This window comes from Brachycentrus maculatus, unplaced genomic scaffold (genome assembly GCF_059751285.1).
Source record: "Brachycentrus maculatus isolate JH-2025_06_01 unplaced genomic scaffold, ASM5975128v1 h1tg000163l, whole genome shotgun sequence".
In the NCBI taxonomy this organism is placed as follows: Eukaryota; Metazoa; Arthropoda; class Insecta; order Trichoptera; family Brachycentridae; genus Brachycentrus; species Brachycentrus maculatus.
The window spans coordinates 12,958-72,819 of record NW_028280916.1 but is presented as its reverse complement, the minus strand read 5'-3'; the positions used below and the strand labels follow the sequence as shown (position 1 = coordinate 72,819).

General features: G+C 35.4%; 2 protein-coding genes and 1 long non-coding RNA gene across 5 annotated transcripts; all 3 read left to right on the top strand.

The window, feature by feature from the left end:
- The first annotated feature begins 3,493 nt into the window (after positions 1 to 3,493).
- LOC148308473 (uncharacterized) lies at positions 3,494 to 20,111 on the top strand. Of its 2 annotated transcripts, XM_088261649.1 has the most exons (9): positions 3,807 to 3,946; positions 4,029 to 5,047; positions 11,548 to 11,738; positions 12,896 to 12,994; positions 13,252 to 13,371; positions 14,063 to 14,172; positions 15,009 to 15,171; positions 15,868 to 16,046; positions 16,671 to 19,079. In XM_088261649.1, the coding sequence occupies exons 2-9, from the start codon at positions 4,114 to 4,116 to the stop codon at positions 16,831 to 16,833; spliced, it is 1,959 nt and encodes a 652-aa protein (XP_088117775.1). In that variant the 5' UTR covers positions 3,807 to 3,946; positions 4,029 to 4,113; the 3' UTR covers positions 16,834 to 19,079. The 2 variants fall into 2 exon arrangements, with proteins under 2 accessions (XP_088117774.1, XP_088117775.1); XM_088261648.1 differs by having other exon boundaries at positions 3,494 to 5,047; positions 16,671 to 20,111.
- Positions 20,112 to 21,608: 1,497 nt separating this feature from the next.
- On the top strand, positions 21,609 to 33,886 carry csw (protein tyrosine phosphatase non-receptor type corkscrew). Of its 2 annotated transcripts, XM_088261643.1 has the most exons (3): positions 21,609 to 21,706; positions 22,962 to 23,042; positions 29,609 to 33,886. In XM_088261643.1, the coding sequence occupies exon 3, from the start codon at positions 29,632 to 29,634 to the stop codon at positions 31,522 to 31,524; it is 1,893 nt and encodes a 630-aa protein (XP_088117769.1). In that variant the 5' UTR covers positions 21,609 to 21,706; positions 22,962 to 23,042; positions 29,609 to 29,631; the 3' UTR covers positions 31,525 to 33,886. The 2 variants fall into 2 exon arrangements, with proteins under 2 accessions (XP_088117769.1, XP_088117770.1); XM_088261644.1 differs by lacking the exons at positions 21,609 to 21,706; positions 22,962 to 23,042 and adding an exon at positions 29,262 to 29,391.
- Positions 33,887 to 42,021: 8,135 nt separating this feature from the next.
- On the top strand, positions 42,022 to 55,730 carry LOC148308471 (uncharacterized; the record flags this gene model as incomplete). The annotated part of the gene is made up of 2 exons (XR_015837680.1): positions 42,022 to 42,244; positions 55,543 to 55,730. It is a non-coding gene; the product is annotated as an uncharacterized LOC148308471 (long non-coding RNA).
- Positions 55,731 to 59,862: the final 4,132 nt, after the last annotated feature.

Sequence of the window (59,862 nt, the reverse complement as noted above, 5' to 3'; positions counted from 1 at the left end):
ATTTAACTGTTTTCTTTAACATTTGTAGCATTACGAAGTCGCTCATTGCAAGACGGTTACTTCTAGCTGTAAAAGTGGGTAACGTTGGATTTCATTTTACGCGTATCTGAGGTTACGGTTTTTGAATTAAACGATTTTATTATTTTGAGGAATAACATATGGTTTATTGCAGAAATTGCGAAATGGATTCTTTGAATAAAACGGGTAAGTAAAAAAAGGCATTAGTTATATTGGATTATTTTTAATACTCTTAACCAAAATTAAAAAATGCTTAAAATACGAATTTTTATCAGTGTTTAAATAAGTCAATTTTTTTAATATTTTGTCATTCCTGCTTAAAACTACTGTTTAGCACATTATTAATATTTGATATTACCCAGGTTCCTATGTATATAACACCAAAACAAAAGATCTCATAAAAAAAATAGGTACTCATTTTAAAAAGTTGGTGTCAGTACCTACATACACATTTTAAATAAAACATTTTTTTTCGTGGAACAAAAACAATCTAAGATCTCATTTTAGAGCTTCTAAAAACGTTTTACTATGTATTGCGAAAATGTAGAAAAATAAAGGTCTTGAATAAAAAGATACAAGCATTAAATGAAAAGTTCGTGAAAGTATAATTAATAAATTTAAAATATTGCGAAAATTAATTTGTGTTGAGCACTTAGTGTACTTTTCGTAAAAAAATGGTTCGTTCATTCAGAAATACCTACCGGGAAGCAATGGTATATAATCAATGATCCGTGAACATAATATTTTATGAGCATCGCTGTACGTATGCGCAGAGGACGCTTAAGAGATTCATACATATGTACATGCGAAAAGACTAAACACATTTTGGAATCATTCACGTTACTAACCATGTTTTTACTCGTATATGTCCTTGCTCAAATGTTGCATCATTTCGCCTTACTAAAATCGAGTTGAACACGAAACATTTCCAATATAAAGATAAATAAAACAAACGTGGAGGAGGTATGAATTCATATTTTAAAAATTCTATTGGAAATAGCTTGGTGAATACCAGAATCAGGTATGAACAATATATTATTTTGAGAAATAAAAAGACTTTTTGATCCACTCACATTTTTATTAACAACCATCTAGTTTCGGCAACAACCTGTTGCCCTCTTCAGGGTTTATTTTATGACTATAAATACCAACGCATTGTTTTAAAAATGAGACACTCTACAGGGTTTATTAGTCATAAAATAAACCCTGAAGACGGCAACAGGTTGTTGCCGAAACTAGTTGTTTGTTAATAAAAATGTGAGTTGATCAAAAAACAAAGTCTTTTTATTTCTCAAAATAATATATCACTATGATCCACAAGGTTAATGCTTCCAATATTCAAAATATGAACAATATATGCTACTACACTTTAAATAAATATTAAAATCATAAGAAGTGAAGTGCGACTTCCAAATAGTGCCCATAGTTCTAAGGAACTGAGATACAAGTATGTTATAAATTTGATAAATACCTACGCATTGTTTTGAAAATGAGACACTAAAATGCATTTAAAAATTGAATTACAATAATCAACTTCAGAAAATGTTGAAGGTTGAGAAACAAACCGAAAATACCGTTAAATCGCATCGATGTTAAAAAGGTTACTAAGTACATATCTCTCTGTATTTATGATGACTATGAGGGGAGAAATGATTTTCGGCGAAAAGCACAAGAAATTATGAAACAAATTTTAAACACCTATTTTTGATTTCTAAATAATAATAAAAAAGTACACTCCTAGGGATGGCTCTGATACAAGCTCTCACAAAAAGAGCTTTCCTAACGAAGCTTACTAAAAGATTTCAATTTTTTTTCAATATGAATTCGTTGACCATGGTGCCTATTTGAAATGACTGCCACTACCGCTACTATATTTTCAGACCACGAAAAAAAAAGAAGAAAAAAATTATTTCTACCTTTAGTGATTAATTAATTGTATTAATCAACACCGCGAATCTTAATTCCATTGAGGTGTATAACTGTTCTTATTTTATAAACTTCAATTCTGAAAGAAAAATGTAATAAGATACACTCGGCACTCTTCAGTTGAGAAACCCTGTTCTAGATTGTGTCTAAAAATATCCATTTCAAGACAGGAAAGTAAAAAGTTATCCATGCCCGAGTCGAAAAGATAGCGTCTTTTGTTCATCAATGTTTGCGTAGAATATAAATTATAGTCCCTTTTAATAAAGGCTTTGTATTAATTTCCGAGCGAACGAGATACTATTGTAGGTCGAGCTCATGTATTGAGGCTGTTTTTATTACAGACTAGGCAAAAAATCATTAAAATTACCTACATTACATTACAATAAAACCAATCTGCATTTAAAATCAATTCGTTTTAATATAATCTGATATTTAGCAAGTATTAGTTTGTAGTGTGTACAGATATAGGATTATAAAAAAAACTGGCGTGTCAGTGGCGCTTAATCTCGACCATTAATTTTGATCTAATTTAAAATTTGATTACTAAGATCGTCATTATTTAAAAGAAATGTATGTATATAAATGTGTATATATATTTAATACATATTGGTTTAAATAGATAATGTACATAATTCGTGAATAACGTATGTACACACTTCATAAATTTACTAAAAAAAATGTGTTTGCATATGTAAGCAAACTATAGCACTTCAGTGTATTAATTTTTTAATTTATAGAAAACAATACTGATGTGTTCAGTAATTTGTAATAATACCCGATTTAGTAAAAGTCTTCTATATAGATATATCGAATAATGGACATGTGATACTATATATCATATTCATTCAATAATAAATCAAAGAAATAAATAAAATGTACATGTGGTGCATAAAAAATAAGTAGGCTTAGAGTAAGTAGGTATTATGTTCTAAAATTCTATTTATGTTCGCAGCTATCTCTTTCTGTACCGTAATAAAGTGCGCACGCAGGGTATTGGCCTTGAAATTTTAATTAAAGGCGAAAATCGAATGAGGAATTTTATACCTATTACCTTATGGCCGGGTGCATAAGGCTCATTTACGTTCTTTACCACTTACGGCACAACCCGACGGAACATCAGTACCAGGCTCTTACGACAAAATCTACACCATCTCACGACTGTGAGCTAAAGATGGTACTATAGTTTTGAAAATTTTAGTTTTTCGTAAGAATATACCTAATCCCCTTAGATTCTCGGAACTATATAGATTCATGCAGAAATATAATATTTTTAGGAACCTCGAAGGTTCTATAGGTACGAGGATTATGGGAATATAAACAAGTTAATGAATACTTAAAATTTGCCAGAATGAGCCCCAAAATGAAAGTCCTTGGGAAATAGTTTCGCACAGGGACCCCATGCTTTGTGAGTAGGTAGTTTTTTTTCAACTGCCAAATGGCAGCCTCCCATTGGTCGTGAGCGTGAACGGCGGCCATTTTGATTAACAGTGACTCACGACGATGAAAAATAGGGCTGTATTAACGGGTACCCTGTGCGAAGCTATGAAACAGAACGAGCATTTCCCTAAGCTAGAGTTTGCGCCTAATATTTTGGAATTCGCCGGAAAGTATTGCACGGCGCACCGATCGCGGCGACTGTCGTAGGATAAATGTACAGTAATCGGCAGTTGTCGTAGATATACTTTTGTCATTATTGATATTCGACACGTGAAAATCCACCGAGGTTGTGTTTTCTGTTATCGGTGGTGTGTTTGCAGTTTACCAATGAAGTGAAACAAAAATGGCGCCAGTGTTGACCTCCGCCTTCGTATCGTAGCATGTCTCAGAAGTAAACGAGGGTAAAAACTAGAATGCATCCCGATCGCGCTTAAAATCACCCATGTTCCTCTCGCACACGTCGTGACGTTATCATCGATGTCATCGTTGCACTTATCGAGATCCGTCGGTGAACTGTCATTCACGGACATGTAAATAAATGCTACGGCGGATGTTGTCTACATATGTATGTCACAAAAATGCTGGAACGATCGTGTCGTGAACTCCAGTGAAGACAATATGAACCGAATATAAGTTTTCTTTTCCAGGGGTTTCATTCCGAGGTTGCGATGCTCGTCCGACGGCCCGTGTCGGTAGCCTCGTAGACGCGCCTTCCCGGGAACATTCCGAGAGATGTCGGACTCTCTTCCCGCCAAAGTGAAAGAAGAACCGGCGGATGAAGCAGAGATCAGAGAGTTGGCAGCGAAAATGGTGGAAGCGAACAAGGCTAAAGCGCTGGCGGCCGCCGGCGCCGCGGCGCGGCCGGCCGGAGCGCCGCACGCCGCGGCTCCGGGCGGCCAGCTGGGCATCCTGAGCTTCCTGACGCGCGGCAAGGGGCCGGCAGGCGCGCCGGCGCAGGAGCCCGACAAGAAGGCCTTCTCGGACGACGCGAGCTGGAAGGGCCACTTCGGCTGGGACAAGCTGGGCGACTGCCACATCCCGTACATCTTCCGGCAGGGCGAGAAGTACTGCGCCGTGCGCATGGTGGAGATCAAGCTGCTCAACAAGTACCTCAACTACCTGCACCAGGACATCTACAGCTGCACCTGCATCCGCAGCTACTACATCTCGGAGGTGGAGAGCCGGCTGCTCAACGACATCAACAACAAGCACTGCGACGGCCAGTTCGGGCGCGACCTCTTCACGCAGAAGGACCTCGTGGTGCGGCTGGCGGACGCCAACGAGTTCTACGGCTTCCTGGACGTGTGCTACAACAAGCTGGCGCACGACAAGGCCGAGCGGAAGGACAAGTGCGGCTTCATCCGCATCAACAAGGAGTCGGTGGTGCCCTACACGGTGCGCGACGGCCACAAGTTCGTGCCGCTCTTCTACTTCGAGGGCGAGACCGACAACCTCAAGCTGAAGGCCGACCAGCTCGAGGGCTGGGACCTGTCCTACCTCAAGTTCTGCTGTAAGGTGCAGGGCATCCGCAACGAGCTCTTCGCCAGCGAGACCTGCTCCGTCATCAGCCTCACCGACATCAAGAGCTACTTCCCTCCCGGCACCGAGTTCGAGGAGTACTGGCCCAACAAGATGACCGAGTCGCAGCTGCTCGTGTCTTCCAAAGGTGAGTGCTCTCGTCCTTCTCCCTTCTCCTTACAGACAACGCCTACTTCATACCCACCGCACATTGATGACTAATCACCAGCTAAATGCTTAGGGTGACATTTTAAAAAGTGCTTTTAAATGCAAATAATTGATTGATTTCTTTAAACTGGGACAAGCAAATTTCTTACTTTATACCGCACATTGTTGACTAATTACGAGCTAAATGCTTAGGATGACAATTTAAAAAGTGCTTTTAGATGCAAATAATTCAATGTTTTTTTTAAGCTGACACTAGCAAATTTCATCATATTCACACGATACGGTTTGTAGATGCAATCCGAGTAGCTACTTATAAGTATATTAAAATCTGTCATTTTTTTGTCTACATGTGAAAAATTGCATTAAGAATACAGAACGGTAAACATAACAAATAAAATATTGATGCAATACTGAATTACATAGATAACTTTGTTTTTTTTTTTTTAATAACTCGTTACTAGGTTTTGAAGTGCTTAAACATTTATGGCATAAAATTATTACAAATAAAACATTATATTTTAACACTTGATTATTGATACTTCAAATGTTTATTGTCCTATATAATAAAATATGAAACTAAACTAACTAACTAACCATCACGCCGCTTCTCCGCAGGGGTAGGCAGAGAATAGAGCGCCACACCACTCTGTCCTTGCAAACATTCTTCGCCTCTTCCACGTTCATGCATCTCCTCATACATACCCGCCGATTGTTACGACTCCTAACCTGACCACTTTCAAGTATTAGGCATACCTGATCGTGCCATGTTTTTCTCGGTCTTCCTCTGCTTCTTTTCCCGCTAACATTCGCCTCATAAATTTGTTTTACCGTTCTTTCCTCACTCATTCGTTCTACATGTCCAAACCATCTCAACACACCTTTCTTAATTTTATCGATAATGCTTATCTCAGCTTTGCATTCCTTCCTTATTTCACTATTCGTACATCTATCATACATCGTTTTGTCGCACATTCTTCTGAGAGATCGCATTTCGACTGCATTCAGTCTACTTTCATCCTTCTTTTGCCAACTCCATGTTTCACTTCCATACAATAGAGTTGGAACCAGGACTCCGTTGTGCACTGCCAGTTTAGCTTCCGCTGATATAATAAAATATGATAATAATATAGTTATTAATATATTATATAATTATCTTGAAGAGACTTGTGCGCCTTCGGGATATGAGCTTGAACGATTGTCGGTATGCAATCCCGAGTGCTATTTTCATTTTCCTACATACTGTCCGCCTCTGTAGTGTAGTGGTTAGCGCATCTGGCTACCGTGCTGGGGATCCTGGGTTTGATTCCCAGGGGGGGGTCAAAATAAATATAGGCGGTTTTCATTTTCATATTTATTTATCACCCTAGACTGGTATTTGAAACGCAGGGCTGATCACCCTGCCTTCGTTCAATCAACAATTAAGATAACTATGCATTAATTTGTTGCAGTGCCCTATGCACCATTGGGTGCGTAAAAGGTTTAGAAGAAGAAGACATACTATTCCTCTTCCTTTTCCTTTCCTGCATAGTAGTAATATTCTTCATCTTAAGATCCTGAACTATATCACTCACTCCTTTCAACAATGTCATATGAAAAAACTTGATTTTTTAGGAGATCGTTTTTAAAGTTTAAAAAATACAATAAAATGTATCAAAAATAAATATCAAGCAACTTATTGAACTTTTCACTTGCAACAGATATTTTTAGGTAAAACCTGAATGTTTTTTCTCCATTTGAAAAATATTTAGTATATTAAAAAAAAAAATTAAACAATACCTTTTCTTCAAAATGAAAAAACAACACTTTCTGCCCTGTAGCGGGTAAATATTAAGTTAAAAATATGCCGCTTTTGCTGGGATATAGTTTCTGGGCAATCCGAAAACATGCACAAATGAAAATTGAAGATTTTTGATATATGACATTGTTAAAGGAGTAAGCGATATATCATCTCTATTCCTTAAAATATACTCACTCCTTGATCCAAAAATCTGACACACAGAACTGATCACCCTGTCTTCATATAATCAGTTATCAAATTAACACCATGCTCTTTGTTGGGTGTGGGTAGCAAGAAAAAGAATAATATAACATAATCAATAATTTTTTAAATATATTAAAAATTAATAATAGAATAAGTATTATTTACTTACATTATTGTAATATAGATTTACAACATTTTAAGTGTGTCCAAATACTTTTCATCTCACCAATAATAGATGTCTCTAGTGAAGTTCTAATGATTCAAGAACAACGTTTCGAAATTGGTTCATATATATAGAACTTCAAAGAATTTGAGTAGTGCGGTTGTCAACAATGGGTAGAATTGGTGAACGTTACATGTGTGTAAAGTGATACTTAAACCAGCCTATGGTGGTTGTCAGCCCCGTAAATGCTCAGACTTCCATGTTCTTCTTCATCTTAGATGAGATGTCAAAAAATAATATGTTATATAGATTGATAACAGGGTTTATTTCAAATATGATTGCTAATTTTTTTGTAACATCAAAACTAATAAGGTTGGTTTCTTCTTTTAAACCTTATCCGCACCCGATGGTGCATAGGGCACTGCATCATATAAACGCAGTGGTATCTCGACTTCAAACACATGAAAGATGATCACTCTTGCGCTTCAGGAGAGTGTAAAATCACTAGTATTTATTTTCAACCCCCCTGGGAATTTAACCCGGGACCTCTAGCGCGGTAGCTAAACACGCTTACCATTACACCACGGAGGCGGATAAAAACGAAGATAAAAATGCAAGGAGAATCTAAAAAATGCTTTTATGTCCATAGTATGACAAATGTAATCCAATATTCCTCTTTTTTCTTATTTCTTTTACCATGTGAATTTATCATAGTTACATTTCTATGAACATTGTGAGTTAATTTTTATTTTTGTTGAACTCACTCTATCACAATTTGAAACTTATTTTCTAATAACAGGCCGCTTACCTTTACGAAAATAGTATAAAATAGAAATATTTGTGAATATAATAGGAATTCAAATATTTCTAACTAACTAACCATCACGCCGCTTTCCCACAGAGGAAGGCAGAGAGAATAGAACGCTACACCACTCTGTCTTTGCAAACATTCTTCGCCTCTCCCACGTTCATATGTCTGCCAATTATTTCGACTCCTAACCTGACTGAAATTTTACTCTTCATTTAAAAAAAATGACATTGTAAAAAAATATGAAAGTATTTTATTTAGTATCAAGAATGAGATGCAGTTTTAGTACATTTGCAGCTAAAAAGCAAAATGTTTCAGCCGACTAATAAATACCTTTTCCTCCGGGAGGGATTTTAAATTCTAACATGATTTAATTTACAATATCACTTTAAAACTTTTTAAATTTTAATTTTGTGCTTCTAAATTCTAATTTGTCCGCCTCCGTAGTGTAATGGTCAGCACACTCGGCTACCGTTCTTGAGGTCCCGGGTTCGATTCCCAGGGAGGACAAATAAATATAAGTGATTTTTTCACTATAATATTTATTCCATATTTATTCCCTGGACCTTATTTGCTTCATGAATTAATGATCAAGATAACACTGCGTTTGTATGATGCAGTGCCCTATGCACCATTGGGGTGCGGATAAGGGTTTGAATGAATGAAATTCTAATACCTGAACTCATTACAATTTTTAGTGTTCTTTCAATATTATTATTAGTAAAAAGATAGCTATTTATTCTTTAAGGTGGTATAGACATGTGGAACGAATGGATAACGAGAGAATGACCAAAAAAATATATGTGGCAAATGTGAGCAGGAGTACAGAACGAGGACGGCCTAAAAAGACTTGGCACGATCAGATCAATCAGAACCTAAAACCTGGTGGTGTAAAAGTCTGCGCAATCGGAGGGCATGTACGACTAGATGTATGGATGTGAAGGAAGCGAGGAGTGTACGTCAGGACAGAAGAGTGTGCCATTCCATCCTCTCTGCCTACCCCTGCGGTGAAATGGCGTGATGGTAGTAGTAGAAGTAGTAAGATAGCTATTTTTATGTTAAAACCTAGTGTGACGCCATCTGCGATAAATCTGAGATGCCTGTGTTTTCCTTACTTTACTTAACACATTTCCGAAGGGTGTTTTTTACGCCTGCGGACCGCTGGCGACGGGATTTGATAATTATGTACATACAGTTAAGATCTTAACAAAGAGATTGGTACTAATATTTATATAAAAACATTAAATATGTAATTACTTCTTTTCTGACTTTAAAATGAGGCCGGCGCTGAAGGTAAACATACCCTTCCCGGCATTAAGCATCAATCGACCGAATGGGTAGAAAAAGTACCTTTCCCGTCCATAGTGTATTGATTTCATTTATTAAAAATATTAATAAAATAAAGAATTGTTATTTTATTGCATATTATTATTAACAATTTATGCACTTTGAAATACTGAAATTTTTCAAGAGATAAAAAAAAACATTAATATGGTTTAGTTATGCATAATTTATAATAAGTATACAAAAACATTTTTAAAGCGTTTCATCCGTTTATATCTAAATAAATAAAAAGAAAAAAAAAAACAAATTACAATATTATGACTTGTAAAAAATGTGTGAGAGCTATGAATGAAATTATGTGGTAACATTGGCATGGCACTATTATACAAATTAGACATGGGCGATCAAATAAAAAAACCGAACAGATTTCTTTATAAGAAGTCCTTAATTGATTCAAATTTTGGATTGATTTAAAGCTAATCACGCCAATTAGTGCATGAATTTACTTGTATATTGCGCATTTATGGTTCAATTTGGCATCAAAAACATAAGCTGAGAAGGAATAAAAACCAAGATACAGTAACAAATACAATCGGATAACCGTAAAAGCCACAGTTACTTATTAATCATATGTCTTGTACAAATATATTTGGTATTACTTTTCACAATACATTTTTTGTATTCTTTTAAAGATAATTATTTACGAAAATTCTTCAATTTCATACTATTTCTGTGAGCCTAGCGGCTCATTATTAGAAATACGTATCAAATTGTAGTGAAGTGGGTTCGAACCGAGAAACTCTGACTCAAGAGTCCGCAACACTAACCACGGGACCAAAACCCAACACTATTTTTACGTTTGTAATTTTTTTGAGAAACATATCATCAAGTAGTAATCGTAAGAAAAACAAGTGACAAAACATTTATGTAATTAAATAAATAAATAAAAAATCTTGGTATTGTAAAAAAAAAACTTAGAATAAAGTAATATAAACAAGATGAACCTTATACACCCATTTAAACAGAAATTAAAAAAAGGGTCTTTGATTATATTATACGCCTCTGTTAGTAAATCGGCCACTCCATTTACCTCATTTCATTATACAGAGGTTTATAAAAAAAATTAACTTATTGTATTTTTCTTGGATTTAAACACGGCCAATTGAGTACAAATGTACAAAATAAAATATTTTTAATTTAAGTATTACTTGGTAAATACCACTATTTCTTGAAATGTATTGTGACACGTGTTTCGATGCATTCTGCGGAATTACGCGGAGAAACGTGTTACAATACATTTCAATAAATAGTGGTATTTACTAAGGAAAACATAAAATAAAATATGTTTATATTCTGTAAAATTTAGTTTGTGGCTAAATTGTGGTATACAAAGAAGGGATAAAATTATACAACAATTATTTTAAAACATTTTCAGTGTTCTGTAATATGGAAAAATAAGAAAAATGAAACCCTGAGTGTCCTACCTGTTACTACTATTCTTCTTTTCCTCTTCTAATTCTTTTCCCATAAATCAGTGATGTCCTCCACCCTGAACTTCACTCATGTCATTTATATATCATCAAATGTATCCAAAATCCAGATTGATCTCACCTTGTATCCACATAGTTAATGATGGATTTAACCTGCAGACTATCTGGATTCGGATTCGGGTCACAGAAGAATCACCAATATTCTAGAAACACATTATATTCTCAATTTACAAAATTAATTCCATTGAAACCGCACACAATCTTCTTGCTTTGTTATTCGCAAAGATTCTTGCAGCGTGTTTGGTATCATTGCAGTAAATGTGAAATCCATAGTGTAATGGTTAGCACGAATTATCTAATATCCAAGTGACTCTAGCTACAGATATCTAGCTACGGTTTATGCAACACCGCTTATCACGACCCTACTCAGGCTTCAACTTTTTAAGTTTTATAGCCTATACCTACTCGTGAGTGGATTTACTCTTTATGTTTAAAATTACTATAATTTCATGTAATTCATGAGTGAAAATTCTAGGCTATAAGCAGAAGGCTGATCACCTTTCCTTCATGTGTTAACGGTCAAGATAACACTGCGTTTATATGATGCAGTGCCCTATGCACCATCAGGTACAGATGAGGGTTTGAATGAAGAAGTGTGAAATGATCACATATGTATGTATTGAAAAGCCATGAATAATTATAATTTTCAGCTCTATCGTGTCATTTCTTGTAACACCTAATGGCAATGTTTCAGGTTCTCTGGGTGGCGGGGGTCAGTGGACGCGGGCCCCGCCGGCACCACCAGGCCTGGGCGTGAGCGCGGGGGGGGCCACGGCGGGCGCCGGCACGGGCCGGGGGCGCCGCCCCACCTCGCAGCAGATGGTCGCGGCCCAGCGGACCAACATGGCCACGCAGCACGCTTCTATCGCCTCCGTCGCTATCCAGGTAATAAAATAACTTTATCTTAAAAATCACACATGCTGGGAGAGAGGTAAAGTAAGCTTCAAACGATACTGATGGGGAAAATTGAAGGACAGAAGGCAAACACCTTGGCTGCGCAATATAAGAGATTGGACCGGGATGAGATATCACTCACTCCTTTCAAAAACGTCATAAATCAAACTTGATTTTTCAGGAGAACGTTTTTAAAGTTTAAAAATATAATACAATGTATTAAAAATAAATATCAAGCCACTTACTGAACTTTTTACTATGCAACAGATATTTTTAGGTAAAACCTGAAGGTTTTTTCTCCATTTGAAAAATATTTAGGATATTGAAAAAATAATCAAACAATTACTTTTCCTCAAAATGCAAAAACAACATTTTCTGCCCTGTAGCGGGTAAATATTAAGTTAAAAATATGCCGCTTTTGCTGGGATATAGTACATTTTCTGGGTATTCCGAAAACATGCACAACTGAAAATTGTTAATTTTTGATTTATGACGGTCTTGAAAGGGGTGAGCGATATGTGGGGGAGCTGACCATTACACTATCGGGGTGGACTAAGGTTAGTTTAGGAGACAGGAAATTTGGTCGGTGCTCTCACTCCTACTGGGATCAACATCAATACCTGTGTAAAAGTAATCTAATTTCAACCTTTAGATTTTAGCCATGCGTTTATCATTAAAAACAAAAAAAAAAGTAATGGATTAAAAAAAAAAGTGGTATTTACTTAAAGTGATATCTAAGTAAAACTTAAATTAACCTTTTAGGAAGTATGGACGTAAATGAATGTCGGTGAAACTTTCCTCAAAGGAGTATCGACGTTCATGAACGTCGAAGTGCGTCCGTCAGACGGCATATGTACCTTGTAGTATAGCAATGACATCTGTGGATATTTGTATATAATTTTGTCAAAATTTAAAAATATTTCGAAGAGGTGTTTTATTTATTTATTTTTTAATTTAAAAAAATTTCCATGTTTATAATACATAGGTTTTCCTAAAATATATGTTTTTGTCATGTAAAAAGAACCCACTCCCCAGAGAAAGTCGGGCATCAATTATTGTCCTCCCGGAAAGGTTAAAAATGGAAAGATTTTACCACAAAGTGACGAATCAAATAATAAAAAAAGACTAATTTTATAATTTTTCTTCAGGCTTTAAATAACGGATGGAACGGCCTTATAAATGGACAGCCACCTTTCTCACAAGGTCTCACTCAAGCCCAAACGCAGCAGGTCTACAGGATGGCTCAGGTATCTTTTACTTTTATATTGTTTTTTTACTTATTTATTTATATAATATTCCCGATGAAATTTTCATTTCTCATTTTGGTACATGGGAATAAGGTTAACAAGACCGAAACACAAATAAGAAAGTAGAAAAAAATTAAACAAAACTAACACGCTAAAACTAGACGCATTAATTGTGATGATCTTGCGTTCGGTGCGGAAAAATGTGATTGTGCAGATGGATTGAAGCGAATGTAACCGGATGACACTTATGTTTGTAGGCGCAGGTGGCCGCTGCGGCTCGGTACGGTGCCGGCGCGGGGGGAGGGGTCGGGCGGGGGGGCGGGTCGGGGGCGCATGCGGGACTCACACAGGCCCAGGCGAGGCAGCTGCAGCAACAGGTAACATTCTTCACTTACCGGCTCTTAATGGGGCACTACCGATACCCTGCTCATTGTATCCGAGGTTACATTGACATGTTTGGTTGCGCAAGCTTGTAAAAGTACGGGTATCCAACCTTCGCCGCAACGGTCAGCGCATCTGGCTGCCTGCTCGAGGTCCCGGGTTCAACTCCCGGGGGAGTCAAAATAAATATGTGGTTTTCACTTTCTTATTTATTTAATATCACCCTGGACTGGTACCCGAAGTGCAGGGCTGATCACCTTGCCTTCGTGCTATTGACAATCGAGATAACACTGCGTCGATATGATGCACCGCTGGGTGCGGATAAGGCTTAGAAGAAAGCAAACTTAGCCATTTCTCATAGTAAAATTGGTTACAAGTCACCAATGGAGCTTTATCAAGTTGGGCGTGAATATGTTATTCCGGCTTGGGAGTGAGTTAGGAGCTACATATATATTCCCTTACTTCGAGGGATTCGGTGACCCAGGTCACTCTCATTCACAACGGAATACACGCCAGATTCAACTTGGATCTCAAAACCAATGCACTATGATGTATTGATGCTATTCTTACTTTCTTCTCACAAAGAACCTACTATTCTTCTCCGGCCAGAGGTTTTGATCTTCATTGAAAAATGTGAATTGTAAAATGGAATGAATGCGTCTAAAGATACGTAATTGTGGGTTGCAGTTCCCTAGTAGTGCACTAACCATGGCCATGGCGCAACAGCAACAGCAGCAGCAACAGCAGCAACAGCAAGCTCCTCCCCCGCTTGTGAGGTCTCAGGCCAACTCCATTCCGTGAGTAATGTTTCTCATTCTTTCCTACCGCCCCCTTGTTTCTTGCATTTTAATTTTTTCTGTCAGTTTGAAGATTACATTATCTTTTTTTAATTTAACTTTAATTACTACAACCGCAGCGACAGCAATTTTTATATTTTTTTTTACTTATTTATCTTCCTACTCATTTACTAGGCTTTCTACAGTGTTAATATTAGAGCATGCACAGACATGTACAATGACACACAAGCGGAGACATCTTTTGGAATAATCATGACATACTAAGTCCCTTCCTGTTGTCAAGAATTTTAGTAGTTTATTTTGATGAAAAATATCCTTTTAGGCAATGAAAAGTCCCAAAATCTGAAAACCATTTAAAAACAGTAAAAGTTTCCCTCTCAAAAAAATTTTGGAAATGACTTTTCATCTATTTTTGACCCGTGTCAACTCAGGTAAATAACATAAAGATATGGAAACCATACCAAGGTGCCATTCTTGTCATTTTTTTAACATTATTTTTATGTGTTTAATTAAGTTTTACTTACTAAATATGTACCACTATTTCTTAAAATGTATTGTGACTGCCGAATCAATTGATGAAATTATTTGTATGATTAATTCATATTAATGATTAATTAATAAATATAAGTGATTTTTTCACTGTAATATTTATTCAATATTACCCTGGACTGGTCCCTGAAGCGGAGGGCTGATCACCTTTCCTTCATGTGTAAACGATCAAGATAACACTGCGCTTATATGAAGCATGCACCATTTGGGTGCATATCAGTGTTTAAAAAAAAAAATTATATCCATTCAGTAGCGGGGATTTCATTGTATGCGATTGCTTTGTTTAGAGCTCACCAGGGATCAGTGTCGACCAGAGGGGGGGGACGCCTGCCCCCCGCGGCCACTAACGGCCACCACCATCTGCCCAACCCCCTGCCTCCCGACCCCTCCACCAAGCGCCTCACTGCCATCGCAGACGTGGCCACATCCAGCGCACATATCCCCTATAAGGTAACACACACCATCTCTATCTATGATGCGAACCTACTTTAGCTTAATGTTTATCTGATATATCATGTCCGTCTCTGTGGTGTAATGGTTAGCGTGTTTATCTACCGTGCTGGAGGTCCCGGACTGGATTCTTAGAGGGTGGGATCAAATAAATATAAGTGATATTTTTCACTCAAATATTTATTTCACCTGAAGCGGACAGCTAATCACCTTTCCTTCATGCGTTAACTATCAAGATAACATTGCATTTTTATGATGCAGTGCCCTATGCATTATTGGGTGCAGATAAAGGTTAGAAGAAGAAGAAACTAAGCTTATTAATTTTAATGTTACAAAAAAAATACTGTTTATGTTTGAAATAAAACCTGTTAGGGTGAAGACTGCCTGGAGCATTTCGTCATAACGTAATATGTTACGATGCAAGCATTCAGGCAGTCAGTACAGCGAGTCGAGCGCTTCATCCATAGTTTCGGATGCTCGCTGATGCTCGCCGCGAGCGATGTTGCGACGTTATGTTTCCACCTTTAAGATAAGGGCTAGAAGATGAAGAATATATCATCTCAAATTTGAGTCATCTACATCTTTATAAATGGAGTTCCACACCATGATGCATACTTACCAGCATGTCGCCTTCCAACAAGTCAATTGATATCGGCCGTCTTCATGTGGTTTCATGTTATTATATGTTACACCCAGGTCCAGAAAGCGCTGGTGGAGAGCATGATGATCCCGTGCATCAACATGAAGCCGTACATCTACACCGAGCTGCTCATGACCCTCCCCGACCTGGTGAGCTACTTCTTCCCCACCGTGGCGCTGCAGTTCTGCAGACAAGTCCTCGAGATACTCGGCATCGAACTCTTCAAGGGGAATAGGTGAGCCGTCATTTTCCTCTCCACTTTTATAAATGCTATAGTTCGCTCACGTTTCATTCGACTCTGATTGGGAGTACAATGAATGTTACACAATGTATGAAGTTATTACTTAAATCGAATCACAGATCACGGGCCTTGTGAGTGTCCAGATTTCCATATTCCGTTTCTTGGTTGAGATGTGTATAATTTCTCAATTACAATTCTTCGTAGCTTAATTCCATTATTTGTGCAAATATGTATATGGAAGGTCCTCACCAAAAAGTTACATTTCCAATGTTGCACCAAAAAATCCTTTAGCTGCAAATCTGTTCTGCTTACTGTATTCTATTGAAATCTTAATTAGAGTTGTTACAATACATGACCAATCCTGTGTTAAACCGATATGAAATTATTAAATTGCACTAAAATGCAGAAATTTTACAAACTAGAATTCCTGATTACTTAAAATCATTTATAATGGAAATGTAACGTGATAGGGATTTGGAAATTCTTGAAATATTAAAAATAATTTTGTAAGATTTATTTTTAGAAAGTGGGTGCGAACTTATTGATTTAGTGCAGATCTGTAAACATTTAAATTTTGCGAGATGAACGATGTCAGTAATGGTAAAATTCATTTTTCAGGATCCAGACGCAGATCTTGCGCAACGCGGGAAAGTGCAAGAACAACTCTGAGACGGGAGTCGCGTTGGTACAGGTGGGGGACGTCATGAAGTACATGCCCCAACTCAAGTACATGCTGTTCAACGGGGACGAGGCGCCCCCCAAGCGGGCGCGCCTCAGCTAGCCCCCGACCTGGCCGTCCACCCCCTACCCCCACTACTACTGACCGCGCAGACAGCGCGCGGGGAAGACGAACCTGACGAGCGACTCTGGTGAGCGGAGTGAAGGTGGGCAGAGGCCAGGCGGGGAGGGTGCGGGCTAGTGACGCCGCTCTCGGTCGGACATATCGGAGCGGACGAGTGTTTGTGTGATCCGTGCGTAGTGTCGCCACGCGACTCGACTCTATCCAGGACAATGTGTCGCGATATTACCTCGGAGAATATAGCGGGATATCAATTTATGTGAGAGATTATTTACGGCGGTAAATGTTTTATGTATATTAACCCGAAGAGCGGTCTCGACGCACTGTCGAGTTCCAATCTCTTACGTATCACTTATCAAAGTACTGACTATTTAATCCGAATCATGTTTTATTTTATGTAAAATATGCAAAGTAATATTAGATTTTCCGTCGTTTGAAAATGATTGAAAATTCAGCACTCGACGGGTTAATACGCAGCTACAAATGTAACTATCTGATCTAAGTCATCGCTTATCTTTAATAGTAATGAACAAATCCTACTATTGACAATTCCAAAGAACTGACCTTTTTAAACTTATCGCTAAATATTGAAATAAAAAAATAAACAAATTTCCAACGCTGGGAGTGAAAGTTACAAATTTGCTCGTTAGGTAAAATTATATTGTCGGTTCTATTTAGACCCGGACGGTGTTGTCGAAAGTGTCAATATTGTTAATTGATTATGAAACTGTCTCAAAAATCAGTTTACTAATACCGTAAACTTCGGACTATTTTTATTTTACTATTCGATCTTTCGTATGTTTTTTTCTTTTACAAAGAAATCTTTAGTTTAACTTTTTCCTAAATAATACTACGGAACTTTATAAGAGCTATTATAGGAGGTCACAAATAAATTATGTTTGTAAATACCTCCAGAGCCGTTAGCCGAGGAATTGGGTGTTCCCGATTAATATGTTACTTTCACGAGGAAACATCCGTTTTCCGGGGAAACCTCCAATTGTCTCGCTGATCCGGGAAACCTCTCGGAACAGCGAGAGGGGGACTGATCCGGAAGGGGGGTAGACAGATATGTGCACACTATTTTTACTCACACCGTATTAGTTTTACGTTATAAATATGACACAAAATATTAATTTATTTTAGTTATTATAGATTTTGTAATTTGAGAGTATGTATACGAGTAAATAGGTCTCGATCTATATTTATTTGATTTTTCACGTTATCGGAATAATGTTTCGCTGTGCGGAGCCGATCCACCGGAGGCTGTAATACGACGTTTACACGAGAACTATTGCGGGGCTACACAAAGTCATTCCGATGACGATGCATTCCAAGTTGTCGCATTCACTCGCCAGCCAATAGCGTGGGCAGTTCTACTATGTACTTGATAGTGACGTTTGATGTTGCCCGTGTAATAAATAATATTACAATAATGGCTGTCAAGTTAGTTTTGTTTAAATCTGCTTAGCTCCTAAGTAGATCCTCGTGTAAATATTATTTGATAATTGTCTATTTATGTTATAATGTATGGTGACTGATGACGGATGCGCTGATGTGATGGGCTATGGACTGTCCCGCTAGCTGGCTCGGAATGTGCGGTAACAAAGGCCGATAGACAAGCCAATCTGGCGCGCGAGTGGTTGGGATAGCTATTGGCTCCGAAACTTAGAAAGTGTTCCAACTCATTGGATTGTCTCGATAAATCGTCTAGAAGAAACTGATTTTACAGTCTCGGGATGCATATTTACAAGAGGCTATTGAAATGTCTCAGTAGACAGACAATTATCCTTTTGCGAATGTGGCGAAAGTCTCTATTTAGCCGTTTTGACTAATAGAAAAATTATTTCTCTATTTTATACCTTCCAGTGAATAGCAAATACACTCATTTTGTTTCTCTAGTTTATATACAATTCAACTTCCAATACTAACCAAATGTACATAATATGCGTAGCAAAAAATATGTTTAACTGAGCAAAAATTTTACATTTTCCGATGCCGTGCTACTACATATTCATTAATAATAAAGTATATTATTTTCTTTTTGTAATGGCTCGGCAGTGATTTCTAAAAATTACTGTTTTTGGTGTTTCATCTTTTGGCTGGAAAATAATATTTATTATCCGACTACATTGAATGAATAACTATAAATTTTATATATCCATATACTGTAAATTACATATTTTGTTTTTATTTTGACACTAAAATACAGAGAATCATCATTTTCCTTTGATTTCTTGAAATGTCCATTGTTTCCCTATTACTTATTCCGATTGGGTTCATTGCCTCTCCATAAGGCTCCTGACGTGACTGCGGCCTGTGTAGATCTTTTATAATGGAAAATATATTTTTACTAATTATGTTAATTTGAAAGATTTTTGAATTTTGGTCTCTTCAATTTTGAATTGACGAGTGCAAATAATAAGGTTATTTGTTAACAGTGATATTACTGTGTACAACCAACATCGATAAGTATCAATCATTTTGCATATGATAAAACAAAATAATTTGTAGAACGATAACCACAAGTTAGTATATGAGAATTCAAAGCGCAAGTTGTTCCTGCCCATTGATACAAAGCTACTAGTGGCGAGCCTTGGGGTCTACGTGTACTCAACATAAAATTTATACTATTTCACTCTTGGTTATTATAAAACGAGTGTTTGTCGTAACTAATACATGTGTTGAACAAATGTGAAAAAAATCCTATTACGAGTTTATCAATGTTTATTCATTTGTTAAATGTTGATTTCCCTTAGGTTAAATAGGTAAATATTGTAAATTTCTACATAGTTAAGGTTTTTTATGAAAATTTTTACAAGAAAATTTTCAACCCAAATATGTATCGACTATATAGCACGATCAATGACAAAGGAAAATAAACGGCCCGAAAGATTAAAGGAGCCTAACTTGTGGATTGTGACACATAGGCTAAATATTACATATTTATAGTAAACCTAATATCATGTTGTAACGATGTTTTGGAGTGTCTGAATGCCAATTTACTTATGGAATATTTGGAATTGTTTAGGGACACTGTATGGTGAAGTTACTGGTAGGTTGTCAAGTGCGCGTTGTTATTACGCAAAATTAAGTTAGCGGGTGAAATCTCACGTCAGAATATCATAACTATATGTTGTATATACTTACCTAGCATTTGATGAGAAAGGACTTTTGTATTCAGTTGTAGCTGCCTTGGGAGCCCCAGATACAGATCTTGTTACAGAATAAAGCAGTATATCAAAACAATGTTATTTATAATACACTTGTGTTTTATTTGGCCTCCATTCCTCGTGCGACAAATAACTGAAGGTAAGGTGCAAGGTACGCAAGGCATCGCAAACTATCTTTAGGTATAGAATTAGAACCTTGGATTACAAACACCTCAAAAGGTCACAAACAATTCGGGAATACACACAGAATTTTATTATTTCACAATTACGAATGAGAATTTATAAGAAAAATAGTCTCAGTTCAGAATCTCGACTTATGAACACATTTTTGGATTATAAAGAGTGAACCTTTTTTCTCGCAGACTGAGAGCACCTTGGAAGAACGAAATAGCACCATAATAAGAAGCAAGACGTTGATGAATAAAGTGATCACTAGGGTTAATTCTTGGTCCTCTTTTACACTTTCTTTGCACTAAAGATGTTAAGAACAAGTTAAAAAGTAGATTGTGATCTCACTGAATACCTTGGAAAAATTATTTGATGACGTGTCATGCTTCAATCAGCCACAACTACCATGGGTAATGTGATTTACCAATTAGCAATCAGTTCACTAAATTTGGCAAGTGTGCCTATACTATTGTAAGACTGATGGCACGGAATGCTCTCTCATACAGAAGTACAGACTTAAAAACTGTGAAAGATATGATTTTGAGAACGAAATAGGCATTTGTTTACAGAATCATTTTCAAAATTTATCCTGAATTAAATCACAGATTTATAGTATTTTGCTGTTCAAAATAACCCTTGGAGTAGTATTTTCGAAAATAACAGCCTGTAAATTATCCATTATTATTATAAGGAGAAAAAACTGCCTATGAATGGATATATAAACAAAGAGGAGAGGATGAAGCTGTTGTAGTTTTTCCAAGGAATTATCGTAGTTAATTATTCAAAATAAATAGATATGACAATAAGCCCCCTATAATGGAATATAAGTTCCCTGCTCTAATAAGAATGATTGCCTAGATTTGGCTCTATATGATTTCTTCCTGTTTCGATTTTTTTTTTGTTAATTAAGATATTCATTCCATGTACATTTTGCAGTGTTCAGTTTGATAGTATAGAAAAACCCAAAAGTTGACAATCTGAGTGTAAAATATGTTTTAGTAAAAACCATTTTTTCATTAAAACAGTTTTTACCTTTGTCGTTAATCTTTTACAATACATACTTGTAAATCGCGTAATATATTTTGTTCCATAAGTGATGGATGCTAGACTGTAATCTTAAAATTCAAGCTGTCAGCTGTACGTACACTGCTAACATGTGAGAGTGTAATGAGGATAAATTATATATTCTACTAACACGCAGTGTTATTTTTTAACAGGATTTAAAACGTGAATTTAAAAATAAATGCACTGTATTAGTAAACTGATACATTGGTCCTACGGTCTACGCAACACTAGATGCTGACAAGTCAAAGTGAAGATAATTTATAATTTAAGTACTTTATTCTGTATTTTGTATGGTGGTATTACTGAGGGAGTGCCCAATCTTTTGTCTTACTAGGACGGAGACGGAGACAAATCCAGAGATAAAAATTATCTTTATCTGTCACATCGTATGTGAATGTGCGTCCGAGGCTGGAGTTTAATCTAATACGGATTGTTTAATTCCTTTAACCACGGTAAATTAACATCAGTAACCATTCCTGTGTAGTCATTTCGTATTAGTTTCTTAAATAATATAATTAATTACATAAGCGCCGTTTAATGGAAGGTATTTTGCATCTGACAGATGACATTTTTCCAATGAACCACCAATTTTATTAGTCTAAAAATTATGGAAACACTTAAAGAGAGTGTGCCGATGAATTAATTAATTTGATTTGGTATGCATTGATAGATCTTCATTTCCGCTATCGTGGAACTTATATTCTTATTTTTACCTGTTAATTAACACGGGAAACGCACAGGGCGATGTAATTTATTCAATAACTTTTGATGTCCGAGACGTGTGGTACCACCTGTACCATTTTATTCATGAATTAGAGATCCGTAACCTTAAAAAACAATGATATAACGAATAAATTACGCTGTTCAGACTAGAAAAAATACAAAACATCTCTAGGATTTTGTGAACAACCAAAAATATGGAATTGTGTCAAAAATTTTTGATTGACTAATATAATATGTTTTCTAAGGTTTTGGGTTTCTTACTCCTCAGTTTGGCAGCTTGGATACCATTTTTTAGTGTAACTCACTAGTATGTGTAATATTTAACCTTTGATAAATATAAATAAATGTTATTAAACTCCTATAAACGTGTTACTTTGTAACAATTCCATTTTTAACATTCAGGTACACCAGTTACATTTCAATTTTCATTATTTTACTCTGCGATTATTTGGATAGATTTTCACAGAATTGGTTTATAGCAAGTCACCCACAGTACAAGATTGAGTTAGCGCAGAGCGAATTAATTAAGGTAGGTAGTAAGGTAAGCTAGGTACTACTTACTAGGGTTTTTTTTAAAGACGGGAATTGCATTTATTATTTACCTTGCTTATTATGTACAAGGTTTATGGATCATTTAGTGGATTTTTGTTTCTTCTAGCTAATTAAATATGTTATTATTTGAATCTGTTGGGAACAGGAGGGATAATCTAGTGTGGGCCAATCAGGAACTTCTCAGCATTTGCTCATTACTTACTAGGGTAGGCAGTAGAGGTAGGTATTAAGGTACGCCAGGTACTACTTGGTAGGGTAGGTACTGGTTGCGTTTTTGTATATCACGTGGGTAAGTTAGGATAGGCACTGCTTTTCTGGCAATATGGAATGCACGCTCCTGGATTGAGCTAAGTGTATTCGGAATCCTGAAACAGCAATGAACCATGTGACAATTTTTATTTTATTTTAAATTGTTTAAATAAATCTTTCCAGGTGCGGATAGGGGGAACCAGACCTATAAATGGCCATTAAAACTTGGAGACATTGACAGAAGATGTGATTGGCTTCTTATTGGTAGGTATTCAGGAATTATTACACTGAACTAATAATGACACTAATAGTTTGTTCTGGGTTATTATGCCGATTGTCAATATTTTTCCCTTTTGTTTTGGATCTTCCGCATTTCAGACGAATATAGTCCAAAACATCAAAGAAATTTAATATTTTTAGATGTTTTTAATGCTAATGAAAACAAGCTAATTATAGCACAGTAATGTAATGCCTTGCATAACATACTTAATTTGTTCCAGGAGCTAGTTTATTATGTGAAACGCATTTTCCCATAGCAAAACAAGTTTAAAGAAAAATCATGTAATATAAAATATGGTACTGAAACATATATTTTTTTTATTGAGTTAAAATTTTTTCTATGAGATGTTTTTATTTTATTTCTTTTTGATCAGACTCGGAGGCATGCAGGGTCAAATCCGTGCAAGCCTCGTAATTAAAACAAACATGCGTGTATTAAGTTGTGGTCCCGTGGTTAGTGTCGCAGACTCTTGAGTCAGAGTTTCTGGGTTCGAACGCACTACCAAAATTTAATACCTTTTTCTAATAATGAGCCGCTTTGGCTCACAGTTTTTTTTTTGTAAATAATAAAAACAATAATATTACTCTTAAAAAAAATAAAATAACAGTACAGTGGACTGTAACGCGTTGATGTATGTTCGTATAAGCGCATTGACCGCTTGCGATCTCTTCGAGCATTCGAGTGGCATGATTAAATGCTATAGGATCTGTTGTGTGAGGCGAGATTCGATGTATGAGCCGCGTAATGGACGGATAGAAAGTTAGTTATGCGAGGCATCACTGTATCTACACGATTAAGCATTCTAACCTTAGTCATCCGTTAAAGAAAATACAGCCTGAAAAATAAAACTATCTCAGTTAAGTTTGTCTTGAAATGTGAAAACCAATATTACACCTTTTCTCATAAGCATGAAATATTTAATAAAAAACTGTCTTCTATTAAAAGAAAAGAAAAGCTTTTGAACATTTCATGATAACCTTTTTTGCATTATATTTATAATGATATTGTAAATGAAAAGACTTGTTTTTTACCACTTGAGTTATATTATTTTTACTTGTTTGTTTGTCCGCCTCCGTAGTATAATGGTCAGCACGTCCGGCTACCGTTCTGGAGGTCCTGGGTTCGATTCCCAGGGGGGGTCAAATAAATATAAGTGATTTTTTCACTGTAATATTTATTCTATATTACCCTGGACTGGTACCTGAAGCGGAGGGCTGATCACCTTTCCTTCATGTGTAAACGATCAAGATAACACTGTGTTCATATGAAGCAGTGCCCTATGCACCATTGGGGTGCGGATAAGGGTTTTATTATTATTATATTATGAGTTATATTTATTTTAACAACTTGTTTTGGAAGCTACATTTGCTACTATCTTCAGGTCTACAGTACAGATAATTATTTATGCTTTAGTTTATATTCAGACCTGAAGATAGAAGCATCTGTAGCTTCCGAAACTAGTTGTTAAAATAAATATAACTCGAGTGGTAAAAAACAAGTTTTTTCATTTACAATTTCATCATGTCTTACCGCAAAGTAAATGCTGAAACAATAAATAAAATATTAGTAATTTTAATTTTTTTTATTTGTTCTAGTTGAACTGTTTTGTTGACTAATCATCTACTATTTGCCGACTGTTACTAGTCATAATTGTCGGCAATGTGACTTATCAGTCGGGCTAGAAATGCACCTAACACCCAACTAATGTCGACTGTTAGGTATATCTCTAATCCTTAAGTTTTTCATGTGTTTTCTTGTGTATTTCTTTTTTATTATAATCTATATAAATATTCATAATACTTGGTGGAACATGTTTTAAAAAAAAAATTATATGACAAATTTTATGGAATATTATATTGATTGTTATTTCATTGTTACGTAAAACCGAACAAAACCGTAGGCAGTACTTATTGATCTCATGTTGGGTGAATCATGATGAAGTTAGGGTCAAATGACCCCAAATTAAAATGTTTTAATAAACAAAAAGCTTATTTACAAGCGGAAAATATTATTAATTATTTTGTGAAGTCATAAGTTGTTTTTACAATTGATTCGTCACTGGTAAATGTTGGAAAATCATGTGCTTACGATATTTTGAATAATCTTTTTAGGAAATAACGTGCTATTTTAATAGATTAAAGTTTTCTACTGACATTTCTTGGTGAAACTACATTTTATTAAATAAAACAATCACTGTATAGCTTTTTCCACTTTTATTTTATTTGACCAGTGTTCAGGTTTCGTTGTTACCGACATCATCAGATAGTATGTCGTCAAACCAGTCTGATGATGTCGGTAGCGACGAAACAGCTCACTTGTCAAATAAAATAGAAGTGGAAAAAACTAATATGGTTGTTTTTTTATACATGTCATTCTATCTCAATTCAGTTCATTTGGTATAAACTAAAAAAAAATCACTGTTTTGATTTCAATGTTAAAAAAAAACACACACACACCCGCACCCTCACACACTTGCACCCACCCATACCCACCCACCCACACCCACACCCACACCCACCCACACACACCCACACCCACACCCATACACACATATTCATATAAAAGATTTTGAAGAAACAAACATTTGTATTTTTGTAGAATATGATAAATTTTAAAAATATTTTGATGGTATTGTAATACTTGAAAGTGGTCGGGTTTGGAGTCGAAATAAGCGGGTATACATGAGGAGATGCATGAACGTGGAAGAGGCGAAGAATGTTCGCAAAGACAGAGTGGCGTGGCGTTCTATTATCTCTGCCCACCCCTGCGAGGAAGCGGTGCGATGATTAGTTAGTTACTATTGTAATAATTTATTTACCCTTTTACGACTCCTGACCAATACTATGAAAAAATATAATTTTATTCTGACCGTACATCATACATCGATCGAACCACTGAGCAAGGCATGGAAAATGACATTGTAAATGAAAAACACTTATTTTTTTTTTACCACTGAGTTTAGGTCTAATTCCATCTTTAGGTCTAAATGTAAACTTATATTTGGACCTGAAGATGGAAGCATAGCTTCCGAAACTAGTCGTCATAATAAAATAAACTGAAGTGGTAAAAAAAACAAGTGTTTTTCGTTTACAATTTCATCATGTCTATCCACAAAGTAAAATGGAAAATGACAGTTCACAGCTGTCCTTATCAGCTGTCTATGGTAAAACAAGACGAGGTTTACGTTTGAAATAATTTAAAAAGAGAATAGAGTCGTTAAACGTGATTCGAGAGTACGAGTACCTTATGGAAATTATCGAGATATCTCATTTCCGGCGTTTGACAGGTGCCGCCTGCGCGTGCGCGCGCCTGGCGGCCGATGCGAGAAGCTTCTGCGCTAGGGAATAATGTCGGGGTAGGTTTTCTATCGCGGTGCGGAGCCGCGCCGGGCCGTCGCGTCGCGTCCGTACCGTCCCGTTTTTAACCTAGAAAACAGAATAATACAAATAAACAATACAGTTTTGAATAATAAAAACTATTTTTTTCGCGTTTCTGTTCGTTTTTGAACGCGGTGAATTGTCCGCCGCGCGCGCCAAGGCGGAGTGTTTTCGGATGACTTTTAAGGGTGTTCGTTTTCTTTATTACCGTGGGAGTGATTTGTCTCGGGGCTTGGTTCGGGAAAATCTATCTCCTGAAAATTTGGTATAATCCAAAGCGTGACGTATTGTTTTATTTTTAAAAAAATATATACAAATGGCAAATATTATTAATTGTTTCGTAAATTGCTTTTACAATTGAATTGTCATTGGTAAACATTGGAAAATCGTGTACGCACAGTATTTTTTTAATCTTGTTTTTATGGAATAATATATCTTATTTTTATCCCTATTCATTCCATTTGGTACCTAAAAATTATCACTGTTTTAATAAATACACACACCCATATATATATATATTTATATATATATATTTATATATATATATATATATATATATATATATATATATATATATATATATATATATATATATATATATATATATATATATATATATATATATATATTTATATATTACCCCGGACTGGTACTTGAAGCGCAGGACTGATGCCTTGGCTGTACGAGATAAACGATCAAGCTAACACTACATTCATATTCTGCAGTGCCCTATGCACCATCGGGTGCGAATGAGAGTTAGAAGACGAAGTAGAATTTTGTAAGGAAATATTGAATTTTCTATAGTTACTTTCAATCCGACAAAAGAGTCCTAAATAAATTAAAGTTCATTTTTTAATTTAAATAACCAAGTTTTTTGTATCAAATTCAAAACTATGCCGACCGGTTTCAGAGAATTATTAACTGACAATTTAGTAATTTAAATATTGTGATAGCTCAGTTTTATTTATGGATCGAATTCTCGCTTGTTTTTTGTTTGTATTTGTATATTAATTTATAAGTTCAGCATTAACAGAAATATAAATAAAACTAAGGAATAGTTCTTCTTCTTTGATTCTTAATTCCCTCCAAACGGTGCATAGGGCATAGTGCCTTTGAACGAAGCAACGTAAACTTGATTAAACGAAGGCAGGATGATCAGTTTTGTGCTCTAGATTCATGGGATATCTATCAGTGGAATATGTTAGATGACGCAAGTGAAATTTCTACTCTGTGGGAAAGGAAATAGAGGAGGAATAAGTAAGTGAGGAAAATATAATAGCTTTAACGCGTACTAGCTTGTGTAACTTGGACATTAATAGCACTTGCTAATTTTCGAATTTAGTACTAGCCAAAAAAGTCCTATTAAATAGGTCCAGTAATGTTATATATGTTTAAAGTGTTTTGAAGTACACACTGTGTACTTCAAAAAAAATTACGAGTTACACAAAAGTTACATAATAAACATTACATTTTTACACACAAAAAAAAACATTCACTTTGTGTATTCCAAACATAAATTACGTTAAAAATTAAGTTATTTGAACAACAAAAAAATTACATTCATTTTGTGTATTTCATAAACAAGTAACAAGTCTTTTTTACAACAAAAATAACATTCTCTCCATGAAGTACATCGTATAAATTTTTTAAGTAAAAAACTTATACGTATTTTTTTACAACAAAAACAACATTCAATTTGTTTATTTCAAAAGTAAGTGAAAAATATTTTTCACTTTGTGTATTTGACAACGAGTCACAAGTCTTAAAACAAATAAAAATTCATAAACTATTTACCTCAATTGAAAAAAATATGTGTATAAGTATACTATATATGTCGATATTAGCTCCTTTTTTGGTTATGCTTGACCATTTTAATTGGTCGATTAGTTTTTAATTTGTCGGGTGGGAACATTTAAGGGATGAAATTGACCCTTTGCAATCCGTTTCTACCACCTACATTCTGCTACAACCCTTCAAAGCAATGGGGCAGATTAATGCTTATATGTACTCGCACAATCCCCAATATTGCCTCGTTTTTGCCGCGACTTTTGATCGTTGCGATCGTTTGATATTATGTATTTTCCATAGTTTACCTTGAATGTGACGTGTGATCAATTAAATTATTCAATGATTTGACATTGACTTTGTAAAATAACATGACGGTTTAATATAAAATTTATAAATAAAACACTTGTATAAGACCACTTTTTGAGATTATAAATGTAAGCACGACTAGTTTCGAGAACTATGAAACACGCAAAATAGTTCAAATGGCAATTAATTGCAGTATGAAAGTAGAAAATAAAAAATGATAGTATTTGCCATTTAAACAATCACCGGTTATAAAACATTGTAAGAAATCGGTGTTTAAAAAAATATCTTATTTTTAGTGATATTTTCAGAAATTCAAATTCACGATTTAAAAAAATAAACTAAAATGATTCTGCGATAGTGAGAGATTATAAAAATCATTCTGTCTGTCGTACGAATGATGTTTTTCGAAGTGAGTTACTTTGAATCCCCGTTTCGTTAGCGAGTAGAGTAGTTAGACATGCTTGAATATCAAAGTGGAAACGGATGTGTGACAAAATAATATCAGTATGGAGAAAATGTGGAAAAAGGTCGGACTGCACACTTCGAGGCGAAAGAGGGAGAGGGATAAAGATGGAAAAACTGGTACAGACAAGTCGAAGGATGACCGATCTGGGCCAGATCAAGGGACTTCCCGAAAGGTGCCGGACGCTAACGGGGAGCAGGATGCGGGCACGCTGCGCAGCTCCTACATCGTGAGGCACGGAGAGGACTACGTGCTGGTGGAGCGGCGCAGGAGGCGGCGGAGGCGCAGCGCTAGCGGCGGCGGGGGCGGCGGCGGGAGCGCCAGCGGGGTCGCCAGGCGGCCCCCCGCGAGGCTCCGCATCTTCGGGATCGAGTGGCCTTTGCACTCCACCGAGTGTCGGTGAGTCCCTCCTTCCGTGTCTTTGTAGGAGACGCTTTCATTATTCTATGGTTTTATAATATTCCAATAAATTTGTCGTTCTAATCCTTATTCGCACCCGAAAGTGCATCGGGCGCTTCGTATTTTGTAAGATGTTCCACCAAGTATTATTCGTATATTCGTGTTTATGATTGACGAGGAAGTAAAGTAGTGGGTGCGTGTGTTGTCGTGTCAACAGGTGCGAGGTAAGAGGGGCGGGCGATGGGTTCGCGGCGCTGGTTCCACCCCACGGTGTCGGGGCTGCTCGCGGAGCAGCTGCTGCTGGAGACCGGCATCGATGGCTCCTTCCTGGCGAGGCACTCCTCCAGCTCCAGCGGGGACTTCACGCTGTCCGTGCGCCGCAACGGCCAGGTCACGCACATCAAAATACAAAACAACGGGGACTTCTTCGATCTCTACGGCGGAGAGAAGTTTGCCACCCTCTCCGAACTGGTCGAGCACTACATGGAGAACAGGGGCCAACTCCGGGAGAAGAACGGCGACGCCATAGAATTGAGATATCCCTTGAACTGCGCCGAACCGACCACCGAGCGGTGGTTCCACGGCCACTTGTCCGCTAAGGACGCCGAACGCCTACTTCTGGAACGTGGCAAGTACGGGTCGTTCTTGGTCAGAGAATCGCGCAGCAAACCGGGGGACTGCGTTCTCTCCGTGAGGTCGGAAGACCGCGTGACTCACGTCATGATTCGCCTCCACAACAGTCAGTACGATGTCGGCGGCGGAGAAAAGTTCAATACCCTCACCGCCTTGGTCGAGTTCTATAAGAAAAACCCCATGGTGGAGACGTCCGGTAGCGTGGTCCATCTCCGCACGCCCTTCAACGCTACTCGCATCAACGCCAGCACTATACAGGCGCGCGTTCAGCAGTTACAGAAGGAGAACGGCCACAGCGGACTCTCCAGCAGCAAGGCGGGCTTCTGGGAAGAGTTCGAGTTGTTGCAGCAGCAAGAGTGCCGCCATCTCTTCTCGCGAGAAGAAGGCAGCAGGCTCGAAAACAAAGACAAAAATAGATATAAAAACATTTTACCTTTCGATCACACGAGAGTCAAATTGAAAGAGGTAGAACCAAACGCCCCGGTCGGAGCGGAGTACATAAACGCCAATTACATCCGTCAAACTAACGTAGACATAGATCAGATCATTCAGATGCAGGCGAGCCTGCCCAACGGCGAACTGTTCGGCAAGCCCGACGCGCTGGGAGCGTCGGTCCCGGGAGCGGGAGCGGCTCCGGCCTATGGGTCCAAGCTGTACATCGCCACGCAGGGCTGCCTGCCGCACACCATCGCCGACTTCTGGGCCATGATCTGGCAGGAGGACACGCGCGTCATAGTGATGACCACCAAGGAGGTGGAGCGCGGCAAGGCCAAGTGCGCGCGCTACTGGCCGTCCACCGGCGAGGCGGAGGTGTACGGCAAGTTCCGCGTGCGCACGGACTCGCGCCAGCCCAGCTCGGATTACACGCTGCGCGAGTTCACGCTGTCGCGCGCGGACGGGCGAGAGGGCAAGGAGCGCAAGGTGTACCACTACCGCTTCCAGGCGTGGCCCGACCACGGGGTGCCGGCGGACCCCGGCTGCGTGCTCAACTTCCTGCACGACGTGAACCGGCGCCAGGAGCTGGTGATGGCGGGGCCGGACGCGCCCTTCCAGGCCGCCATCTGCGTGCACTGCTCGGCCGGCATCGGCCGCACGGGCACCTTCATCGTCATCGACATGATCCTGGACCGCGTGAAGCGCGAGGGCATGGACTGCGAGATCGACATCCAGAGGACCATCCAGATGGTGCGCGCGCAGCGCAGCGGCATGGTGCAGACGGAGGCGCAGTACAAGTTCGTGTACCTGGCCGTGCAGCACTACATCGAGACCGTGGCGCAGCGCATGTTCGCCGAGCAGCGCTCGCTGGCGGCGCGCCGCGAGTACACCAACATCCGGCGCGCGGGCCCGCAGGCGGCGCTGCTGCCGCTGCTGCCGCTGCAGCCGCCACCGCCGCCGCTGCCGCACCCGCCGCCGCTCTCCAAGCCGCTGCCGCCGCAGCCGCCGCCGACCCCCGGCCGCCCCGGCACGCCGCCGCACCTCATATACGAGAACGTGGGCTAGTAACGTAGTAGGGTATCATTTCGTAATTAGTATTTTTTATACAAGATTTTTTTATCATCATGCGCTCGAGGAGTGATCAGATCACTTTCGTAGCGATGTTTATTTACTTTTTTTAGTTTCATTTTAATCGTAGAATGTGTATATATAAAGTATATATATTATATATAGTGTAACCGAAAAGTTTTATTTAATTATGAAGTAATTTTTCTTCTTTACCATTGTCAATCTGACTTTGCTATTTTCATCATCAGTCTGTACGCGGGTACGCGGGTACGCGGGTACGAGGGTACGAGAAAATGGTCTCAGCTTCGTAATGTTCCGAGAGTGTTGTGTTTAGGGTTAAGCGATGCTTTTCTGAGTATTATTTTTTATTCTTTTTGACGGCTGATGTAAAACGTCGCAATATGTGTTACATAAGATGAAGTCGACACTTTCAACAGAAAGGCGTCGATAAATCATTCGGATGGTGCGAGTGTAATGTGATAATTTTGTGGCAAATTCCACTAAAAGAGCAGGTAATTTTTTTTCAATTTTCACGCCGCACTTAGCGATATTTGTAGATTTCTCATTTCCCCGTCAGTAATTTGTTGCTTATTTAATTAGGGAGTTTATTTTATATTTATTGGTAGCCTGGAAAATTATATAATTATGTTTAAATTGTTGTGATAACGATGAATTTAGTGTAAAATTCCATAATTTGCAGTCACTGCAATAGAGATCTCCGCCCCGGTCGCTATAAGGCACTTCCCATATACGGCACTGGGGCAAGTCAGAGAGCGAGACACTTTACAGCCCTTTCTTATACCGAAGTGAGAAGGGCGCTTTGATTGTTTTGAATTGTAATAAATAAAAAAAAGATTTCCGTTTTCTTTATACTTTAAGATTTATGTTAAGACAAGAGTTCAGTCGCCAAATACCGTACCCAACTCGTTTAAAAATATTTATTTATTTTGAAAACATATTGCATACATAAAGGTAAAAAATAACGTTTATTCCTGATACATAGTATACGTTAGTAAGTATGTTTGTCGAAACATTTGATAAAATTAGTCTCACGGTAAATGGTAACAGAAAAGTATACAAAATATAATAGCCATAAATGGACATATTTCATTTCGAGTCCTAATACCGCCCCCTGGACGTTATTATCAATAAAATGCAATATTTAAAAATGATTTATTGAATACTTTTTTCTTTCATTTTGAATAAACTACGAAAAATCATAAGATTACTCTATTCCCACGTTTAACATATTAAAATAAAAATAAAAATTTACAATTTTTTTACCAAATAAAACATTTATTTTATTTTATTTATTATTTTTATGTATTAAATGTTAAATCAAACACTGATTTTTTGAGTCTAGTAAGTTGTATTTTATTGTTAAAAAACATAAAAAAAATTGTGACACTTGTTTCGCCTAGTTATGGCATTTTTAAACGAATATAAAGATTAAATTGACTGATGGTCCTTATATATTTATTTTTTGTGTTTTTTAACAATAAAATACAACTTAGTAGACTCTAAAAATCTATGTTTGATTTAATATTTAACACATAAATTAAAATTGAGTTTTACAAATTAAACGCCAAATCTAAAAATATATAAATAACATTTTTTTCTTCATTTTGACAGGACGCTGCTAATTTGATACAATTATGATGTATCAGTACTACGTTCGTCCACTAGATTCCGCTCATTACTATTCGAGGTACACTGGGGAGTGATATTAGGGCAGGGTGCGGTATTAGGGCTGGGTGCGGTATAAAGGCAAGGTGCGGTATTACTTTAGGTGATTTCAGTATCACAATGCAAACTGTGTGCTTTTTATATAATTTATTTTGTTCAAAATTATTTATTTATATGTTTATCGGAGAATAATAGGTTCTTGAACTAACTGAATGGTGCCTATTTAGGATGAAAAATGCATTTATGAAACTGCTTTATCGGTAGGTATATTATTTTTATTAATGCTGAATTAAAGGTGTGTATTTTTGTCGTTCTATTTAAAAATAATAATTTTCAAGTTATGCAAAAAGAAAATAATGTTTTGAATTTGAAATAATTATAAAAATCCACCGTATCTATCCAACGCTCGTTGAAATTTTGCGTTAGTCAAAATCATCGTCTTTATATCGCGGGGCGATATAAATTCAGTGAGTAAAACATTCGTTTGCGAAATCATTTCAATTTAATTTTTTCCTTCAAAATTCAATAAAATATTTTTTTGACATCGACGTCAATCATGGGTAGAATTGGTGAATGTCACACGTGTGTAAGTGATCACTAAACCAGCCTATGACGGTCGTAGATGCCCAGACTTCCATATTCTTCTTTATCTATGTTGAGATGTCAAATAAAATTTATAAAAAATAACTCATTGTTGGAGATATCTAGATTTGTGAACAAGTATTTTGACACTCAAAATGTTGTAAAATCGTCGTCTTTATACTGCGGGGCGAAATAAACTAAAAAACACGTTTGTTAACGAAATCATTTTAATGTTATTTTCCCCCATATTATAAAAGATATTAATTTGAATTTATATTGGAGCGTATTGCAGTCAGTATTTTACGATAATGGCGCTATATAAATTAAAATAAATTATTATTTGTAAAAAAAATTAACTATGAAAATCAGTAAATTTTGCGCCTGTGGAAGATCTAAGTATGTGTCGACAGTATATATATCGGGGCGTTTTGTGAGAAAGTGTCATTTTAGAAATTACGATTTCAAAAATATTTCACACGATAAAAACTCTGAATATTACCAAAATTGCCATTTTCCATACCAGAAATGACGTTGAAAGAGCTCATTAATGTCGATATATCGATTGGAAAGTTCTGTTGTTTTTCTAGGTGTTAAGTTTATATAGTCACGCGTAAAAACTAAAAAAATCGGTAAGGTGCAGTCCCAAAAACGACGTTTAAAGAATGCATAAATTGTCGATATACGGTCGATAAACTCTTATAAAGCCTTCAATACGCGGGAAAATTCCGCTCGATTTATATCGCATTTATATTGCAACTCGACATGATTAAGGTCGTCTCTTGATGAATCATTTGCTTACGGCGCTATCTACGCTAATTACATTAATACGAACTGTGTTTTCTTCTTAAATTTTCACGCATTACATTGCAAATGTACATAGAACGAATATGAAAATCTTTGCATTGTTCATATTATGATTTTTGCTTTCATCGTTACTAGCGTATCGTGTACATAATCTTGTGGTCTTTTGTACCATAATCGTTCCACGTAAAGGGTTCATCTTAAGATTAGATGTAGAATTCGGACTTTTTTGAAAAAGAGTTAGAAATAAATTTTATTAAATATAAAAAAAAACTATAAATATATATTTGTCCCTGTACAGTTTTAGAGTTTACTATTTTTAATTAGATACATTTTACGTCAATTTTTATTGGTTGGCAAACGACTTTCCGTACACTTATTTGATTTTATTCATTAGTACTTTTCATATAATTTATATTTGAAGCACTAACTTTGTGATTTTCCATTTTATAATTAAAATGTAACTTTGTTTTAAAATCCCTATAAATATTTTATTATAATTTAATTATGATATAATGTCTACCGGTTTCGAAGCTAACCGCTTCTTTATCAAAACTGATTAATATAATATTTTTAATAATATTAATCAGTTTTGATAAAGAAGCGGTTAGCTTCGAAACCGGTAGACATAATAATTAAGTTATAATAAAATATTTATAGTGATTTTAAAACTAAGTTACATTTTAATAATAGTACTTTTCATTTATTCAATTCTTAATATTACAGTTACATGTATATTAATCTGTATTTAACTTTAAATATGTTTGTACATTATTCACGTTTTCATTTATAACACATATTTATATATATAAATTGAAAATTTAAGAAATTTAAGTATGTACATGTATAATTATATAAATACCTTTAGGTATCGTGTATAATGGGTGCTTTTTCAATCGTGGAAATATATAAAGTCAAAATAAAATGTTTTCTATACAATATCTAACATTGTGATTTTTATAATGTTGCAAAAAGAAATATACTCACATTTCTAGAAATGTAATCTTGATGTGTTTAGTATGATAGTATTATTAATTTTGTATCACAACTAGTTCGCTGTTGTTCAATATTACATTGATTTAAAGCATTTTTTTTTAAATATTCACGAGTCATTGGTAATCTAAATCTAGATATTCGAGACTCTTACCCTGTTGCGGAAGCCGGCGTCTTGATACAATGAACGTGGTAATTTTTACGCTTGTAGAAAATTGAATCCTTTAGAAAGTTCGATTTCATACAGTGGCTGTATTGTGTTCGATTCGAGTGGCTGACGCCAGTGCTGATACACATTTGTGCCCGTTTGATCAATCTGTTTGTATACTGCAGCTGTCTAGTTCACGAATCGCTCACTCCTTTCAACAACGTCATTTATCAAAAATCGACAATTTTCAGCTGTGCAAGTTTTCGAAATGCTCAGAAAATGTACTATATCCCGGCAAAAGCGGCATATTTTTAACTTTATATTTACCCGCTACAGGACAGAAAGTGTTGTTTTTGCATTTTGAAGAAAATGTATTGTTTAATTATTTTTCTAAATATACTAAATATTTTTTAAATGAACAAAAAACATTCAGGTTTTACCTAAAAATATTCGATGCACAGTAAAAAGTTCAATAAGTGGGTTGATATTTATTTTGAATACATTATATTATATTTTTAAACTTTAAAAACGATCTCCGGAAAAATCAAGTTTTTTGATATGTGACGTTGTTGAAAAGAGTGGGCAAAATGTCAAATGCGATTGAAGTACGGCGCCTTTGCAAAAATGATTTATCAAAAATTATTATATTTTGCGCCACCTGTATTATCCGGGAAAGATATTCGAGAGTTACGAAAATCTGGATTAAGACTGCCAACGACTCGGAAAATGAAACATTTTTTGTATCTATAATAGTTGTATCTATATTTATAAGTTACGTAAACTTTTTGCCACTTTTGAAATACAAATAATTCACTTTGTACCTTTTCGCAGCAATTTACTATTTTCGCAATTGGAAACAATATCGTCTTGTATTTGTACACGCTCTGACCTATTAATATTTTTTTGCATTAAATATTTTAATAAATGAATTTTATTTAATTTACTAGCGTGTTTTATTTTTTACTTCGCCATTCAATACAATATTACAGTGATGTGGATTATATTTGTTGGTATGTAAATGACGTAAGTGAAGAAGCTGAGGATATAAGTGCTATGTGGGTAAGGAAATGGAGGTCGAATAGGAAATAAGGCACTTTAGGAGAGAAAAATGAATATAGCAGCAAAGGCTTGGGTACTCCAGAGTTGCATACTCGTACACGTACTAGCTTTGGCAAGTTGTACCTACATTGCTTATATGTATAAGTCAAGAGGAAATAAATTGCTACCGATGTCGTCAAAATCAGTGAAAAAGTTATTTCTCCCGCCAGTTTCCGCTCTCAGTGTGAAATACTTAGAATAGGGTCCGCAGACTGCGGCTACAGTACAGTACAGTATACGAATCATAGAAAGTGGTTGCGGCTTGACGCGTACTGGTGTCACAATTCGCATCGGGTCATTGAAATTACCAAAGATATTTCTTTAAAATTCCTGATTTCTTTTAAGAAATATAACGATTATTTTTTTTATTTTAAATTTATTCATTTTGTAATGCATTTCATATCCGCTTCAAAGGTGTAATGGTTAGCGTGTTTAGCTACCGTGCTGGAGGTCCCGGGTTCGATTCCCAGGGGGAAGGGGTTAAAATAAATACAAGTTATTTTACACTCTAGTATTTTTTTAAAATTACCCTGAACTGGAACGAGATGTCGTCAAGGTGGGGAAGACAACGAAGGAGACAATGGTATGCGCATGTGAGGAATCCAGGCTCCCCCCCCCCTACGTTGCACTGTACGGCCATCCCCAAGGTAGACGACTCCCAGGAAGACCACCAAAGAGATGGATCGACAGCTGGGAATCCCTCTTAAAAACAGGTTACAAGGCCTACACCAAGAAAAAGAAGACCCTGAACTGGTCCCTGAAACACAGGAGTGATCACCTTGCCTTCATGTAAGTAACGATCGAGATAACACTGCGTATAATGCAATACAATGCAGTGCCCTATGCACCATTGGGTGCGGATAAGGGTTAGAAGAAGAATAAGAATTTGGTAATGAAAAAACCCTAAAATATTAGATTGTTCGGATAACACCTAATGAAGGTCTAGAAGCCGCTGAGCGAACGGCTGTACTTGGGATTATACATAGGTATTGTAGTTAAATTGTGCTTATTAAGAAGAAGATTGCTTTAAAAACCCCGCCTCACCCCCCACACTTCCTCCCCCCCTCTCGACCAGACTTGGCGCCATACACTCACAATGACACCTCTCGCCATAGCGTGACGTCACCAACAACCCTACAGGCCTCTTCACTCGCCCCATTGGCTAATGAAAAGTCTGTGCCTCGAGACAATACCTCGTTTTTTACGGTCTGAAGATGCCCGTCGATGGGTGAAAGCGCTCATTAGCCGGTAAGCTAATGGAAGTATTTTATTCGCAACATTTTTGGTGTGTCCAAATCCCTGTTCACATTTTGACATCTCATCATAGATGCGGAAAAATATCTGTCTGGGTATTTACAGGGCTTACAATCTATCAAAGGCTGGTTTAAGTGATCGCTTTACACACGTTTAACATTCACCATTCTACCCATGATTATAGACCAAAAAAATACTATCCAGACGTAACATTTGTACATATAGGGTGTTTTTTTTGGAGTTATACAAATTCAAATTTCCCGCAATAAATTGATGGTGGCACCCGCCGTGCGGCATGGCAACTCGGCTGTCCAAATTTAAAACACAGTAAGGGACATTTTTTTTGTAGTGCTTTTTTTTTTTGCATTTTTGGACTAAGTAGACTCTACTTAGTCCATAAATGCAAAAAAACGTACTACAAAAAATGTCCCTTACTGTGTTTTAAATTTGGACAGCCGAACTGTGGTACTAAGAAGTCAGTAATCATGGTTCTGTAGCGCTCTCCGTTGACTGTAACATTCTGGCCGGCATCGTCTTTAAAAAAATATGGGCCAATGATTCCACCTGCCCATAAAGCACACCAAATAATGACTTTTAATGGATGAAAGGGCGTCTCGACTAAGGTTTCTGGGTTCTCTCCACTCCGAATTCGGCACTTCTGCTTATTGACATAGTCATTTAACCAAAAATGTGCCTTATCGGTGAACAAAATTTTGCGTTGAAAAAGTGGATGAAGCTGAATATTGTTTTCGGTCCATCCACCGAACCTATGACGCGCATAATGGTCATTCAGTCTATTCATGGTGAAATGGCAAAACGTACTGACTACAAATCAACTTTCAACTGTCAAAGTGACAACTGGAGAAACAATGTAGCCAATTTTTAAACTGGCAACATGCCACACGGTCCTAATACCTAATACCTAATACCTTACCTATCCTAATACCTTAAAATCATTTATAATGGAAATGAATCGTTTTGGTGAGGACCTTCACATATCGCTCACTCCTTTCAACATCGTCATAAATCAAAAATCGTTAATTTTCAGTTCTGCATGTTTTCGGAATGCCCAGAAAATGTACTATATCCCAGCAAAAGAGACATATTTTTAACTTAATAAATACCCGCTACAGGGCAGAAAGTGTTGTTTTTGCATTTTAAAGAAAAGGTATTCTTTAATTATTTTTTAGGTATATTAAATATTTTTCAAATGGAGAAAAAAACCTTCAGGTTTTACCTAAAAATATCAATAAGTGGCTTGGTATTTATTTTTAATACATTGTATTATATTTTTAAACTTTAAAAACGTTCCCCTGAAAAGTCAAGTTTTTTTTTATTTATGACGTTCTTGAAAGGAGTGGGCGATGTTATATCGACTAGTTTTCTGTACCATAGTGTATTTTATATAATGATAGTTTTATTATGGTCATATGTACGATGACTAATAAGAAATATTCATGGCTCTCTTCCAAGATGAAACTTTATTTTTTGTCTGGATGTGTGTAACGGGATAGCCCTGTTTTCGCTATTCATCTTGTGCGTAATACAGCATTAAGAGATTTCCGAGATTCGCGAGAAGGAGAATGAGAAGGGCAGTTGGTACATTCCGTATGGGAAATATCCCACGAATCACAAGACAAAAGTATTATTGTTTATTTACTACAGGCTGGCACAATTTCATATTTCAATTTCAATTTCAATTTCATATCAATCAATCATATTTGAGACTTGTGAAGTAGACAGCTGCATTGTACAAACTAATTGGTAAAACGGGTACAAAGTTTATCAACTTTGGTGGCAGCCACTTGACGGATATCATCTTTTTGACTTGACAGAAAAAAAATGTAAAGGTCCAAATAAAGATTTTCAAAACTCAAAATATTTTTTAAAGATTTAATAAAAAGTAATTCATAAACAAGATTGGATGATCAATTTTGCGCCACCCTGACGGTCGAGTCAATGCGTCAAGTTCCGTTAAAATGTGGACAAATAAGATAAGGACGATTCTCGCCTCCTGTATTCTACCCCATCATCCTGTTAAAATTTTTGAAAATTAGTAAATATGTAATTTCTACAAATAATTGTCAAACCCGCACTCCTCTATGGCTGCGAATGCTGGACGATGTACAATACGTACTCTAGGCAGCTAGAAACTACTGAAATGCGAATGCTTAGATGAACAGGTGGAATATCCCTTAGGGAGAAAATAAAAAGTTCACGCATTCGTGCTTAGTCATGTCAAGTTTTCTTAGGTCCTCTTCTGCTTCTATTACCAACCACATTTGCATCATAAATTTGTTTTACTATTCTTTCTTCACTCATTATGTCCAAACCATCTTAATACTCCATCCTAATTTTATTGATAATGCTTATCTCAGCCTTGCATTCTTTCCTTATATCGCTCATTTGGTGCAATAATGACGTAATTATATTTTGTTTAAATGTCAAAATGTGCGGAAAGACTGTTCACATCGGGAGAAACATCGACAGAATTGATTTCGTGATGAAATGCTGAGAGATGGCGCATGTGTCAATATAGAATTGAGTAAAATGACGCTATTTCTGTTGCTACAGCGTCTGAATGGCATCTCGTGTAATATTTCTAAATGTGTAATTTTGCCATTCTTGCATCAAATGAGCGATATCATCAGTCGAACATCTATCATACATCTTTTTGCCGCTTATTCACGTGAGAGATGCTTTCCTTGGATCTAGGAGTGGAATATATTTCAACATGTTTCTTACCTTATGTTTTTTTATATGCCTACGAGTATTTATTATACCTGTTTATTGTTTTATATTTTGCCCTGTATCAGTTTTGTTTAATTTTTTATCTTTTTTGTAACTTTTTTATTTGTATTTCAGTCTTGTTAACATTAATCCCGTGTCCCAAAATGAGAAATGAAAATTACTCATCGGGAATATTATATACCACAACGCTCACTCCTTTCAAGAACGTCATAAATCAAAAATTGACAATTTCCAGTTGTATGTTTTTGGAATGCCCAGAAAATGTACTATATCCCAGCAAATGAGGCATATTTTTTACTTAATATTTACCCGCTACAGGGCAGAAAGTGTTGTTTTTGCATTTTGAAGAAATGGTATTGTTTACTTATTTTTTAAATTTTTCGAATGGAGAATAAACATTCAGGTTTTACCTAAAAAGATCTTTTGCACAGTAAAAAGTTCAATAAGTGGCTTGATGTTTATTTTTAATACATTGTGTTATATTTTGAAGCTCTAAAAACGTTCTCCTGAAAAAAACAAGTTTTTTATTTAATTATGACGTTCTTGAAAGGAGTGAGTGATATATGACTGATGTATGTAATATGTTTTGAAATAAATATATAAATGAATAAATAAATAAATTAGATAATGTTTTCCAAGGAGCGCAATAATAAGGAAATAAATGGAAACGGATTAGTAGTTAAGAAAAGGAAAATAATAGGTACTTTATAGTGCCACTGGGATAACACAAATATATACGAGTCTCAAGAGGAAAAGTAAGACGCATATTATTCCAGTAAAAGGTATTATAGGTTTTTATTATATAGGAGGCGGTGGAGTAATAATTTGAAAAAAAGAATTGTGGTATGGTACCTAATTGTATAAGAAAATTTTCTTATTGTTGTATATTATCTATGGAAATTGTTCGGTGCATACTTGCGTTCTTGTGGTACGAATTGAACACTGGTTTCTGAATATATACTACGTTTAGTACATCCAAAAAGAAAACTAATATCTTATTTTCACTGACCATGTACATTATTTAAATTCATAAGTGCAATTAAATGATAGGTATTTTGTGAGTTGGAACTTTTACAGAATTTTAACGGAAAATTCTAATAAAATGTGTTAGCATACAGGTACCTACTTGTAATTTGAATTAAAAATGTTCGGAGTGGTTGCAAATGGTTGACAATAAAATATTTGGGTCGTGAATGTAATAGTAAATAAGATGATACATGTTTTATGTGATATTTTGTGCTTAAATGTAAAAATTGATTTTCACTGTTTAATTGAAATTGATTTGTTTTGTGTAGTTACTCATGTCTAGTAATTGTGAATGATATGTGATTGGAATTTTTATTTACCTACTCGATTTAGAAGGTAAAGATACCATTTTTGGATCGTTTCGACATTATCAATGGGGTGAGTACAATTTTTAAGGTATTATATATATATATATATATATATATATATATATATATATATACATATAAATATATATAAATATATATATATATATATATATATATATATATATATATATATATATATATATATATATATATATATATATATATATATTTATATATATAAATATATTTTATATATTTTTTAACGAGTATTTAATTTAATTTCTAACGATTTATCTTTGTATTGCATAATGATTTGTAATAATACAAATCACATATTACAAATTATTGTGTAATACAATTGTGCAACTTGAAAAATAAGAAATATTTAGATATGATTATCTGCAAAAATTTCTAAAACCCCTATCCATTACAGTAAGTATTTAAGGCCTTAATAGCAATGATATGCATAATTCAGTTAGCGTCCGGCAACGCTGAAAGCCGGACGCACAGACTAACTATTTTATATAAAGACCGCCAACTACCTCGATTTTTTATGGCTGGAAGTGATATTCGCCAGCGGCCGGAAGTGACGTAAACGGCTAGAAGTACTAAGCTCCCGGCTGGGCGTGACTTCGCCGCGGCTGAATGTCAAATCCACCCGCCGAAATATTTATCATTCATTTTTCAGGTTAAATGGTATTTATATTGAAATTTGTTGTAAAACATATTTTCAAAATTATAATATTAATATTACAAAGAAGATATTTCACTATCTAAATTTATTTATTTCAGTGTAAACAAAAATAGAAAGGTCACGGCTAAAACGCGACATTTATAAAAAGAGTTCAGGCGATTAAAAATGGTTACTCAACTCAGCCTTACAATGGTAAATGGTAATGGTAATGGTGGTTTTGAAATTATTATCTCAAACTATGTATAAATATAAGGCTTTTCAACTAAAACAAAAACGATAGAATTTTCAAATTACTATATTATATTTAAAATTCTAGAAAATACAATATTTTAAAAGGGCGGAAGGAGTGCCCACCACTTTCTGAAGTTATGTTTCTTAACGGGGGTGCCAGCGCCCCTTTGTGGGCGTTTTGGAAGTCTGGCTAGGCGTTTTTAAATTTTTTGCATTTGGGGGGTGCTGCAGAAGTTCAAGGGAGCGTTGTGTTAAGTAAAAAAAACTACACTTTCATACGCAAAATTTAACTTTAACTTTGGCATAATACTCAATATTATGAAGTTCTTCATAGACGGATTTCTATTTTTCTATCGATAATTGTCTATAACCATAGTCTGTCCATATTTATTTGAAATATTTGAACAACTTGTTGGTATCTCGTATTTTTCGTTCCCGTTTTGGTGTTTTTGTTAGTGCATTAGTGTGTCTCGTCATTTTCTGGTCGTTTTTTGAACAATCTGACGTTTACGAGTCGACCCCCCCTGGCCGGACGCTTACTGAAATGTTTCTGAGTACCCCCTTAAGGTGTTTTTCAATGTATTTTATTAGTCGAATAAGTAAGACAAAAAGAATTTTCACATGTCGGTATTTTTACGCGTTTTTTTTTATATCCGTAAAATTATTACGTCATGTCACATAATAAAAAAATCACTGGTAAAAAAATGTTGTTAGTTTCTCATACGGAATGAATACAGTTGTAAATGAGAAAACAAAAAAAAAACCTTATCTCACTTTGCATCTAAGAACCCTTTGGCCCTAGAAATTCCTTTCGCCTTCCATAAACTCCCCCGGTATTATGGTACAGGACTATTCAGTTAACATAAAAGCAAAGTAGAAAAAGGCTTTCCTAGAAAAGCAATCCTTATTCGACAAATTTATTTTGAAGATAAGGGAAAATGTTACGAAAACCTATTTAATTCACGTTCCTCACGCCTTCATTGGTTGTTGTTTATTTTCAAACGTTTTCTTATTATTATAATTTGGTGATGGTGTCGTTAAAAGCTAAAATGCGATGTGATGAAAGCTGTAAGTGTTCTTACTAACCAACTAAATAACTAACCACGACGTCGTTTCCCCGTAGGGGTAGGCAGAGAGAATAGAACGGCACACCAATCTGTCTTTGCAAAGCAATCTTCGGCACTTTCATATTCATGCGTCTCTTTATACATACCCGCCGATTATTCCGACTCTTAACCTGACCACGCCCAAGTTTTTTATAAAATTAATCGTGACAAGTTTTCACCGGTCTTCCACTACCCTTATTTCCGACTACATTCGCCTCATAAATTTATTTCAACATTTTTCCTCACTCATTATAAATTCTTGTTTATCCCGAGTTTTTCTTAGTCTTCCTCTGCTACTATTACCAACCACAGTCGCCTCTCTTTGTTTAAGTAAAGTATTAATATTTTTATTATTGATTATTAAAAAAATTAAACAATTGTATAATACCTACCACTTAGTGAGTTTTTTTCTGTAGATAAAAACATCAGTAGCTTTCAAAACTTTTCGTGCGTAATGAAATAGAACTCATCAGAGGTTTTATACAAGTGTATAATTTTTCAAAAATAATAAATATTTTTAATATATATAGTATTTACCTATTGGTTAGTTTACATTTTTACTCTTTTTTTTTTTTGGAAAAAAATGTCAGTAATGTTAGTATATAATCACTCACCGTTATTTTTGTCCAATTTAATCTGTAAGGTGTTTAATTTGGTTTGTAAAACGCCCAATTTTAATTCCAAAATCTTGAATGTCATCCCTGCGATGAATAAAACAGTGTCTTATTAATAATAAAAAAATTGTGAACCTAATTCTAGAACTGCGGTCATAATTTCTAAAATGATAAAGCTAAAGGCACTTTAAAATTTTGCATCAATTGTTATTATTATTTTCAATTTCTGTGATGGTAAATAAAAATAATACTTGACACTGGCAGAAACATCCTTTCACTAGGTAACTGGCAAATAAATAAAAAAAATAATAAAAAATCAAAGGTAGTCTGCAAAATTATCCTTGAAAACATTTTGGGAAAAGTCTGAAAGCATTATTTTAAGCCGTAACTTTGTTAGCACGAAGGCGGACGAGCGAGGCGGGGTCCCTTGTTATTTATATAGGACCCAATATGATATGTGACTGTGGGCCTGGTTTAGTTTTTACAACCCGCAGTGGATTCTAGGTCCCCCGCCTCGGAAGGTGATCTCGGGAAGATGATAAACTAAATTAGAGGCCGTTAATCTTACGGGGAGTTGCAATGAAAGCAGAATAATGAAGTGATAAACGGGAGACGTGCCGTAAACAGCGTCGGGTAAGGAGAATAATTTACCATCAAAATGGAACTTTGTTTTAAAATCACTATAAATAATAAATTTAAACTATAAATTTATTGTGATTTTAAAACAAAGTTACATTTTAATTATAAAATGGAAAATCAATAATTTTTCATATATTTTTTTTTGATTTTGCTAATCAACTTATATCTGAAGACCATCACTTTAATAAATCAACGGATATATGTAGAAATTTTACATGTAAATAAGACTGGTCTTTGTTTAGAAAATCTAGAAAAATTAGAAATAAGTAAAGGATTTGATAAAAACTGTATATATATATATATATATATATATATATATATATATATATATATATATATATATATGTGTGTATATATATATATATATATATATATATATATATATATATATATATATATATATATATATATATATATATATATATATATATACGACCATACTCCTGGAAAAGTTAATAATCTACTAAATTTAACATCAAGTACACTTTTAAAAATACATATTCCCATTGTGATTCATTTGTCTCCTTTCTCTGTTTAAAAATTTTATGTTTGTATAAATGCCAGACCGTAATAATTTTATTTTAATGACCTGATGATGTAATAATTATTCCTTAACGGGTAGTCACGAATTAGTGTTTATTAACGTGGTATTACACAGTTGAACAATGAATGATATATTTCAGGAGAATGTTATTTAAGGAGAATGTTATATTTCGCGGTATTCTTTGAAAAATACGAATTGAATTTTCAAATATGGATGTCAATCGGACCATTTTATGCAAATACTATCGACCCGCAAATTGGCAAGCTGAGATGATTGCATTTGAATGTTTTCAAAATTAAAAAAATATAAAATCAATATTTACAACATTTTGAATGTGTCCAAATACTTGTTCACAAATCTGGATTATCTCCAATTATAGGAGTATTTTTCATATTATTTATTGACATCTCAACAAAGATGAAGAAGAATATGGAAGTCTGGGCATTCACCAATAGATGTCTCTAGTGAAGATCTGGTGATTCAAGAACAATGTTCCAAAATAGGTTCATATATATAGAACTTCAAAGAATTTGAGTAGTGTGGTTGTCAGTCATGGGTAGAATTGTTGAAAGTTACACGTGTGTAAAGTTAAACCAGCCAATGACGGTCGTAAGCCCTGTATATGCCCAGACTTCCATATGTTGAGACGTCAAAAAATAATATGAAGAATACGAAAGTCTGGGCATTTGGTAATCTTAACAAATAAACTTTCCCGTATTTTTTTCCGGAGTACATCCCAACAGATAAAAAGTCAATTTACTATGGTGGTTGGTTTCTTATATATTACGTTTCACGAAATCGCATAAAAACATCATATTTTCTTTCTTCGTGCAACTGAGGGGGTGAAAATGACATAAATTTTGAGCTTTTTGGCCACTCGACCACGCCTTGGACCAGCGCTCGCCTCTGTGTTTTCCGCTCGTAATATTTATATCCCATATTTTCCACTTTCGATGATGGAAAAGACCTCACCCGAATCCACCTTTAAACTCGAACAGGAATGTTCTGAATTTTCGAATATTCCCGTTTGAACATTTCTTGGTAAAACTTTGGGAAAGATTTTAAAATTGCTGAAATAACATTGGTTTTACTTCAAATTTGTTTTGAAACAAAATTATGATTTAAGGGTCTTATTGAAAAGATGCCTCCTTTCATTTCCAGTAATTGATGAAATCAAATGCTAACTTTTATGACTATTTATTTATTGAACTTTCTGTACAATTTTTTTGTTTAAAATTTCAAATATGTTTTTTCAAATCAGAAATTCTCGATATTGAATTCGGATTGAAATTCCAATTTGTAATCAATTATTTATATTTTTTTGTTGATATCTTAACAAAGATGAAAAAGAATATGGAAGTATGGGTATTTACAGGGCTTCACCGCAGGGGTAGGCAGAGAGATTAGAACGCCATAACAATCTGTAATTTTGTGCAAACATTCTTTGGCTCTTCTACATTCATGCATCTCCTCATCCATACATACCCGCCGATTATTTCGACTCCTGGCCCGGCCACTTTCAAGTATTCGAATAGATCGTGCCAAGTTTTTCTCGGTGTTCCTCTACTTCCTTTTCTAACTATATTCGCCTCATAAATTTGTTTTACCGTTATTTCATCACTTATATACAACATTTTGAATGTGTCCATCTGGATTATCTCCAATTTCAAATATAATTTGAAATGTTCAATATAATAAAAAAGTTTCTTTATCTCACCAATATATGTCTCTACTTAAATTCTAGTGATTCAAGTACAACGTATTGAAATTAGATCATATATAGAACTTCCAAGAAATTGGATCATATATTTAGAACTTCCATTTGGTTGTGCGTAAAGTGATCACTTAAACCAGCTTATGACGGTCGTAAGACCCGTCTCAGATTTCCATATTCTTCTTCATCAATGTTGAGATGTCAAAAAAAAAGAAAAATAATTCCCCATTAGAGATAATCACGATTTGTGAACAACTTGGACACACTCAAAATGTTGTAGGTTTAATAATAATTTCTTCTATGTCAGAATTGTATTTCACTTAACGTTGTACACCTGTGTATTACGTGATGAAAAATCTTTAGTTGCGGAGGGTTCATTAGTCAACCAGTATAAGTACTTAGATAAAGCAATATGTTGAGTGTGTCCAACTTTTCGTTCCCAAATTATGGATTTTGCCCCACTTACGAGTTATTAATATCAAAGTTTTTTTTTCTATTGATATCTCAACATAGATGAAGAGGTATATGGAAGTCTGGGCGTTTACAGGAATCATGACCTATCATTGGGTGGTCTAAGTGATCACTTTTTACACTGTGTAACCTAGTATCTAATCTAAATATCAATAACTCTTAAATGAAGAAAATCCAGAATTTGTGAATAAAATAACGTCAAACATCTCATTGATTTCATGTTCCTTTTTACCTTTGTCCGCCTCCGTAGTGTAATGGTCAGCACGCTCGGCTACCGTTCTGGAGGTCCCGGGTTCGATTCCCAAGGAGGGTAAAATAAATATAAGTGATTTATTCACTGTAATATTTATTCAATACTACCATGGACTGGTAAAATAAATATAAGTGATTTATTCACTGTAATATTTATTCAATACTACCATGGACTGGTACCTGAAGCGGAGGCCTGATCACATTTCCTTCATGTGTAAACGATCAAGATAACACTGCGTTTATATGACACAGTGCCCTATGCATCATTGGGGTGCGGATAAGGGTTTTAAAAAAAAATTACCTTTACTTTGGGTACATTAAAAAAAACTTAAAATAAATTTACTTTGGGTACATTAAAAAAAAACTATAAACTTATTATACCAATGTAATTTCCATAACTTAGATATGATAAATCTGTTTTTATTTTTTAACGTATTGCCCAAAACAACTCGTTTTGTTTTAAAGCTGTCACCTAGGAAAGCTTCTTTTTTTCTCTTTTAAATGGCTTTTCACCCTTCTTGAGTGTAGCCAGTTTCGAGTTATTTTTTTTTTACAATTTTTACATTTGACTTTCAAGTATTAATGTATGCAAGTATGCACAGGAAAGCTAAAAAGTTGAAAACGCCTGATTGATACATTCTGGACACTGAAAGTTAGTTCGATTTTTGGTAACATAAGTCTATTCGTGAAACATTATAACTTACACTGATTGGGCCCTGTGTAATAGAGAACATAAGATAAGTGTAAGCTGACGTGGAGGGGTGGAATTAATGACCCAAGAAATAACAAGCCACTTTATTTGATACTTAACTCTTATTGAAATAAATGATCATACTTAACGTTTCTAACTGTAATTAATTGTATTGAGTAACATATTTATCGGGAAAGCTTTTCTCCAGCACAAATACATAATAAAGGGTCCGCCAAATAACTTTTTTTTTTCAAAAACAGGGCGCAAAACATCGAGTGTAGCTTCGGCTGTGTGGCACGTAGCGCCGTCCTGTTGAAACCAAATGTTGCCAATATCCTCCTCTTCAATTTTTGTGAACAAAAATCCGTTCAACATGGCCCGATAACGATCGCCATTGACTGTAACGGCCACTCCTTGCTCATTTTCAAAGAAAAATGGCCCAATTATGCCTCTGGACCAAAATCCGCACCAAACAGTGACTCGTTTTGGGTGTACCGGCTTTTCAATGTATGCGTGCGGGTTTTCTGTGCCCCAAATACGACAATTTTGCTTGTTTACATACCCGCCAAGATCAAAATGAGCTTCATCCGAAAAGATGATTTTTTTGGCAAAATCGGCATCTTCTGTAAGTCGATCGCAGGCCCACTCAGCGAAGCGAAAACGCATTGGATGGTCAGTTGGCTTCAACTCCTGAACCAATTGGACTTTGTATGGCGTCATACCAAGGTCTTTATGCAAAATTCGTCTCAATGATGTCTCCGAAATGTTCAATTGTTGAGAACGACGGTGAATTGATGTTGATGGCGCTTCACGCACACTTTCTGCCACAACATCGATATTCTCGGGTGTACGCACTGTTTTTGGCTTTTCACGCTTTGGTTTATCGATGAGGATGCCAGTTTCTTTCACTTTTTTTACAAGATAACGAACATACGGAGCTGACGGTGCTTCTCTTCTTCCAAAAACCGTACGCAATTTTCGCACACATTCTGCAACATTACCATGATTTTCAAAGTAATGTTGCAATATTTCCCAGCGTTGTTCAAGCGTATACACAACCATATTCGCTCAGCGGAAGGATAAAACTAATTATCTGTCAAATCAGACATGAGCTAAGTGTTACCATTCACGAAATAAGCACTAGTTGAAAAAAAAAACTTTAGATGGCGGACCCTATACAAGATGGCGCAATATTAATCACCCTATCAGAATATGTTATAATTTTTGCAAATGGCGTCGTACGTCAATCATATTGACGTACGACGCCATTTGCAACGTGTTCGACGTTTGTGAACTAGACAGCTGCAGTATACAAACTGTTTTAAGGTGGTGTAAAATTAATAATCAAATTTTGTTTTTAAATAACTTTTTTACTTAATAAAAAAAAAGAGTTTGTAAAATGGAAAACTTTATTTGGACTTTCACATTTTTTCTGTTAAGTAGAAAATATGATATTCGTCTAGTGACTGCCGCCAGTGTTGATACACATTTGTGAACGTTTTATCAATCTGTTTGTATACTGCAGCTATCTTGTTTACAAATCGCTCACTCCTTTCAAGAACGTCATAAATCAAAAGTCGCCAATTTTCAGTTGTGCATGTTTTCGGAATGCCCAAAAAATGTACTATATCCCAGCAAAAGAGGCATATTTTTTACTTAATATTTACCCGCTACAGGGCAGAAAATGTTATTTTGCATTTTGAAGAAAATGTATTGTTTAATTATTTATTTAAATATATTAATTATTTTTCAAATGGAGAAAAAACCTTCAGGTTTTACCTAAAAAGATGTGTTGCACAGTAAAAAGTTCAATAAGTAAGTGGCTTGATATTTATTTTTAATACATTGTGTTATAGTTTTAAACTTTAAAAACGTTCTCCTGAAAAATCAAGTTTTTTGATTTATGACGTTCTTGAAAGGAGTGAGCGAAATGTCAAATATCATTGACGTACGACGCTATTTGATCACATTATTTCATATTTTGATAGGTATATACCTGTAAAAATAAAAGTAATCTTCTGATAAAATGGAACAAATATGAGAATAAGTCGAAAAACTCTTAATTTTACCATCAAACATTTTCTTTAATTTTTTTGAAATTTTAACATCGTTCAAAGTTTTTTTAGTTACACGAATGTTACACGTGTGTAAACTAATCACTTAAATCAGGGTATGGCGGTGGTAAGCCCCTTAAATGCCCAGATTTCCAAATTCTTCTTCATCTATGTTGAGATTCCCAAAAATAAAATAAATAGACCCATCGTTAAATTGACCCGTTCTTCATGACGGGATCACTTTGGTGATCCATATCCATTGATCCTGATCTTTTAAATGAATCTTCTCCATTTCCGCTCTCATTCATTGTCAGTTTCTGTCACCCATATAACTCACATTCAGCAATTTATAATAATTTGCATGTTTGCTTTTGTTTGCCGACTGCAATTTGCTTTGTGTCCACACTATATTCCAACTCTACATCTATTGTACATACATTCGCTTCGAGTGGAGAATCAATATTCGACCATATACAGGGTGGTGCAAAATTAATCACCCTATCGGAAAATGTTTTAATTTTTGCAAAAGGCGTCGTATGTCAATCATATTTAAAATTTGTGAACTAGACAGCTGCAGTATACAAAACAATTGACGAACAAAAAAATCGCTCACTCCTTTCAAGAACGTCATAAATCAAAAATCGACAATTTTCAGTTGTGCGTGTTTTCGGAAAATGCACTATATATCAGCAAAAGCGGCATATTTTTTACTTAATATTTACCCGCTACAGGGCAGAAAATGTTTTTTTTGCATTTTGAAGAAAAGGTATTGTTTAATTATTTTTTTAAATATATTATTATTTTTCAAATGGAGAAAAAAACCTTTAAAAACGTTCTCCTGAAAAAAATATATCAAAAAGTTTTTTGATATATGACGTTCTTGAAAGGATAAGCGAAATGTCAAATATGATTGACGTACAACGCTATTTGCAAAAAATATAACATCATCCGATAGGGTGATTCATTTTGCGTCACCCTGTAGTATGTATTTATGTGTGTACATGTACAATGTACATGCACGGACATCAAAATATCCATCCCTATAAATCGGGGAAAACGGATATTTGGGCGCCCGCCAAAAATATCGTGAAAGCTCTCGGATAGCGGTAGTTATACATAAGTTAGTATTAGGCCTATGTAATTATTGCTAAGCATAAAAGTTATTTTGTTTTTCTGTATATAGCACTCAGCGATAGCTGTAATAACTTGAAACACAATCTAGACATGTTAAGATTATATTGAAAGCTGTCCCACCGCATTCCCAGATCTGATACAGAAGCATCTAGGCTTCCTGACAGATCTGCTTTTCCAAAGCAAAGTTTTTTTAAAACTAAGTAGCGAAATTTATAAAAATGTGAAACAACATAAAATTGCATCCCGATTTTTCCGTGAATTTACGTTTAAAGCTTTCAATATCCCTGTCACTACCAATCTAAATAAATACAAGTTTGTAAATCCATCACCAAATTTTACCCCTACAAGTACCCCGGTGTAAGCAGTGAAAGGGATTAGTATTTAGTTCAGTTAGTCAGCTAGATCCGATTCCGACCCGACGTTGGCCGGTACACAGACGCTTACAACCCCGACCAGTACAGCAGACAGACACGGAATAGTGCAAAGACAACATGTTAAGATTCTATTGTATATCGGTATCTTTTAGATTGAAGCATACGAATTTTTCTACAGAATATTACAGTAGAGTCTCGATTATCCGACCTAAACCGGCCGCGGCAAGGTCGGATAAGAGAAAAAGTCGGATAACACGGAAAATGATAAAAACGACATTGAAAATGTATTAATTTTATTTGCATATCGTAATTTTTTTTAAATATGTACATGTAACATAACTTGAATGTAACGAACTATAACATAAAAATGCACTTAACGCAAAGTTATAAAAAATGTTTTACAGTAGGTACATACTCACACACAATTCAGTTAACTATGAAATTAATAACTAAATCTCGCAAACGCACCGGCGCGCCGGTCGGATAACTCGGAAGGTCGAATAACCGAGACTCAACTGTATTTTGAATTTAATTAGTAATTTTTACTTGGTAAATACCACTATTTCTCGCAATCTATCGTGATCCGTGTTTTGATGTATTCAGCATCATTTTCAAACACGGTATGTGAAGCTTAGTCTAAATTTTGGAGTTTTTCCGCTTCGTTGAAAGGGTAGGCAGAGAGAATAGAACGCCATACCACCCTGTCTTTGCAAACATTTTTCACCTATTCCACATTCATGAATCTCTTTATACATACCCGCAGATTATTTCAACTCTTGATCCGAGAAAAAAAAAGAATTTTGTTAATGTTTTGAATTATTTTTTATATCTAAATAGGCTGTTTATATATTTTTAAAGTTTAAAAAAAAATTATTTTGAACCTATTTTAATATAAAGAACTTTCGCCTTTAACGGACACCCTCCCTTCCAAGTATTCCGTTATATCGAGGTTTTACTGTATCTGTTATTGGGAATTTAAAAAGAATTTAAACTAGTTACATTTGCATAATTTCTATGGATTGCTTAAAATAAGATTACGTGTACTAAATTTAAATTTAAAATCGAATGTTGCCGGAATATTCAATTTAAATTTGACATTATTGAGGTAGGGGATGAGACGAGGGTGTATTGGAGGCTTCACTCCCCCCAACCTCCCCACGAAACGTGTAAAACGTTTTATTCCCTAAGGATATGAATTAATGAAATTGACAAAATTGATTGGATTCATAAGATTTTGCTGTAATTCGCAAAACCTTTCGTTAGAGAGAATGGTATAACAGTATGTAATGAAAATATTAGGATATCTGATAGATAGATGTAATATATATAATAGAAAAGATAATAATATTAAATTTATTTTTCATATTTTGTTTTTCTACAACATAAGAAAGAGTTGAATACCTGTAATCGTACTAATACTCAGTAGTTGTAATCGTACAAGTACGCAAAATTGGTATATACAGTATTTAACATTTTTTAATAGATTTATATTATCCACTGACACTTTGTGATGGAATTGCATTCTTAATATATTATTAGATTAAAACCAATATTTTTAGCTTTTCCACTTTTTTTTATTTGACCAGTGACCGGGTTTCGTCGTTACCGACATCATCAGACTGGTGGGAGGCTATACAAATTGTTATGTTATATATAAAACAAGGCAGGAGTTGATAACCATGATTTGATATAATATAATTATATCAAATCATGGTTATCAACTCCTGCCTTGTTTTATATATAACATAACAATTTGTATAACCTCCCACCAGTCTGATGATGTCGGTAACGACGAAACCCGGTCGCTGGTCAAATAAAAAAAGTGGAAAAGCTAAAAATATTGGTTTTAATCTAATAATATATTCAGTATCGAACAGATTAATTCAAACAAAACTTCATTGTTGTACATCCGTAAAAAAGTTTTGTAAATCTTTAGTTTATTAGTTATTTCACAAATTAATATTTCATAAGATCTCCTCTAGGCTCAATCAAAGATTTTACTCTTCTTGGCATCTATTATAAAAGGTTTTGGCACGTGGATGCCATTTTTTCGTCTCGAAACCATACCTGAATTATGGACAAATGAGGTTTTCCACTGTGGTGCAATCAATTTTGGAGAGCCGATTCTTACAGAATGCCGACAGATTTTCAATTAGGTTTATGTCTGGCAAAATTCTTGACCAGTCCAATACAGTTTATTGTTTTTGTGTAAAAAATTTCATCATTGTTTTGGATTTGTGGCAGGGGGTTAAATCCTGCTGAAATATTCCATTACCATTTGACCTTCGTTTGTGTATCCCTGGTAGTATCTTTTCCAGTAGAATTGGGTGATACTTCTCGCTATTCATCATCTCCCCCAACACCCCCGAAACACCTTTTTTAGAGGGAGTGTAAAATACGAAAAAAAAGTTTTGTTTGAATTAATCTGTTCGATACTGTATATATCGTAATGTATCATACAATTTATATATAATATATAAATTGTACATATGTATTTCCTTATACGCTTGCCCACATAATAACCAAACCATACAAGAAATTTCCCTGTAAAATTTAACGAATATCAAGTACAACAATTTTAATCAGCGAACGAGTAATACCTCTATTTATTCCTAATATAATATAGATTGTTAAATTCATATTGACAATCGTTTTTCAGATATACATTTTAGGTTTTTTAAATTTTTATTGCCTTTAAAAAAAATCCATTGAAACAATTATGGTAATTACAGTAACATACGAGTCACTATGTCAGTATTGATTACCATAAGCGGTGTAATTTTCTATCAAAGGGCATTTAATTTCATGTCAAATTTAAGTATCATTTCAAAATACGGTTTTCGTTTTCAGGCCACGCTCGTTGTCCATCACGCGTCGCCTGTGCAAAGGAAGACGCAACAGGGAAGACAACCAGCTGTACAGATCCAACAGCTTCCGGTTCGAGAGATTCGAGAGGCAGGATGCTTCGGCCCCCCCACAGTCGGCTGCCAACACCTACAAGAGAGGAGACAACGATCAGGTAAGTCATGATCAAATTTGTGAAAAATACCGTCATTATTACCCATATGACGCGAGCATCGAAAGCTTGAACAAATCGTGTCGAATTAAAAAAAATCAAGTGTACAAGTTAGATACTGTAATATAAAAGTACTTTAGAAAAATATGTTTATGTGAGCTCACATATTATTAAGTGTATCACAATCACATATCGCTCACTCCTTTCAAGAACATCATAAATAAAAAAAAACTTGATTTTTCAAGAGAACGTTTTTAAAGTTGTAAAATATAATACAATATATTAAAAATAAATATCAAGCCACTTATCGAACTTTTTACAGTGCAATAAATCTTTTTAGGTAAAACCTGAAGGTTTTTTTCTCCATTTGAAAAATATTTAGTATATTTAAAAAAATAATTAAACAATACCTTTTCTTCAAAATGCAAAAACAACACTTTCTGCCCTGTATCGGGTAAATATCAAGTTAAAAATATGGCTCTTTTGCTGGAATATAGTACATTTTCTGGGCATTCCGAAAACATGCACAACTGAAAATTGACGATTTTTGATTTATGACGTTCTTGAAAGGAGTTAGCGATATGTCGCTATCCAGTCGTTCTGTTAAAATACATTTTAATAAAAAAAATACATAAGAGGTGATAATTGAACTGATATTAAGGAATATGTAATATTTGACCTTGTAACAGAAAGTCCTCACAAAAAATACTACACTGGTCCGCACCCCCTGTATCGTATTCTCATCCACAATATTTTGAGTGTGTCAAAATCTTTGTTCACAAATATAGATTTCTTCTCTTGGGAGATATTTATATTGACATATCTGCATAGATGAAGAAAAGTCTAGGTATTTACAGGGGTTATGACCTGTCATGGGCTGGTTTAAGTGGGCATTTTATCCACGTGCAGCATACACTAATGTTCCCATGATTACAATCATACTAGTCAATATATGTATCTATGCTTAACCTTCTTCTACATGTTAGTTACACCGCCAAACCACGATTGAATTTGAGCGAGTTGATAATTGGCCGACGCATATTTGAACGTTGTTTATTCTGGCTGAAACACATCCGGTAGTGAAATTGTGAAAGGGTTAAAATGAAAGTAGCCTCGTGTGTAGGATAGTTGGCTCTGTGTATGGTAAAAACTTTCGGAAAGGGGGTATTCTCTAGAGAGGCGGAGATCTTTCATAAATAATGTATTCCAAGAAACAGAATAGTTCGTAAAAGCCACGAGCGCGCGTGTGCTCGTCCACGGGGCCTCATCACGAGCCGAGTGAGCCACATATGTACATAATGTGCCAAACATAAACTTCTCACAACGCTGAAAGCGTGAGGGAGAAACATCCGTAAAGCTTGGTTTACCATACATACATGCTGGCTTTACACGTGCGCAACTAGTATTGTCCGTGCGTTCGTCGAGATAAACTGCGCGAAAGACTGCGGGTAAGGTGCGTACAACTAATTTAAGTATAACGCGACTGTCTGTAACCTCCTGCGATGTGATTCCCAGCTGTCAATCCATCTCGTTGGTGGTCTGCCTGGGAGTCGTCAACTTTGTGGTTGGCCGTCCAGTGCAATGTGGGCGAGTCTGGACGGTTCCATTCTCCTCACATGCGCATATCATTGTCTTCTTCGTTGCCAAAATTTTAATTTATTAAATTTTGATGGAATCGAGTACTTGAGGAAAAACAGACATCAAATGTCACTGGACTAGCTCTAAGTAAGATAAAGTGGTACTGAATCATTACCAAAACGAAAACCGTATCAAGATTTGGAGTAAAATTTTGTTATGTTTGTGACCCTTTTTGTACTATTATCGATTATCATTTAAACAATTTTTTTATTGTTGTAAAACGTTTTTGATAATATTTGTATCATAGTCGATGCTAGAAACGCGTGTCAAGGAATAGCCCACAAAGCTTCTATTTTAGAGGCTTGTCTTCAGGAAGGACAGTTAGCAAAGGGAAGGTAGATGTGAAAAATACATATTAAATGCCCAGACCAATAGAAAAGAAGTATTTCTTCAATTCATTTTGCAACTGGCGGGAATCGATCCCGTAATGGCAGTTGAGCGTCTACCCGACTGTGCCACGACGCCTGTCATTTGAATTTCATTTAAATCATACAGAATAATATGTTTCCATATTCGTCAAATTCCATATTATTCAAGTTCTCGGACGAATATAGATATTTCACTGTAAAGCACAATAGAATGACAGCATTAATATCACATTTTTAGGGTGACTATCCCTTTTTAGGATCTTTTGTCACGTCAATGTCAGCCAAGGACAGGGAAGGTTATCAATTATTTGTGTGATTAAATCTAATGAAGAGGTTGACTTATTTATATGACAGTAATGAAACATATTGCGCGGAAAATAATGAAATGTTACGATTGTGGACATCTTTAAAGAAAAAAATAACGGTGCTTTTAAGAATTCAATGACTGTTATTACTGGAGTTGTATTTTTCGTTTTTTTTTTTTAATTCAAAGACAAAAAAGCTCTCGAAATTACATTGTAAATAAAATAATAATAAAAGTTTATTCCGGCTTGACTAAGCGGTGGATGCAATACTTAGTCAACTATATTTTGTTTGCAATAATAAAGTATTATAAAATAAATAATAGAATAATGTAATATAGCGTAAAACATAGTGTAAATGAACACTATTATTCAGAACATTACGAGTGTGTCTAAATACTTATTCACAAATCTGGGATTTCTTCACCAAAATTTGTTTTTAATTTTTTTTTTTGATATCTCAACGTGGATGACGAAGAATATGGAAATCACCCATGATTGATAACCTTGCGTTGAACCTATTGCAGCAGTTTTTTTTTCCTATAACGGAAAACCACCGTTAGACGAGAAACTACCGCAAACGTTATAGGGGAACACGTTGTATAAGTGTCATTATAGGAGGGTTTACTGTATTCTAAATAAATGGAAATATTAATTTAATATAAAAGTACAAATCTCTGAAAAGAAAATCTGGATCTTTGAACACTGGTTGCCAACTTCGCAATAATAAAAACATTTGTATGTTTGTTTTGTTCAACTCCAAATCAAATTTGGAAACTTCAGTCCTAAGTTAATTTAATAAATTTCTCAAGCAAGAAAAATAAATTTCGTATTTTTAATGAAAATAATATATGTAGGGAAATTTCGTTTGGAAGCGAAATAAAATCATATGTTGACTTGAAAATCATATATTCGATGCTTGTTTTATTTTCATTTTCTTTATTAAACTCTTATTGATATATTTTTGCTGATAATAAGGTTTCAGAATTTAATGTCAAGTAGAGAAGGTCCATCCACCTCCGTAGTGTAATGGTCAGCACGCTCGGCTACCGCTCTGGAGGTCCTGGGTTCGATTCCCAGAGGGGGTAAAATAAAAATAAGTGATTTTTTCGCTGTAATATTTATTTAATATTACCCGGGACTGGTACCTGAAGCGGAGGGCTGATCACCTTTCCTTCATGTGTAAACGATCAAGATAACACTGCGTTTATATGAAGCAGTGCCCTATGCACCATTTGGTGCGGATAAGGGTTTTTTTTAAGAGAAGGAAGAATATATATGGAAAGATTGATAAAGTTAAGAAATGAGAATAAATGTTGAAGAGTGAATGGCGCGCAGAAATCAGTTGTAGCAAACAAGAAGTTACTTACTAGAATTAGAACTACACAATGGAGTCCTGGTACCAATCCTAAATTATGGACGTGAAGCATGAAGAAGGCAAAAGAAGGATGAAAGAAGCTGAGTGCATTCAAAATGCGATCCCTCAGACTCATGTTAGAATGGAGAAATAAGGAAAGAATGTTGTGTTGAAATGGTATGGACATGTGGATCGAATGAGTGAAGAATGAATGGTAAAATAAATATTTCAGGCGAATGTAGTTGGAAATAGAAGCAGAAGAAATAGACGGAGGAAATAAACAGGAATAAGTATTTTAAATACCTGGGCGTGGAAAGGTGGAAAGTCGTAATAGTCGGCTGGTATGTATGAGAAGATGCAGTGATGTGGAAGAGGCGATGAATGTTTGCAAAGAGTGGTTTGGCATTTGGCATTATTTTTCTGCCTACCCCTTCAAGAAGCAGCGTGATGGTTAGTTTGTCAATTGTTGGGTAATATATCCAAAATTAA

Excerpts from the sequence above, each read along its gene's own strand:
- LOC148308473 (XM_088261648.1), top strand. The coding sequence starts at position 4,114 with ATGTCGGACTCTCTTCCCGCCAAAGTGAAAGAAGAACCGGCGGATGAA. Across the intron at positions 11,739-12,895 it reads TCGCCTCCGTCGCTATCCAG|GCTTTAAATAACGGATGGAA; the intron begins GTAATAAAATAA and ends ATTTTTCTTCAG. Across the intron at positions 16,047-16,670 it reads GAACTCTTCAAGGGGAATAG|GATCCAGACGCAGATCTTGC; the intron begins GTGAGCCGTCAT and ends TTCATTTTTCAG.
- csw (XM_088261643.1), top strand. The coding sequence starts at position 29,632 with ATGGGTTCGCGGCGCTGGTTCCACCCCACGGTGTCGGGGCTGCTCGCG.